Here is a 72,089-nt window from a genome sequence, read left to right as displayed (position 1 = left end):
CAGAAATATGTCATTTACATAAGTATTCACACCCCTGAGTCAATCTACGTTAGCGTCACGGTTGACAGTGATTACAGCTGTGAGTCTTTCTTGGTAAATCTCAAAGAGCTCTGCACACCTAGATTGTACAATATTTGCACATTATTCTTAAAAAAATATTCAAGCTCTGTCAAGTTGGTTGTTGATCATTGCTAGACAACAATTGTAATTTCTTGCCATCGATTTTCAAGTAGATTTAAGTCAAAACTGTAACTCGGCCGCTCAGGAACATTCAATGTCATCTTGGTAAGCAACTCCAGTGTCTGTTCAGCCTTGTGTTTTTCGGTTATTGTCCTGCTGTAAGGTGAAAATAACCTGGACCAACAAAGGTATCGCAAGTGTCTGGAACAGGTCATTTTTCATTATTTTTCAGGATTCTTGATTACTAGTATGCAAATTGTATTTTTGTATTGGCTGCTAACGAAACAAAAGACAATCATTTTAGAGTGACAGTCTTTTTCATGTGAAAACTAACATTGGTGCATTTGATTCAAAGTAGGATCTCTATGTCTACTGTATGCGGTACAAAATATGGTATCTGAAATGATGCTACGTTATTTGCTTCCACATTTATCAGAAGTTCTGTATGTTATCTGGAGAAGTGTAATCTAATTATCAATTGAAAATAAATTCCTCGGAATGATAGGCCTAGGTACGGTTAAATAAAATTAAAGTGAACAGTCTGAGATTTAGCACTAGTTAGTTGCTACTTTTGTGACTGTATTACAGGTGTCCTGGGAAAATAAAGAGCAAGCTAACTTCATTTTGAGGATAAAAAAACAATGATTAAGCAATAGGACCAATTGAGCTTGTTTGGGAAGATGTTTCTGCTCTCATGTCCATTATATTAGCGGTGGAACTAAAACTACCTCACATAAATTAGCATGTATCTTTAGATTTTTACTATCTAACAAAAGTTGCTCCCATTTTTCCAGAACTCTTTCCTAAAACTTTCTTTGTCACCATTTGATATTTTCTTCTTATAGAAGAACTTTGAATGTTTTGTACAAACAAAATGTTTTCAGCAATAAATGTTTGCTCCCTGTGTAACATTTCATAGGTGATGTTGTTTGGAAATCTCTACTTCACTAGGTTAAATTAATTATTTCAATGATATTACCTGTGGACTATTTCTCTTATGCTGTGTAAATGGAACCACCTATGACACCCTACCACCGGGTGGTGTATTTTAAGACGGTCAAATAATGGAGGGTTGTCTTGATACCGGTGTTGCGATACCACGGCACTGAGTTTTCCATGGCAAAAAGAAAACACAAAGCAGACTGAACTCTATGGTCCTTTAAAAAACCTGCTGTATGTAAAATATTGATGTGATGTAGCTTGGGAATAAACAAATGTGACTCTAGGTGACAACAGAAGGCTTTGGCCGTGTTTGAGAACATAAACACTGTCATGTATCATGACTGACTTGTGACTAACAGAATAGTTATTTATTATCCAAGGGGATTTGTAAATCAGTCAGTCTCAACTCCCCTTTAAAGTCAGCTGCAATGTTGAACTGCGTGTTTGCAAAAAAAATTTCAAGAAATTAGCTTTATGTTTTGTTTCCATTCCAAGATACTTCAGCGTATTGCGATACTGTTATTGTGACAACCACAGAATGTAGTAAGTATTTCCTATTACCTTTCCTATTACCGCGTGTGGTTGACCCACATGACATAATCCTCATACCGATCATGTCATCTTTGTGAAAGTATGATGCTTTACTGCCTTCAGGAAGTATTCACACCCCTTTACTGCCTTCAGGAAGTATTCACACCCCTTGACTGCCTTCAGGAAGTATTCACACCCCTTTACTGCCTTCAGGAAGTATTCACACCCCTTTACTGCCTTCAGGAAGTATTCACACCCCTTGACTGCCTTCAGGAAGTATTCACACCCCTTGACTGCATTCAGGAAGTATTCACACCCCTTGACTGCATTCAGGAAGTATTCACACCCCTTGACTGCATTCAGGAAGTATTCACACCCCTTGACTGCCTTCAGGAAGTATTCACACCCCTTTACTGCCTTCAGGAAGTATTCACACCCCTTTACTGCCTTCAGGAAGTATTCACACCCCTTGACTGCCTTCAGGAAGTATTCACACCCCTTTACTGCCTTCAGGAAGTATTCACACCCCTTTACTGCCTTCAGGAAGTATTCACACCCCTTGACTGCCTTCAGGAAGTATTCACACCCCTTTACTGCCTTCAGGAAGTATTCACACCCCTTTACTGCCTTCAGGAAGTATTCACACCCCTTGACTGCCTTCAGGAAGTATTCACACCCCTTGACTGCCTTCAGGAAGTATTCACACCCCTTGACTGCCTTCAGGAAGTATTCACACCCCTTGACTGCCTTCAGGAAGTATTCACACCCCTTGACTGCCTTCAGGAAGTATTCACACCCCTTGACTGCCTTCAGGAAGTATTCACACCCCTTGACTGCCTTCAGGAAGTATTCACACCCCTTGACTGCCTTCAGGAAGTATTCACACCCCTTTACTGCCTTCAGGAAGTATTCACACCCCTTGACTGCCTTCAGGAAGTATTCACACCCCTTGACTGCCTTCAGGAAGTATTCACACCCCTTTACTGCCTTCAGGAAGTATTCACACCCCTTGACTGCCTTCAGGAAGTATTCACACCCCTTGACTGCCTTCAGGAAGTATTCACACCCCTTGACTGCCTTCAGGAAGTATTCACACCCCTTGACTGCCTTCAGGAAGTATTCACACCCCTTGACTGCCTTCAGGAAGTATTCACACCCCTTTACTGCCTTCAGGAAGTATTCACACCCCTTGACTGCCTTCAGGAAGTATTCACACCCCTTGACTGCCTTCAGGAAGTATTCACACCCCTTGACTGCCTTCAGGAAGTATTCACACCCCTTGACTGCCTTCAGGAAGTATTCACACCCCTTTACTGCCTTCAGGAAGTATTCACACCCCTTGACTGCCTTCAGGAAGTATTCACACCCCTTGACTGCCTTCAGGAAGTATTCACACCCCTTGACTGCCTTCAGGAAGTATTCACACCCCTTGACTGCCTTCAGGAAGTATTCACACCCCTTTACTGCCTTCAGGAAGTATTCACACCCCTTGACTGCCTTCAGGAAGTATTCACACCCCTTTACTGCCTTCAGGAAGTATTCACACCCCTTGACTGCCTTCAGGAAGTATTCACACCCCTTTACTGCCTTCAGGAAGTATTCACACCCCTTGACTGCCTTCAGGAAGTATTCACACCCCTTGACTGCCTTCAGGAAGTATTCACACCCCTTGACTGCCTTCAGGAAGTATTCACACCCCTTTACTGCCTTCAGGAAGTATTCACACCCCTTTACTGCCTTCAGGAAGTATTCACACCCCTTGACTGCCTTCAGGAAGTATTCACACCCCTTGACTGCCTTCAGGAAGTATTCACACCCCTTTACTGCCTTCAGGAAGTATTCACACCCCTTGACTGCCTTCAGGAAGTATTCACACCCCTTGACTGCCTTCAGGAAGTATTCACACCCCTTGACTTATTCCACATTATGTTGTGTTACAGCCTGGAATTCAAAATGGATGAAATAGATTGTAACTCAAGGCACTGTAACTAATCACTCACTTCTCACTTCAATGCGTGCTGAGTCTCAGGTTCCATATTGACCACTGGACTAGGAAGCCACAGACCGTTACAGGTCGTTCCACTAATAGACTCTTTTGCATACCTTTTATATTTTATGTAAAAATTGTACACCCGTATGGCATTTTAAGAGTCTGTTATATTAAAGGAAGTGCCCCCTAATATAGACAATGTGGAAAATTCAATAAATCAGATATTTAATATGAATAAAGACTTCCTTAAGTGACATAATTCAGCATTGACATGTCCCTCCATGCAACCCCACAAATGAATACTACAGTTTACTATAGGATACTGTAGTACTTACTATAGAATTCTGAAGCAAACTGTAATATACTGTAGAATCCTATTCTCCACGCTAGTATCCCTCAATCTTGTAGTGTTTACTATAGACTTCTGTAGTATTCTGTAGAATTCTATACTACACACTAGTATTCCTCAATTGTGTAGTGCTCACTACAACATTTTGTAGTATACTGTATAATACTATACTACACACTAGTATCCCCCTGAATCATGTAGTGCTTACTATAGAATTGTGAAGTATGCTGTCGAATACTATCAATACACAAAAAACAATGTTTTAGGTGAAATATTAGCTTTTGTCTGAAGCTGAAAAAGACAGGACATTCTAAAGCTTATTTGACCTATACAAAAGGCTTTACAGCATAAGCAGTTTGACTGCTACTAGAGTACTCTGGTGTTATTATCTACTGTACTTCAACAACAGATGTACTCACATTGGATGGGTGTATTAGGATTCAAACCTTCTCTCAAACAGCCTAAAGTGAACTCCTAGAGTAGGTTTACCACATTCATGTACTTGGTAATATAAACGTGTTTTTTCATGTAAAACATAATCCCATTCCACTCATTTAAACATTATGTGGGGATGTTTTCCCAGACACAGATTAAGCCTAGTCCTGGATTCAAAAGCAAGATCAATGGAACACTTATGGTCCAGGACTAGGTGTAATCTGTGTCTGCAAAACCACTCCTTAACCTGACATTTGACCAAGCCTATTACATAAGCCTACTGAGACAAGTTAGTTGACAGCTTTTGAACATATTTTAAAGCTATACATGTTTATGTTCCTGTTATAAACAATGGAGTAATGCAACCTTATATTTTGGTTTATGTTAGGGTAAGACAGTTGCGCTATGCACTTGAGGCATTTATAAATTATAGTATTTAAAGGGTACATTTGTATTGCTTAATCAATTTTTTTTTACTTACAACTTATTTACACATACCCATTGATTCTTGAAGAATATAACTTCTATATTAAATGCCTCATGTACTTAGTCCAAATGTCATATCCCATCAGAACCCAAACTATATGCTTGTTATACTCAATTGTTTGTAAACAATGTAATCTGAAACCAACACGGTTTTGCCTCTGAATATGGTTAACATTGTCGCTTTGTATCCATAGCTATATGTGAGAGTGGGTTACATTATTGGGGGTGGCAGGGTAGCCTAGTGGTTAGAGTGTAGGGGCGGCAGGGTAGCCTAGTGGTTAGAGTGTAGGGGCGGCAGGGTAGCCTAGTGGTTAGAGTGTAGGGGCGGCAGGGTAGCCTAGTGGTTAGAGTGTAGGGGCGGCAGGGTAGCCTAGTGGTTAGAGTGTAGGGGCGGCAGGGTAGCCTAGTGGTTAGAGTGTAGGGGCGGCAGGGTAGCCTAGTGGTTAGAGTGTAGGGGTGGCAGGGTAGCCTAGTGGTTAGAGTGTAGGGGCGGCAGGGTAGCCTAGTGGTTAGAGTGGAGGGGCGGCAGGGTAGCCTAGTGGTTAGAGTGTAGGGGCGGCAGGGTAGCCTAGTGGTTAGAGTGTAGGGGCGGCAGGGTAGCCTAGTGGTTAGAGTGTAGGGGTGGCAGGGTAGCCTAGTGGTTAGAGTGTAGGGGCGGCAGGGTAGCCTAGTGGTTAGAGTGTAGGGGCGGCAGGGTAGCCTAGTGGTTAGAGTGTAGGGGCGGCAGGGTAGCCTAGTGGTTAGAGTGTAGGGGTGGCAGGGTAGCCTAGTGGTTAGAGTGTAGGGGCGGCAGGGTAGCCTAGTGGTTAGAGTGGAGGGGCGGCAGGGTAGCCTAGTGGTTAGAGTGTAGGGGCGGCAGGGTAGCCTAGTGGTTAGAGTGTAGGGGCGGCAGGGTAGCCTAGTGGTTAGAGTGTAGAGGAGGCAGGGTAGCCTAGTGGTTAGAGTGTAGGGGCGGCAGGGTAGCCTAGTGGTTAGAGTGTAGGGGCGGCAGGGTGGCCTAGTGGTTAGAGTGTAGAGGAGGCAGGGTAGCCTAGTGGTTAGAGTGGAGGGGTGGCAGGGTAGCCTAGTGGTTAGAGTGTAGGGGCGGCAGGGTAGCCTAGTGGTTAGAGTGTAGGGGCGGCAGGGTAGCCTAGTGGTTAGAGTGTAGAGGCGGCAGGGTAGCCTAGTGGTTAGAGTGTAGAGGCGGCAGGGTAGCCTAGTGGTTAGAGTGTAGAGGAGGCAGGCTAGCCTAGTGGTTAGAGTGTAGAGGCGGCAGGGTAGCCTAGTGGTTAGAGTGTAGAGGAGGCAGGGTAGCCTAGTGGTTAGAGTGTAGAGGAGGCAGGGTAGCCTAGTGGTTAGAGTGTAGAGGAGGCAGGGTAGCCTAGTGGTTAGAGTGTAGAGGAGGCAGGGTAGCCTAGTGGTTAGAGTGTAGAGGCGGCAGGGTAGCCTAGTGGTTAGAGTGCTGGACTATTAACCAGAAGGTTGCAGTTCAAACCCCCGAGCTGTCGTTCTGCCCCTGAACAGGCAGTTAACCCACTGTTCCTAGGCCGTCATTGAAAATAAGAGTTTGTTCTTAACTGACTTGCCTAGTTAAATAAAGGTAAAATAAAATAAAATTTCTCCACCACCAATTATTCAGCTTTTTGCCAAAACAGTGTTTGGGTGCCGGCTTTGTTGTTGTTTGAACTGCAGATTGCCACTTTAACAACCACATATCAAGATTAGGAACATTGAACAGATTTCCAGATGGCTGATTGCATGTGTGTCTTACCTGAAAAACATGTTTACATTTGGTATTGTATTAGGATCCCTATCAGCTGTTGCGAAAGCAGCAGTTACTCTTTCTGGGGTCCATTACAAAGTACATGAATTTGGTAAACCTACTCTAGGAGGATGTATTAGGCTTTTTGAGAGAAGGTTTGAGTCCTAATCAACCTATCCAATGTGAGTGCATCTGTTGTTGATGTGCAGTAAATCAGTAAAGCTACACTACTCTAGCAGTAGTCAAACTGCTTATGCTGAAAAGCCTTGTTGGTGCATAGGTCAAATTAGCTTTTGAATTTCTGTCGTTTTTGGCTTCAGCCAAAAGCGAATATAGTTTTTATAATTTCCAGGTATGTTTTTATAATTTCCAGGTCTGATAATAGCTCAAGTCCTGACACCGAACATTATTACTGTGCATTATAACTATTTGAAATGGCTTAAAACGACATGGCTGTCAATGGCCTAAAGTAGTTGGTTTTTAAAATGGTAGAGCTCTGTAACAGTTTAAGCTAGACACTAGACCAGCTGTAAACAGGTCTTGGAATTACATAACTAGTTTATAAGCTCTACTATAATGATGTAAATGTGAATTCATTTGCTTAAAAGGAATACATTTACCACAGTACATAACTCCCCCATGATATATTTTCTGGATGTTGTGTTGTGCCAAACAACGGCATTTACCTATTTATTAGGATCCCCATTAGCGTTTGCAGAAGCAGCAGGTACTCTTCCTGGGGTCCACAAAAAAAATACAAAACATGACAAGTAACAGAACACTGATACACTGATGGACAAGGACAGTCACACAAATGTCAAATACAATGATAAACAAACAATACAACAAAAAAAGAAACCAGGCCGCCAGTTGGGGAACTCTAATACAAAGTCAAATTAGTTCATAAAGTATGACCGGGAGAGGTAGATGGAGCCAAATGTAAGATTAGAGCCATTATGATAGATGTGTGACAGGAGAGGTGTTCATAAAGTATGACCGGGAGAGGTAGATGAAGCCAAATGTAAGATTAGAGCCATTATGATAGATGTGTGACAGGAGAGGTGTTCATAAAGTATGACCGGGAGAGGTAGATGGAGCCAAATGTAAGATTAGAGCCATTATGATAGATGTGTGGCAGGAAAGGTGTTCATAAAGTATGACCGGGAGAGGTAGATGGAGCCAAATGTAAGATTAGAGCCATTATGATAGATGTGTGGCAGGAGAGGTGTTCATAAAGTATGACCGGGAGAGGTAGATGAAGCCAAATGTAAGATTAGAGCCATTATGATAGATGTGTGACAGGAGAGGTGTTCATAAAGTATGACCGGGAGAGGTAGATGAAGCCAAATGTAAGATTAGAGCCATTATGATAGATGTGTGGCAGGAGAGGTGTTCATAAAGTATGACCGGGAGAGGTAGATGAAGCCAAATGTAAGATTAGAGCCATTATGATAGATGTGTGGCAGGAGAGGTGTTCATAAAGTATGACCGGGAGAGGTAGATGGAGCCAAATGTAAGATTAGAGCCATTATGATAGATGTGTGGCAGGAGAGGTGTTCATAAAGTATGACCGGGAGAGGTAGATGAAGCCAAATGTAAGATTAGAGCCATTATGATAGATGTGTGACAGGAGAGGTGTTCATAAAGTATGACCGGGAGAGGTAGATGAAGCCAAATGTAAGATTAGAGCCATTATGATAGATGTGTGACAGGAGAGGTGTTCATAAAGTTTGACCGGGAGAGGTAGATGGAGCCAAATGTAAGATTAGAGCCATTATGATAGATGTGTGGCAGGATCGGTGTTCATAAAGTATGACCGGGAGAGGTAGATGAAGCCAAATGTAAGATTAGAGCCATTATGATAGATGTGTGACAGGAGAGGTGTTCATAAAGTATGACCGGGAGAGGTAGATGAAGCCAAATGTAAGATTAGAGCCATTATGATAGATGTGTGGCAGGAGAGGTGTTCATAAAGTATGACCGGGAGAGGTAGATGAAGCCAAATGTAAGATTAGAGCCATTATGATATATATGTGGCAGGAGAGGTGTTCAATAAAGTCACTGTTTCATTGCTTCACACCAGCGCAAGGGGGAGAAAGAGCACTGATTACTCTTTTGGGTCCCAAGGCGCTAATGTGTCTCTACCGTACAATGAATGGCCTATATAAAAATACAACTTTTTTTTTTGTTTCTACTTGTCAACAGTATCTACTACAACTGTTGTTACACTAAGGTTTTTATTCTAAGAGAAACGAAAATTACCTGGATGCCATGTGCAGTATTATAGTGTCTATAATTACCTGGATGCCATGTACAGTATTATAGTGTCTATAATTACCTGGATGCCATGTACAGTATTATAGTCTCTATAATTACCTGGATGCCATGTGCAGTATTATAGTCTCTAAAATTACCTGGATGCCATGTGCAGTATTATAGTGTCTATAATTACCTGGATGCCATGTACAGTATTATAGTCTCTATAATTACCTGGATGCCATGTACAGTATTATAGTCTCTATAATTACCTGGATGCCATGTACAGTATTATAGTCTCTATAATTACCTGGATGCCATGTGCAGCACTGATTATAGACACTGATAGTGTCTATAATTACCTGGATGCCATGTGCAGTATTATAGTGTCTATAATTACCTGGATGCCATGTACAGTATTATAGTCTCTAAAAGTAAAGATTTTGCGAGGATCTTTTGCTCATCATTTCTTTCATAATGCATATTTATTTACGAAGAGATTATTATTTTTAGATATTCTCACAGCGCACATTTGAAAATCCCAAACTCTGAAAGCAATTGGAAAGGTGGATACAAATTATTTGTGACATTGTGGTTACCATAAAGAATGTAAACAAGATGCTGTGTTTTTATTTACAGTAGTGATGTACAGCTGGAGGCATTTTGAAAACTGTTGTACTGTAGTACTGTATTACTGTAGCAGGTATAGCTCATAATGCAAACAATGTTTCCTATTAGCCCGACTAAATCAAATCAAACTTTATTTGCCACATGCGCCGAATACAACAAGTGTAGACTTTACCGTGAAATACTTACTTACAAGCCCTTAACAAACAGTGCATTTCAAGAAGAAGAAAATATTTACCAAGTAGGCTAAAATAAAACGTAACAATAAAAAGTAACACAACAAGAATAACAATAATGAGGCTATATATCGTGGGCACCGCAACTGAGTCAGTGTGCATGGGTACAGTCCCCAAGTCCAGAACAGACTATGAAAGGCGCACAGTACTAAATAGAGCCATGACTACATGGAACTCTATTCCACATCAAGTAACTCATGCAAGCAGTAAAATTAGATTTGAAAAACAAAAAAAACACCTTCTGGAACCGCGGGGACTGTGAAGCAACACAAACATAGGCACAGACACATGCATAGACACACACACACACACAATAGCATATGTGGTGTAGCCATCAGCTGCATTAAGTACTGCAGTGCATCTTCTCATGGACTGCACCAGATTTGCCAGTTCTTGCTGTGAGATGGTACCCCACTCTTCAACCAAGGCACCTGCAAGTTCCCGGACATTTCTGGGGGGAATGGCCCTAGCCCTCACCCTCCGATCCAACAGGTCCCAGACGTGCTCAATGGTATTGAGATCCGGGCTCTTCGCTGGCTAAGGCAGAACACTGACATTCCTGTCTTGCAGGAAATCACGCAGAGAACGAGTGGTATGGCTGGTGGCATTGTCATGCTGGAGGGTCATGTCAGGATGAGCCTGCAGGAAGGGTACCACATGAGGGAGGAGGATGTCTTTTCTGTAACGCACAGCGCTGAGATTGCCTGCAATGACAACAAGCTCAGTCTGATGATGCTGTGACACACCGCCCCAGACCATGACGGATCCTCCACCTCCAAATCCATCCCATTCCAGAGTACAGGCCTCGGTGTAACGCTCCTTCCTTGGACGATAAACGGGAATCCGACCATCACCCCTGGTGAGACAAACCCGCGACTCGTCAGTGAAGAGCACTTTTTGCCAGTCCTGTCTGGTCCAGTGACGGTGGGTTTGTGCCCATAGGCAATGTTGTTACGGTGATGTCTGGTGAGGACCTGCCTTACAACAGGCCTACAAGCCCTCAGTCCAGCCTCTCTCAGCCTATTGCGGACAGTCTGAGCACTGATGGAGGGATTGTTCATTCCTGGTGTAACTTGGGCAGTTGTTGTTGCCATCCTGTACCTGCCCCGCGGGTGTGATGTTCGGCTATACCAATTCTGTAAAGGTGTTGTTACACGTGGTCTGCCACTGCGAGGATGATCAGCTGTCTGTCCTGTCTCCCTGTAGTGCTGTCTTAGGCGTCTCACAGTACGGCTATTGCAATGTATTGCCATTGCCACATCTGCAGTCCTCATGCTTCCTTGCAGCATGCCTAAGGCACGTTCATGCAGATGAGCAGGGACCCTGGGCATCTTTCTTTTGGTGTTTTTCAGAGTCAGTAGAAAGGCTTATTTAGTGTCCTACGTTTTCATAACTGTGACCTTATTTGCCTACCGTATGTAAGCTGTTAGTGTTTTAACGACCGTTCCACAGGTGCATGTTCATTAATTGTTTATGGTTCATTGAACAAGCATGGGAAACAGTGTTTAAACCCTTTACAATGAAGATCTGTGAAGTTATTTGGATTTTTACGAATTATCTTTGAAAGACAGGGTCCTGAAAAAGGGGCGTTTTTTTTGTTGTTGCTGAGTTTAAGTGGTAGTCGTGGAGTAGGGGGCTGACAGCACACAGTTTGTGAATGTATTGTAATGTTTTAAAATTGTGTAATCTTCCTTAATTTAGCTGGACCCCAGGAAGAGTAGCTGCTGCCTTTTCGACCACCAGAGGACTTGAAAATGAGCCGGTGCTGAGAGGATCACCAAATCTAAAGGTATTTTGGTTTCAGTGCATTTTTTTTTGCCTTTCAATGTGTAGGCATACTGTGTAATACAATTGATAATTGTGTACTTAAAACCGTGAATGTGTTTTTGCAGAGCATACAACTATGCCGACAACCATCTGTGGAGATCAGTGGACAAAGGGCTGGACAAAGGGCCGTGTTAGGTTCTAATTATCAGAGTAAGAACTCGATGGACACTATGAAAGCTTAGACCAAGTTTGTTCTTTCCAAATGATCGAAACAGCTGAATCGACAAAGACATGGTTACAATAGTGGTGGTATATGTACCCCACCTTGGGTGGAGTCTCCTCCTCGCTAAACAGGAGGAGACTCCAGGAAAGTCTCAGTGATACGAACAATAAACTTTTCCTTCTCCCTTAATGTGACCTGACCTCGACCCTCTTCATCACTAATCCATAGCACTCTCCGCTTATCAATGCCTGCCACATGTGATCGCTTCCCTGCACTCAGCACATTCCAAGCTTAATTGCACACACTATATACCTTCCTCCTATAACCCTTAACTTCTGGTGTAGACCCTCTAAACCATAGCACCCAATATTTCAATAAGATACCTGATAATTAACCCTATTCCAAGTTTAGGAGTTTGAACCCAGAATCCATCACAAGAAAGCCGTTCGTTTTCCTACATTCTTAAAATGTGTTTCTGTACCCAGCATTTGTGTGTTGGAGTCACTTTTAATTCTTAATTGATCTACCGCTTCTATCATAGGCCACTGTAATCGATGGGGGCTCAGGGCGGTACCATTCTGAAGGTGCACATAGATCAGATTTATCCGTTGAAAACCTGACATTTCCATTCCTCTTCTGACAACAGAACTTGACAAACTGCTCACCAGGCACTGCAAGGGCCGTCCGGACCGTTATGCTGTTCTGCTATTCCAAGGATGTGCAACCGAAAAGAGATACCACGAGTGGCTTACCAGTGAACCTCCAGGTGTTCATCATTAATACTGTGTCTCAGAAGTTTCTGTCCATGACTGATGCAACCCAGAAAAAGCATTAAAGACAGAGTTAATGAGTACTTGAGGTCACCGAGAAAGTCTAGACATGGCTTGTTCTCCCTTATGTAAGGAATTAGGCAGTTTACTATTAACTGTAGGCTATGTTTACTTGTCAGACTGCATAGTAGCCTAATAAACATATGCAGGCAGCTTATATCTTCAATGTGCTTTAAATGCTTTATTATCCCAATGTTTAAAGTGCGTGTAGACAACCTCATGCAACTGCAAAATGTCGGATAAAGAATATACTGTAGAGCATTTCTTCATCAACATCTTTATGCTTTCGTTAATAAAATAATGATACCAATACTCTTGGATCCATAACGAATTACTATGGGAATAAATATCACTGAATGACAGAAATATTGGAAAAAAGTAGGCTAATGAAGGCAACAAATTGTTGCTTACTGGAACACCCAAAGTCATCCAATTGCACTAATAACTTACCTGCATGTGGGCAACTATTTCAGCACTGTTTCACGCTGCTCTTTGACCAGCATGGGGACTGGTCTTGATAAATTAATGAGATTTATCATTTAGCTAAATAGTTGCCAGTTGAGGACTTGTGAGGTGTCTGTTTCACAAACTAGACACTCTAACGTACTTATCCTCTTACTCAGTTGTACACCGGGGCCTCCCACTCCTCTTTCTATTCTGGTTAGAGCCAGTGTGTGCTGTTCTGTGAAGGGAGTAGTACACAGCATTGTATGAGATCTTCAGTTTTTTTTTTTGGACATTTCTCGCATGGAATAGCCTTCATTTCTCAGAACAAGAATAGACTGATGATTTTCAGAAGAAAGTTCTTTGTTTCTAGCCATTTTGAGCCTGTAATCGAACCCACAAATGCTGATGCTCCAGATACTAAACTAGTCAAAAGAAGGCCAGTTTTATTGCTTCTTTAATCAGGACAACAGTTTTCAGCTGTGATAACATAATTGCAAAAGGGTTTTCTAATGATCAATTTTCCTTTTAAAATTATAAACCTGGATTAGCTAACACAACGTGCCATTGGAACACTGGAGTGATAGTTGCTGATAATGGACCTCTGTACGCCTATGTAGATATTCCATAAAAAAATCAGCCGTTTCCAGCTACAATAGTCATTTACAACATTAACAATGTATACACTGTATTTCGGATCAATTTGCTTTTCTTTCAAAAACAAGGACATTTCTATGTGACCCCAAACTTTTGAACGGTAGACTATGTTTAAACCCTTTTCCATGAACAGGGTCTACAATCATGTTTTAGGCAATATCCACCATGCCACTAGTTCAGCCCATGACGGGAGAAACCATTTGTGTGTTATAATTGTATTTCAAACGTGAAATACATTTTTGGGCTGATTTCCCTGAAAATGGTCCACAATCATGTTTTGGGCAATATCAACACTGCAACTACATTAGTATATGGCAGGAGAGACACAGTTTGTTTGTTACAAATGAGAAACATATTTTTAACCATTTTCCATGAACAGGATCTAAAATCAAGTTTTAGGTCCAGCACTGGAAGAACTAATGTAGGATACTATATTTAAGGATTTCAAGCTTGAAAAAACTTTTTAAGATGTTTTACATGAACATGGTCTAAAATCATGATTTAGGCAATATCCACCATGCCACTACTTCAGCATATGATGGGAGACACAGTTTGTGTGTTACAAATGTGAAAGAGTTAGGGTTAGGTTTAAGAGGGTTTCTGTTTATGCTGGTATCAAACCTTGGGTTGCACGGGCCTATGACAACGTTCTGTGCTGTTTCTATATTGTAAATCTGACCGGACTGGAGAGGGTGGGAGAACAACAGCCCGAGAGCTCCGGTAACAGTTCAAAAACAGAATGAAGACAATTATTAATAAAGTGCTGAGGGTAAAAAGGTTTAACTTTAAAACACATTTTATATAATAATGACCGCTTTGAGCATCCCCTCTTCCCCAATACACTAAAGAGGGTCTGTGTGGCTGAATGAAAGTCTTTCTGTTATGTACATAGTCTACAAAATCGAATGAGGAAATTGAATGAGTTGTGATTTGACAATGCCAGTGAATGTGTGTTTTTGTGTGATAACTGGACTTGTGGAGTAGGGCGTGTGTCTGTGTTCTTGAAATATACTTTAGTTTGTAAAGAGACGTGTCAGTATCTGGGGAACATAGGTTGTGTCCAAGAAGTTGATTGTATGTGGGTGAATGACATATTTAACTGTTATGGTCGGATGATGGTAATAGAGTATTTCAATGAATGTTGTGAAATGTACCAGATCATGTTCCCACACTCCGAAGATATCATCCAGGTATCGTCTATAAAACATGGGACGCAATGGGCATTTATCCAAGGCTGTCAACTCCCAGTCTGTCATATAAATATTATCATAGGCTGAGGCAAACTTTTTACCCATAGCCGTCCCAGTAGTGTTTATTATTGAATGGGAAATCATTGTTTCTTAATCCAAGTTCTAGAAGCTGTAGGAGGTGTGAGTCTGGTCTATCTGGATCTGGATATCTCCGGAGTGCAGATTTCACTGCTGCTAAACCTGACAAAATATCTATGTTGGTGTAGAAAGAATCTATATCTATAGTAAATAGGTGTGCATTTGCTGGGACTGGAATGTCGTGAAGCGTGTCTATGAAGTGGTATGTGTCCTTCAGTTAGCTGGGGTGCCTTTGTGAGGTGGGATAGAGGAAGTAGTCAAAGAATTTGGCTGCTGACGGGGACACACTCCCACAGTCTGACACAATAGGTCTTCCCTTCGAGACCTCAAACGGGACTGTCCAGGTATCTGGTGCTTGATGGATCTTACTTAGGGATAGCCCCCTTTTTTCAATTTCTGCCTAACATTACAAATTTACCAAATTTAACTGCCTCTAGCTCAGGCCCTGAAGCAAGGATATGCATATTATTGGTACCATTTGAAAGGAAACACTTTGAAGTTTGTGGAAATGTGAATTGAATGTAGGAGAATACAACACAATAGATCTGATAGAAGAAAATACAAAGAAAACACCTACCATGTTTTTTCTAACACCATCTTTGAAATGCAAGAGAAAGGTCCCAGTTCTGGCCATCACTCTGGTTTCCCACGGGGCGCCGATCCCTAAGAAATTTTTAGGGAGGAGATAGACGAGTCTGTCTGGGTACGTTTGGTCCATTTAGATATTCCCTTTGTGTAATGTATTTCTTTCCATAGAGGTCTGATAATATCTGTCTAATTTTTATTTGTGTCTGGATCTGTGTAGAGGCAGGGATAGGAGTATAGTGCTGTGTGTTAGAGAGTTGGTGATGGGCTTCAAGGAGGTACTGTTGGTTGTCCATAATAATTATCTTTGAGCCTTTGTCAGCTGGTTTTATGGTTATATGTTTGTGTCTCCTTAATTTAGCTATGGCTTGTCTTTCTTCTACTGTGATATTCTGTTGTGAAGTTATGGTGGCGGTATGGAATTCCCTGATGTGTGTTGGTTTTGATGAGTTTCCTAATGGGTGCTGATATTGTCTGTGCTTTTGGTTCCCATCTGGATGGAGCTGTGAATGGTAGGGTTCGGTAGTCAGATGTATAGTCAAAGTGGTCCAAAAGTTTCAGAGCTCTATGATACCTGTAGATGTCCCTCTGGAGGTCCCCATAGTCAGACTGCAGTGGGGTGGGGATAAAAGTGAGTCCCCTCTCCAGCAGTCGAGTCTCAGCGGGTGATAGGTGAAATGTGGATGAAAGGTTAAGGATGTGTGTGTCTTGGTGGAGGGGCTGTGATCTATGCATACCCTCCCCCACTATTTTAGCTGTCCCATTCAATGTTTAAGTATTTTTGCCGCCGTATCTGATGTCCAAAATGTGTGTTGTCTTCCTCTGTGTGGAAATCTGAATGGTGGATTTCTAATAGGGGGTTGTAGTGTGTGGCGATGTGTGAATTCATATATTTCAACATGGTTTGTTGTTTCTCTGACAGTATTTTTTCTTGGTCAATTTTTGGGGGAAGCCTGGCTTCCCTTGGCATCCATGAATGAGTACACGCCACTGTCTCAGACGGGGCTTTACCCAAACCCCTGCCCTGTGCAAGGTCCATGGCAGGGGTTTGGGGGCAGCCCATGAGCCCGACAGGGACTCGGTATCCTTCTCCACGCAATCCGTTACTTACATTCACAAGATAATAAGCATAGGCCTATGAGGTTACTTCATTGGAAGTGTACATAAAACAACATGCCATTACGCACACAATTGTAAGTTAACCTTTCGTTTTAACAAAAAGGCTGCTGGCCTTGCTGTTACTCTCAAAGGCAGGATTCACCAAACTCGGTCCTGCCACTTTATTTATCAGTCCTGCCACTTTATTCTCAAAATATAAATTTAGGGAGAGAGGTCGAAAAGCATTAAACATTTATGGCAATGTAGCCAGCTAGCTTGCTGTTGCTAGCTAATTTGTCCTGGGATATAAACATTGGGTTGTTATTTTACCTGTTTCTAGTATCTCTCCTACTTCAGGTTTCTTCTTCTTCTTTGGATTTTATATGGCAGTTGTCAACCAACTTTAAGGTGCATTACCACCACCAACTGGACTGGAGTGTGGACCTCAGTTGATCTTTTAATCACCCACGTGGGTATATGCTCCTAAAAAACAATGAGGAGATAGGAGGGGTGGAACTTGCAGCGCTCCAGCATCACGTGACGCGTGCGGTGTGGTTAGCATGTTAGCCTACATTGGACGTTCCCTCGTGGAAATCTAATTAACATAATAAAAAATACCATCATAGTCCGTCTGTTTAAACTAGAGATATCGTTTTTTGTTGATGCAAGGGCTGAGTCTTCAATCCACCACAGCATCCACCGATATCGTCCTTCCGCATCTGTGGTGCCAGAGCTAGAGGTGTTTGTCAGACCATGAGATATCCCGGAAATCGGTCTTCTCACAAAATCCTATGTAGCTTCCGAACAGTTTGGCCTTCAAACTATTATGGCCTTTTTTTCTTTTGCTCTAGGACGCCCACAAGCCTCAGAAGACTCCTCTGAAGGTCCTGGTACCAGGTAAAAATAAAAGTGGATAAATACATGTAAAAAAAAAATACATGATTCCTGTTCTTTCTTATATCTCTCAGATATAGGACAGACACTTCAGAACAAACTTCCTTTAGATGTTTCTATTGTTCCATGTATTGAATCTGTTATTCAATGTCTTTCTATTGGCTTATAGCAGTAATGTAAAATTCAATGTTTCATCCAATAATTGTTTTTAGATTATTTTTGATGCCTTAAGGGGTCTTAAAATTCAAAATCAAATAGCTAAATAATCATTGGTATGACCACTTTAAAACAATTCCATGTTAGTTTAGAAACACACACCCCCTCCCAGCTTAGACATAGTTTAGGGTTAAAGTACTGTCCTGCCCAGAAAAATATCCATGTACCACACCCATAGCCATTAATGTATTTTTTTAAATCTTCACTTGGCCCTAATACTCTTCCATATATTGCGTTATTTATTGTGTTGGGAAGAAAAAAGTGCAATCGTTGCTCTTGAAAATGAAAGACTAGGGACTCAATTCAATCCAACCCGCATTGCCGTATTTAAGCTTTTTTTCCAATAGTCAAATTAACTAAAATATTGGTCTTGGGTATTCACATTGCTATGTTACTGTATAAAAACCAACAACTAGCTACTACCAGGGCGACCTTCCCATAGGAAAATTCGGTGGTTGTATTCGCTAAAGTTTTCTGACCATCATCATACAAAAACTCCTCGCTTGATGAGCGAAAAAAACGAAAAGCGCCACCTGCTGGAGAAGACAGGTTTTGGGCGCAGTTATGTTCTTCATACCTCAGCCAGTCATCGGTCTCGCTTCGCCTCTTCCTCTCTGGCTTGAGAGGCGCGCCTCCCGTAAACTGGAATTCAGTACAGGAAAAATGTCTACTTTGACAGTGTGCCAGACGCAGCCTGGAGGTTTCCGTTTCGAAAATTGTAAGAGGTAAGGACTCATCGAGAATTAATTAAAAAAACGCGGCGCGTGTCCGGTGACTTTTAAATATTGAAATAATTTAGAAATGTATTCTCAGAGTTATTTGATGGTGCCGGTCCATCCTCCTCACGTCCTGCTCAAATGCCTCAGACATTTCTAAAAAATGATTTTCTAAATTAGAATGATAAATGAACGGAACAAACGGATTTCGTAGGCTGCGACAATTTACGTTTTGATAAACTGTGTTCAAACTCACGTAAATAACCCTGACTGAACGTAAGCCACCGTTTGTTGACAATTAGTATAGCTAGTATTAGCCGGCTGTCGGAAAACAATGTCTTATGTTAGCTAGTTTAGTTAGCCAGCGAACGTTAATTTAACGGACTACCAATTGTTTAGTCACTGCAGTGTTGAATTTCCTAATGAAAATGCATATCGAGTTGCCACATTTTTGGTTTCAGCTAATTTCCCGTTGACTTGGTTCGCCTTGTTGCACTCAACACGCAGCCGTAGCCTGAATACCCGACACTCAATTTCATTGAATTCTACATCGAGCAAAACATTTGCGTTTGGATCAGGACATTTTTCACTTACTAGAATCTTGAGTAACATTTTATTTGAACTTTACCGGTTTTGAGTGTGATTTGTCTCACATTCCTACCTGAAAAGGGACCATCTAATTTATCCACAGGGAATAATATTTGCATTAACTTTTCAAAGCGCTGGTAGTGCATTCACGTAAAACATGCACACAATATAAAAATACATGCGGAAGACTCATGCATACTTGCCGAGCTCGGCGTGGTGTTTACATGGTTCTACCACAGGTGATAGAAAGATAAATGCACCACCAGGCTTTGTAACGTTGATTTAATTATACTTTCATGTGGATATATTGTCTCGCATTACTACCTGCAAAACCACAGGTAGTAACATATAAAGTAAGTTAACATATAATTGTATTCAACGTTCTGGCTTGTAGAGTTTGTTAGAGGAAATGTTGTAACAAACGTTTAGCATTAATCTGACTGTTAACCAGAGGTATCACAGTCTGATTGTCAGGCAACCCACACCAATAATGCAGCAGATTATCAAACTAGCTACAGTCTGCCCAGGTAAATTGATAGCTATTTAAGATTGTGTGCAACGGGTGAGGAATATTTTGAATTACATTGGATATTGAATTGCCACACCATTTTGTCCACATTCGTGTTAAAATAGTGACAGACTACACAGCTATCGTGTGTCCATTACTTTCCAGCAGTCTGTTTCTGACCATGTTTCTTGTTTTAGGAATGCGGTCTTGGAAACTGAAGTTACCAAAGTAGGATGTAGGAGGCCTGCTGCCCGGAAAATGGGAACCACAATCGTTGGGGTTGTTTTTAATGTAAAGATTACTTTGTGTTTACATATCGTTCTCACCTTATGCATCTATACTGAACAAAAATATAACGCAACAATTTCAAAGATTTTACAGTTACAGTTCATATAAGGGGGGGGGGGGGACTTTACTTTGCTCATTTCGCTCTCGCGACTCCTTGTGGCGGACTTTGGCACCTGCAGGCTGATGTCAGTTGGATGTCTGTTACCTCTGACACATTGGTGTGACTGGCTTCTGGGTTAAGCGGGCAGGTGTTAAGAAGCGTGATTTGGCAGGTCAAGCTTCTGAGGATGCATGACTCGACTCGAGCCGTTGGGAGTTGCAGTGATGAGACAAGATAGCAATTGAATATCACAAAATTGGGGAGAAAGGGGGGCTAGAAAAAGTTGGGAGTAGTTCAGAAAACCGGTCAGTATCTGGTGTGACCACGATTTGTCTCATGCAGCTCTTCATCTCCTTTGCATAGAGTTGATCAGGCTGTTGATTGTGGCCTGTGAAATGTTGTAACACTCCTCTTTAATGGCTGTGTGAAATTGTTGGATATTGATGGGAACTGAAACATGCTTTCGTACATAACCTCACTGCCACCATGGATAACTCTGACAATGTTTACTTAAGCAAACCGAAGTTGTGAGGCTGGTCGGACGTACTGACAAATTCTCTAAAACAACGGAGGTGGCTTATGGTATAAAAATGAACATCAATTCTCTGGTAACAGCTCTGCTGGACATTCTTGCAGGCAGCATGCCATTTGCAGGCTCCCTCAAAACTTGAGATATCTGTGGCATTGTGTTGTGACAAAACTGCATATTTTAGGGGCCTTTTATTGTCCCCCAGCACAAGGTTCACCTGTGTAGTGATCATGCTGTTTCATCAGTTTCTGATTAACAGGGATGTAAACAAATTTGTGCCTAACATTTTATAGAAATAAGCTTTTTGTGAGTATGGAATATTTCTGGGATCTTTTATTTCAGTTCACGAAACATGGGACCAACACTTTAAATGTAGCGTATATATTTTTGCTCAGTATATTTCACCTCTACCAAAGTGATAAGGATCACACTCTAAAATTGTACTGATAAGGCCTACTGTGTTTTCCTGAAATAGCCCAAGTTCAGACAGAGCTCTATAATTCCACCATTCCGTTATCCTGTATCTGGTTAAATGGGATGTCATGTATGAACATTTTTTTTTAAATTTCAGAGCTATCAAACATTAAGCAAGAAATGCATGCAATGTGTCTACTCTTTTCCAAAAATGTTTTTCAAAAATAGCTATTTATACTATTTGATTGAACTTTGTTTTCATCCATGAAGGATGGGCTAGTTCTTGGTGCTGACACCAGGGCCACAGAAGGCATGATTGTGGCAGAACTACTCCAAGATCCACTACATCTAGTAAGTGGCCCCCTTTGTTTTTTTCTTCTGTTTTTAGATTATTTGTGTGAATGACTTGATAGTATTGTGGTTCACCACTGTGTAACAGGTATGATGATGGTTGATGTGTGAATGACATTGTATCGCTGTGCTTCACGGAATACGTGCTGGTGTCTTAGTCTTTAGACAATAACAGACGCGTCCCATGATATCAAATCAACATTTAGTTTCATAAATCTATGTGAACTCCGTAACCCTAGGCTCCACTGTGTCGTGTTTTGTGTCCGTCCAGTTGCTGTGGAGCGGGCACAGCGGTAGACACAGATGACCACACAGATCATCTCTTCCAACCTGGAACTGCACTCCCTGTCCTCGAGCCGTTTGCCTCGCGTGGCCACTGCCAACTGCATGCTCAAGCAGATGCTGTTCAGCTACACCACCCATCCAGTGTGAGAGTGCAATATTTGCTCATTATTATTTTCAGAATTCTTCAAGTTCTGTCAAGATGTTGGGATCTTGGCAGGACAGTAATTGTCAAGTTTTGCCATAGATTTTTGAAGCAGATTCAAGTTAAAACTGTAACTTTGCCACTCAGGAACATTCACTGACATCTTGGTAAGTATAGTGTAGATCATTTGGCCTTGTGTTGTAAGTTATTGTCCTGCTGAAAGGTGAATTCCTCTCCCAATCTCTTTAGTATTTAGGCCAAAAAGTGTGTTGCTTTGGTGTGAATATTTTTATTCTGTATATGAGTTTTCTTCTTTTCACTCTGTCATTTAGGTCCCTATTGTTGATTCACTACAATGTTGTTTATCCATTCTCCGTTTTCTACCATCACATACATTAAACCCTGTAGCTGTTTTAAAATCACCAATTGCCTCATGGTAACATCTCTGAGCAGTTTCATTCCTGTCCTACAGCTCAGTTCAGAAGGATGACAATGTCTTTGATGTGTCTGGGTGGTTTAATTTATAATCCACAGCATAGTTATTAACTTGACCGTGCTTAAGGTGATATATTCAATTTCTGATTTGTTATTGTTGCCCATCTACTAACCACTGCCCTTCTTTGAGGCTATATCACAACTGGCCATGATTGGGAGTCACATTTGGCCCAGCGTCGTCTGGGTTTGGCCGGTGTAGATTGTCATTGTAAATAAGAATTTGTTCTTGGCTGACTTGCCTAGTTAAATAAAGGTTCAATTTAAGTTGACTCTGTGCTTGAAATTCAATACTTGACTGATGGACCTTACATATGTATGTATTGGGTGTCGAAGTCTTTCAAAAATCATGTCAACCCCTATTATATATATGTCAATGTAACTTATTATGGGGTTTGTTACTCTTGAACTAATTTAGGCTTGCCTAAACAAAGGGGCTGAATACTTGTGCAACAATTATATTTTAGTTCATTTAAAAAAACACAAGTTGATCAAATCATCCTAAAATCATGGGCATTAATGTGGAATTGCCCCCCCTCCTGCTGCTTAACAGCCTCTACTCTTCTGGGAAGGCTTTCCAATAGAATATTTTCTGCGGGGACTTGCTGAAGCGTGATTCATCACCCCAGATAACACATTTCCACTGCTCCAGAGTCCAATGGCGGCAAGCTTTACACAAGTCCAACCAACGCTTGGCCTTGTACGTGGTGATCTTAGGCCTGTGTGCGGCTGCACAGCCATGGAAACCCATTTCATGAAGCTCCCGACTTAACAGTTCTTGTGCTGACGTTGCTTCCAGAGGCAGTTTGGAACTCAGTAGTGAGTGTTGCAACCGAGGACAGGCATTTTTTTTTCTTTACGTGCTACAGCACTCGGCGGTCCCATTTGTGCATTTGTGTGGCCTACCACTTTGTGACTAAGCCATTGTTGCTCCTAGACGTTTCCACTTCACAATAACAGCACAGTTGACCAGGGCAGAAATTTGACGAACTGACTTGTTGTAAAGATGGCATTCTATGACGGTGTCACGTTGAAAGTCACTGAGTTCTTCAGTAAGGCCATTTTACTGCAAATGTTACCCTATGGAGATTGCATGGCGATGTGCTCGATTTTATACACCTGTCAGAAACGGGTGTGAATGATATAGCCGAAGCCACTGATTTGAAGCGGTGTTCACATAGTTTTATGAATGTAGTGTATATTCTTCCACTTTGACATTAGAGTATTTTTGAAAAAATTAGTACTGAGCCCATTTAGTCGACTGATCGGTTGATAGGCTGTTGGTCGACCAAGATTTCTTTAGTCGAGCAGTCGCAATTATCATTTTCATTGTGTACAGGACACCTGTCTGACTCCTTTCTCAGTGGACTAATCCATTGCGGAAGCCACAGGGATAGCACAGTCCATCACTCTAAGACATGATACTGAAATCATGGTGCATCACTAATCAATCGAATATTTTATAACAAATCTACTTTCTCCCGCGTTGGATATGATCGCTGTCCTCGTTTCTGGAACATAATCTTCAGTGCGCCGTAGAATTGGTGTCTTTCCCTATGTTGCTATGTGCATAATTGCAAAAATAACCAGCATATTGGGATTGAGAACAATGTGGGTTGCCTTAAGCCCTATTTGGACGCGATTCATTTTACTGGGGGTGATCGATTATTGTAATTATCTGCCCAAACACCACATCTGTAATTTCATTCCTGTCTGAATCAGCCATGTCAGTAATTTGTACATGGCAGGAGAGTAACCGTTCCAGCCAGAGTGACCTACTGTTTGGTGAACTCCAAGGTCCTCTGATAATACTAGTCCCATGTGAATCGACATCCCTGTGTTTTCAGAGAAATGTCTGAGTTTGGCAAGTGTTGCTCACGGTTTGAGCAAGAGAACAATAACTGATTTGATAAATTTAACCAAGTGCTACCCATAGCCTATATATGAAGGGCATACGTGTATTAACTTACATAGTGAATGCTTTTGTTAATATGTTTTGTGGGTATGAATTGAATATTGCAAAATGTACCAGTAAAACCTATTATGGCTATTTAATGTAACCCTTGATGTTAATAGATTGCAAAGCAGCATACAAGCATTCACTTTTGCATCCATAGCCTTAAAACGCATCTAAAGTGCAAGTGCACTGTTTAGCTCACATCTGAAGGGCTGGGGGGCATTTGCGAATTATACTGCAGAGTGCTAAAATATCCTAATGATTATGATCACACTTCCTCAATTCAAATATTATGGCGACACTATATCAAAGATGGAATGGGTTAGAAACTTGGGAACCTTGAGCGGGTCGAAAGAACAGGATGACTCTCGGTCGACCTACGTTTTTATTTTTTTATAGGAGACAGCCCTAGAAGAAATCTGAGGGGGTCTGAATTATTTTGCAATGCACTTTATGTATCAAAGGAATGGGAACCTGAAATCAACTGTACCTGTAACAGTAATACCGGGTGTCTATCAAATGAAAAGTAGTAGGGCCCTATGGAATCATGGAATCCAGACATTAAAATAGAATTCAACAATATAAAAAAAAAAGTGTAGGGAATCAACTAAATGTTTTTAACTTATTAGTTTGCCTAGTTGATTTGCCCTAGTTAATCGTAAGAAATGAACAAAATGCATCAGTGATTCATATTTTCCTGCAACTTTCTGAAACGACACAGGAATGACCCTGTTTGTGTGTGCGGTGTGCGTGTATGTCAACAGCAGTGGTCACCAACTGGGCGATCAACTGGTTGATCTCCAAGGCATTCCTAGTCAATCGCCAAACATTTCTGTAAAAACCCAAGGATAAAGCCTTGCGTTCCTATACATTTTTTATTCATCTCGCGCTGTTGGTGGTTGGTGCACCTGATTCAGCTGCACTGCGTTCCAGGTAGGCAAAGTGTTACCATTTTTAACCATTTCATGTGTCTGTAGGTACAAACTTTGCCTTACCGACGGGCCCTGAGAGGAAATCAAGTGCACTATATGCCTAGCGCTGGCAAAATGGATGGCTCAGATGACCGTGTCTGCAGCAACGTAGCAGGCATAAAAGAAGGCGAAAGCAAAGCTGATACTATGAGATGTCAAAACGTTTAAAACCATGACTCGAGTGAGAGTCAATGAATAAAGCAAAGAGCTGCTGTTTTTGAGTGTGTTCATGTTTCATTTCTTACTCGGCACTGTCAACACTTTATTCAACACTTTTATAAGCCGTAAAATGCGTCTTCTTCCTACTTCCACTCGTGCTACAACCAGCATTGCAGCTGTGACTAATGAGTAGAAAAGTGTATCGATATGAGCGGTAGATCTCTGCTTGCATTTTAACTCTATGATCTTGCCTAAGAAAAGGTTGGTGACCACTGGTCTACACTGTTGTATGCATTGGCAATGGTGCTATTGATAACCAACTTCTGGTAGAGATGTACAAGATTTCCCCAAAACCTAAACTACAAAGTAGCCTATAGCTACCTGGCAGAATATGATTATTTCCAAAGTCTGCAATCACATGAGTGCTACAGAAACAATACTAACAAAACAACGGTCTCTGGCTGGTGGCACTTACATTTAAAGGGTAACTACATCCCAAAATATAAATTTCTTAGATTTTTCCCAGACCTCAAAAGTGCTTTTCTGATGTGGTTTAAGCCTAGTTGTGGACTTAGAACATCCAATTTGGGTGTTTTTCTTTTAAGTGTGATTTTTGGGAGCGGAAACCTGGAAAAACCAAACTGAATTTGGGAAGTAGTCAACAGTGCTCAAGCTGCAATACAATAAAAGGAGCAGTTCATTGACTTTGCATCCAGGGGCCTCATTTCAGCTCAATCAATGGTATGGCAAAAAAATGACACAATTGAAGCTCATTTATTGCATTTCTACACAATTTAATGCTATTTGGGAAAAAACTAAAACAAGCTAAATTGACTCCTGCCATTCACCCTGTTGCTGTAGCTTCATTCACCTCAGTCAATAGGGGACTTAACATTCTACAGGCAGGTTATACAAGAATTAGCTCCCTGCTATGCACTAGCTCAGCGGAATTCAAACTAGTTTAGTTTCATGCCAGGTCAAACAGCAGTTACACAGCTAAAGCCATTTACTACATCCATCTTCTGCAATATGTTGATTAAATGTCCTGCTGTTCCCTGGAGCTGCGTCGATGCACACTCCACAGAGAGGAAGAGGCAAATCAAGTGCTTTCACTCTCGCCCAAAATCTGTCCAAAATAAGCCCAATGCTTTTCTATGGGCTTCTTTTGGACCGAAGCTTGTCGTCTGCCTTTGGGACAACGACTCCTATTGTAAGGGCGGAGATATGAGCATCTTGTTGTTATTGTATGTATGTGTGTGTGTGTGTGTGTGTGTGTGTGTGTGTCTCTGCTCTCCATAAAACCAGCCAGCCATACAAATCGCCTTCCCTCCTGCTCCTAGGTATCTAAACTGCAGTTTCCTTTTATTCAGGATTGGAAATATTTTAGTAGCCTATTTTAAATTGTTGGTATTGAGCTAGGGTAAAGAGACTGCGATACCCAATTGACGCCCCTGTTTGTGTCCTCAAATACCAAGGCCACATCGGTGCTGCCCTGGTTCTGGGTGGAATGGACTGCAATGGTCCCCACCTCTACAGCATCTACCCCCACGGCTCCACCGACAAGCTGCCCTACGTCACCATGGATGAGACTATCTGCATTGAACTCTTTTGACAGTGTTTGCCACATACGCTGCTGCTACTGCATATTATCAATCTATCCTGTTGCCTTGTCACCTTACCCCTAATCTCGGTTACCCAGAAGTAAAATGATTGCGTAGTATGTCACTTCCCGTGTAACTTCTGGGGGGGATGTGTTGTGAAATTGTGATTTCTGTTGTGTGAAGGAAGAAGCGAAGTCTCCTCCCTTGCAAAAGGAAACACTGCCAATTCCCTTCTTTCTTCTATTTCACCCTTGTTTACCCTTGTTTTTGTGGACACGCATCAACTAGTAAATGTGATGGAGGATGTTTTCAACACAGCTATTTCAAATCTTAGCAGTGTCCATTCAAACCCTATTGTTTATGCCACGGCAACAGTTCTTAAATATTTTGACTGGCAAAGGGGACGTTTTAGCATGCTTGCCAACTGGCTATGGCAAAAGTTCAAGCGATGAATGGAAAAAATTGTTCAAACCTCCGTGTTCAGCAAGCGGTCGATAAGACTGCCAGTGGACGAAGTGCACACTGTTGTTCACCGGTAACATTAAATGAACTCCTTCCTGGCTGGACATTGGAATTGCAGCTGGCTGACTATAATTCACTCTACTTTACTATCAACTGGCCAGCTCTATCAGGCAGCTTTGAGATGCGAGGGAAAGCAAATATGTTTGCTAGCTATCCATCTAATTGATGGAGTTGAGAAAATACCATTAAGATTAACTTGTTCGCTAGATTGAATCTGCTGGGGGAAAGCTAGCTAATGTTAATTCCCATCAGTCTTGAGTTCACCTTAACTAGCTAAGTGGACTGTAGCTGGGTTTATAGAAAATAACTAGCTATATTTTCAAAGACTTACTATTAAACTTTCTCGAACTACTTCGTTCCCCTGTCTATTGTTGAATTGGCAATCTATCTAAATACCCTCCTGATTCTACTGCAGATAGGCTGTGTTTTAATATAATTTGGCTGGTTTAGGCTTGTGCACATTTACCTGAGTGTTTCATTACTTAGCTAAGTTACTGACTGGCTAGGCTAATTCTTATTCATCTGGTAATTCAGGTGGAGAGGGAGAAAGCAGAGTGCCGCAGACGGACCAGGGGCCGTATTCACAAAGCATCTCAGAGTAGTAGTACTGATTGTGGATCAGTTTTGCCTTTTACGATCACAATGAATATGATTACATTGCCAAGGGGGAGCTGGTCCAAGATTGCTATTCCTATACTTAAGACACTTTGAATATGGTCCTGGAATAAAGCTGTTGCCTAATACCTTGCACAGCCGTCGTTTCACAACAGGATCCTGGAGGTATTATTCAATGCCTATGAACTGAATATAAGTGAATTTTGATTTATTGATGACACTAACAAATAGGTAGCATGAACTGGTGATGAGAGGTACATGATGCATTTCATCTCCCTATCAGGCCACTGCATGCAGTGAGGTGGGCCTCTGGTGGATTCTTCAAGTTGCCTTACTAAATACTGCTGCCTTCGGTGCTACCAGAAGCCAGGGCCTTACCTGGGAGCACAGCAACAGTCTCTCTCACAGCCATTCTGTCAACATGTATTGTATGTAACCACTCAAATTCTTAGGAAGTACTATGGGAAAAAGCATGGACTTAGAGTACAGACCCCTTCCCTTTTTCCACATTTTGTTATGTTACAGCCTAATTCGAAAATGGATAAACAAATATATAATTCATCAATCTACACAAAATACCCCATAATGACTTAGCAAAAACAGGCTTTTAGTTTTTTGCAAATACATTAAAAAAAAAACGGAAATGTTACGTACATAAGTATTCAGACCCTTTGCTATGAGACTTGAAATTGAGCTCAGGTGCATCCTATTTTGTTGATCATCCTTGAGATGTTTCTACAACTTGATCTTGAGTCCACCTGTGTTTTATTGAAATTTGTTGGACATGATTTGGGAATACACACACCTGTCTATATAAGGTCCCACAGTTGACAGTGCATGTCAGAGCAAAAACCAAGCCATGAGGTCGATGGAATTGTCCGACCATCTGCAGCACTCCACCAATCAGTCCTTTATGGTTTAGTGGCTAGACGGAAGCCCCTCAATAAAAGGGACATGACAGCCCGACCAAGATTCTCTGGTCTGATGAAACCAAAGTTGAATTCTTTAGCCTGAATGCCAAGTGTCACATCTGGAGAAATACTTGCACCATCATCCTTGATGACAACCTGCTCCAAAGCGCTCAGGCTGGGGTGTCGGTTCACCTTCCAACAGGATAACCACCCTAAGCACACAGCCAAGACAATGCAGGAGTGGCTTCGGGAGAAGTCTCTGAATTTCCTTGAGTGGCCCAGCCAGAGCCCAGACTTGAACCAGATCGAACATCTCTTGAGAGACCTGAAAATAGCTGTGCAGCAACGCTCCCCATCCAACCTGACCGAGCTTGAGAGGATCTGCAGAGAAGAATGGGAGCAACTCTCCAAATACACGTGTGCCAAGCTTGTAGCGTCATACCCAAGACTTGAGGCTGTAATCTTTGCCGAAGGTGCTTCAACAAAGTACTGAGTAAAGTGTCTGAATGCTTATGTAAATTGTAATATTTCTGTTTTTTATTTTTTATAAATATGCTAACATTTCTGAAGCTGTTTTTGCTTTCTTATGAGGTATTGTGTAGTAGATTGAGGAGAAACAGCTTCTTAATACATTTTAGAATAAGGCTGTAACTTAACAAAATGTGAAAGTCGGGGGGTCTGATCTTTATGAATGCACTGAACAGAAATATAAACCCAACATGCAACTATTTCAAAGATTTGACTGAGTTAGAGTTCATAAGTAAATCAGTTAATTGAAAGGCCCTAATCTATGGATTTCACATGACTGGGAATGACAGATACCTGGTGACCGATACCTTTTGCCTCATTCAGTGCAACATCTCCTTCGCATAGAGTAGATCAGGCTGTTGATTGGCCGGGGAATGTTGTTCCTAAATGGCTCTGTGAAGTTGCTGGGAACTGGAACACTGTCGTACATGTCGATCTAGAGCAGGGGTGTCAAAGTCAAATGGACGGAGGGCCAAATAAAAAATTTAGCTACAAGCCGAGGGCCGGACTGTTCGAATGTTCATTGAAAAACTTTTAAATGACGCATATAGTCTAGTGAACCTAATTGAACCTACTGAAAACCTAACAAATATATTCCAATATGATCAGATAAATAAAGCAATATTTTCTTATGGCTCTGTCAGTAATCTTTAATTTTCAACAGACACAAAAGACAAATTTCCTTTATATAAAAATCCCCATAACATGAACATTAAATGAAAGAAACCGGTATTCAAGGCACCATCAGTAGCCTATATTTTCTATTTTAGCAAAAGTGGGCTAAATTTACTTCAAAGAAAAAAACAATAATAGCAATTTTCTATCATCCACTCAACTGAAATATTTTTAAAATAGAATTGGATTGAAATACAATAAAATAAAGTGCAAAAATCTATTAATCAAAAACAACACTTTGTTCCTCACGAAGCTCGAAACATCTTTGAAGCACCTTTCCCTGGCTTAGCCATCGCACCTCTGTGTGATAAGGCAAATCACCATGCTCCGTTTCTAACTCCGTCAGAAATGCCTTGAACTGGTGGTGATTCAAACCTTTGGCTCTGATAAAGTTAACTGTGCGCGTGATGATGCTCATTACATGCTCCATTTTCAAGGCTTTACCGCACAACGCTTCCTGGTGTATGATACAATGATAAGCTGTCAGCTCACCTGTCGCGTTTTCCTCTTGCATCTTTTCCCGTATCTTCGCCACCAGTCCGCTCCTGTGTCCACACATCGCAGGTGCTCCGTCGGTTGTCAAACCCACGAGTTTTTCCCAAGGCAGCTCCATCTCATTTACACATCTTGACACCTCTTCATACAAATCATGCCCCGTAGTTGTGCCATGCATAGGACGTAAAGCCAAAAACTCCTCTGTCACGCTTAGGCTGGAGTCCACTCCGCGGATGAAAATTGACAACTGGGCAATGTCAGAAATGTCGGTGCTCTCATCCACAGCCAAGGAATATGCAATGAAATCTTTTCCCTTTTTCACAAGCTGCTCTTTTAGATTGATGGACAACTGGTCTACTCTCTCGGCAATGGTGTTTCTGCTCAGACTCACATTTAAAAAGAGTTGCCTTTTTTCTGGGCAAACTTCGTCACAAACTTTAATCATGCAGTTTTTGATGAAATCCCCCTCCGTAAATGGCCGGGCTGATTTAGCGATCTCTTCTGCCAAAATAAAACTGGCCTTGACAGCAGCCTGGCCTTGTGATTTGGCTTTTTTGAACAGAGCCTGTCGAGATTTGAGGCCTCGTTTTAATTCCTCTGCCTTTTGTAGCCTTTGTTCCATGTCCATATTCTTGTTTTTGTCCGCGTGTTTCGTTTCATAATGTCGTCTCAGATTATACTCTTTCAGTACCGCCACACTTTCTCCACACAGAAGACACACAGGTTTTCCAGCTACCTCCGTGAACATATACTCCGACTCCCACCTTGTTTGAAACCCCCGGTTCTCAGTGTCCACCTTCCGTTTTGCCATTTTTGATGGGTATCTGAAAGTTAATTTTACTGTGATGCTGACGACTGCTGTGCCAATAAATATTGAAATGAAGCAGCCTACTGCTCGGTGCGTCACCGTTGCATTGTGGGAAAAGTAGTATTGGTGCGTGTAAAAGATCTGCGGGCTGCCGGCTTGCTGCGGTCTGCGGGCCGGTTCTAATAATAAATCAAGATCATCCCAGGGGCCGTAAAAAACCTTCTCGCGGGCCGGATGTGGCCCGCGGGCCTTGACTCTGACATATGTGATCTAGAGCATCCCAAACGTGCTCAACTGGTGACACGTCTGGTTAGTATGCAGGCCATTGAAGAGCTTGGACATTGTCAGCTTCCAGGAATTGTGTACAGATCCTTGTGACATGGGGCCGTGCATTATCATACTGAAACATGAGGGGATGGCGGCGGATGAATGACGCGACAATGGGACTCAGGATCTTGTCACTGTATCTCTGTGCATTCAATTTCCATTAATAAAATGCAATTGTGTTGGTTGTCAGTATCTTACGCTTGCCCATGGAGCACTCTATTCACAACGTTGACATCAGCAAACTGCTCCCCCACACAATTGCTACACAGAAACCACAGTTGTCTACTCCATTGTCAACACCTCAATCATATCAGTATCTTTAATAATACAATTTATGCATCATGACATTATTAGCTATTTGGACCAGAATGAGTCTCTCTACTACCTATTGTTCCTGCAGTAAGGATTCAAACTTTTTATCAATAGTTTTCATAATTTATTTTCAGATAATCGCTGAAAAAGCAGTATGAAAATTAGGGAGCCAAAGGAACGACTCTCGCCGTTTCGGTTCCGTTTATCTAAAAGATCCGCTATTCATTCGCAAATCATCACATGACTACAATGGAACAAGTCCCTTTAGCTGCCACTGGCAAGTCTCGACATGGGTTTCGAATCCTAGGAAACTACATACAAGATTTGGTAGGATTTATGAATAACGAAGGGATATAAGGAGATGGAATTCAGTCAATTCGACACCTTTTTATAAACTAGTCAACACAAGCTGTTTGGTCGTTAATCAAAGAACAGTAAATAGCCTATGCGTGCCAACTCCGTGGCTGACTGTAGGCCAATGAAAGTAAATGTGCCACAAAATAATACGTAGATTTCAACTCATCGTTATCACATGCAGTTGAAGTCGGAAGTTGACAGACTCACAATTCCTGATTTTAATCTGAGTAAAAATTCCTTATCTTAGGTCAGTCAGGATCACCACTTTATTTTAAGATTGTGAAGAATGTCAGAATAATAGTAGAGTGATTCATTTCAGCTTTTATTTATTTCATCACATTCCCAGTGGGTCAGAAGTTTACATACACTCAATTAGTATTTGGTAGCATTGCCTTTAAATTGTTTAATTTGGGTCAATGTTTCAGGTAGCCTTCCACAAGCTTCCCACAATAAGTTGGATGGATTTTCTCCCATTCCTCCTGACAGAGCTGGTGAATCTGAGTCAGGTTTGTAGGCTTCCTTGCTCGTACACGCTTTTTCAGTTCTGCCCACAAATTTTATATAGGATTGAGTTCAGGGCTTTGAGATGGCCACTCCAATACCTTGACATTGTTGTCCTTAAGCCATTTTGCCACAACCTTGGAAGTATGCTTGGGCTCATTGTCCATTTGAAGACCCATTTGCGAGCAAGCTTTAACTTCCTGACTGATGTCTTAAGATGTTGCTTCACTATATCCACATAATTTTCCATTCCTCATGAAGCCATCTATTTTGTGAAGTGCACCAGTGGATATAGATACTTTTGTACCTGTTTCCTCCAGCATCTTCACAGGGTCCTTTGATGCTGTTCTGGGATTGATTTGCACTCTTCGCACCAAAGTACATTTATCTCTAGGAGACATCTCCTGCCTGAGCGGTATGACGGTTGCGTGGTCCCATCATGTTTATACTTTTGTACTATTGTTTGTACAGATGAACATGGTACCTTCAGGCGTTTGGAAATTGCTCCCAAGGATGAAGCAGACTTGTTGAGGTCTACAAAAAAAAATTCTGAGGTCTTGGCTGATTTTCTTTTTTGTGATTTTTTTTTCCCATGATGTCAAGCAAAGAGGCACTAAGTTTGAAGGTAGGTCTTGAAAGACATCCACAGGTACACCTCCAATTGACACAAATTATGTTAATTAGCCTTTCAGAAGCTTCTAAATCTATGACATTTTCTGGAATTTTCCAAGCTATTTAAAGGCACAGTCAACTTAGTGTATGTAAACTTCTGACCCACTGCAATTGTGATAGTGAATTTTTTGTGAAATCTGTCTGTAAACAATTGTTGGAAAAATGACATCATGCCCAAATTAGTTGTCCTAATCAACTTGTCAAAACTATAGTTTAACTTCTTTCGGATCACTGGCACGCTAGCGTCTCGCCTCAACATTTCCAGTGCAATTGCAGAGCGCGAAATTCAAATTACATAAATAGTAATATTAAACATTCATGAAAATACATGTCGTACATCATTTAAAAGCTTTACTACTGGTTAATCCAGCAGCGTTGCCACATTTCAAAAAGGCTTTATGGCGAAAGCACACCATACGATTATCTGAGGACAGCGCCCCGCACACAATAGTACATTTTCCAACCAAGCAGAGGCGTCACGAAAGTCAGAAATAGTGATAAAATAAATCACTTACCTTTAAAGATCTTCATCTGGTTGCAATCACAAGGGTCCCAGCTACATAACAAATGGTTATTTTTGTTTGATAAAGTCCCTTCATATCCCCAAAAAAATTTCATTGGTGCGCTAGACTCAGTAATCCACCGGTTTTCCTCGTTCAAAATGCATACAAATGAATCCCGTAAGTTACCAATAAACTTCTTCCAAACATATCAAACAACTTTCCTAATCAATCCTCAGGTACCCTAATATATGTAAATAAACGATCAAATTTAAGACGGAGCATACCGGAGACCATTACCAGAGGTAAATAACGAGGTACGCGTACTCACCGGAACGTGCAACAAACACTACAGCCAAAATGGGAGCCACTTACTAAAACTACAAATTGTAGCTCATTTTTCAAAAAACAAGCCTGAAACTCTTTCTAAAGACTGTTGACATCTAGTGGAAGCCCTAGGAACTGCAATCTGGGGGGTCTTCCTTTTATATTCCCATCGACAGCTATAGTTATGAAGGGTGAGCTGAAGATAAAAAATTCTGGATGGATTGTCCTCGGGTTTTCGCCTGCCATATCAGTTCTGTTATACTCACAGACATTAGAGACTTTAGAAACTTTAGTGTTTTCTTTCCAATACTACCAATTATATGCATATCCTAGCTTCTGGGCCTGAGTAACGGGCAGTTTACTTTGGGCGCCTCATTCATCCAAACTTCTGAATACTGTCCCCTAGCCGAAGAAGTTAAGATGTAATTTGTGGTGGTTGAAACACTTAGGTTGGAGTCATTAAAACTAGTTTATGTAAACATATATGGGTCAGCAATGACCGAGCGGCATAGGAAAGATGCAATAGATGGAATTTAATACAGTGTATACATATGGGATATGTAAACATTATTAAAGTGACTAGTGAAATCATTGGCCACTCTAACAAATGGATCAAGTCTGTATGTGGGCAGCAGCCTCTGTTTAGTGATGGCTGTTTAACAGTCTGATGGCCTTGAAGCTATTTCAGTCTCTTGGTCCCAGCTTTGATGCACCTGCACTGACCTCGCCTTCTGGATGGTAGCGGGGTGAACAGGCAGTGGCTTGGGTGGTTGTTGTCATTGATGATCTTGTGACATCGGGTGCTGTAGGTGTCCTGGAGGGCAGGGAGTTTGCCCCCGATCACCCCCTTTTTGTTTTGTTGACGTTGGGTGAGGTTGTTTTTCTGACTCCACACACCAAGTGCCCTCACCTCCCTGAAGGCTGTTGTTGTTGGTAATCAAAGCTTCTACTGTTGTGTGGTCTGTAAACTTGATGATTGAGGCGTGCATGGCCACGCAGTCATGGGTGAACTGGGAGTACACGAGAGGGGGCTGAGCACGCACCCTTTTGGGGCCCCAGTGTTGAGGATCAGCGAAGTGGATATGTTGTTTCCTACCTTCACCACCTGGGGGTGGCCAGTCGGGAAGGCCCGGACCCAATCACACAAGGTGGGATTGAGACCCAGGGCCTCAAGCTTAATGATGAGCTTGGAGGATAGTATGGTTTTGAATGCTGAGCTGTAGTCTAAGAACAGCATTCTAACATAGGTATTCCACTTGTCCAGATGGGATTGGGCAGTGTCATGGCGATTGCATCGTCTGTGGATCTATTGGGGCAGGTATGCAAATTGCAGTGGGTTTAGGGTGACTGGTAAGGTGGGGGTGATATGATCCTTGAATAGTTTCTCAAAGCACTTAATGACAGAAGTGAATGCTTCAGGGTGATTAGTCATTTAGTTCAGTTACCTTTGCCTTCTTGGCTACAGGAACAATGATGGTCATCTTGAAGCACGTGGGGACAGCAGACCGGGATAGGGAGATGACGCGGCTCTGAGGACGCAGCTATGGATGCAGTCTTGGCCGGCAGCCTTGCGAGCTTTGACACATTTTAAATGCCTTACTCACGTCAGCCAATAAGAAGGAAAGCCCGCAGTCCTTGGTAGCGGGCCGCGTCGGTGGCACTGTATTATCTTCAAAGCAAAGAAGGTGTTTAGTTTGTCTGGAAGCAAGATGTCAGTTTCCGTAACGTGGCTGATTTTCTGTTTGTAGTCTGTGCTTGTCTGCCACATGCATCTCGTGTCTGAGCAGTTGAACTGCGACTCCGCTTTTGCGTCTTAAAAATGACTCAAGTGAAAGTCACCCAGTAAAATACTACTTGAGTAAAAGTCTAAAAGTATTTGGTTTTAAATATACTTAAGTATCGAAAGTAAATGTAATTGATAAAATATACTTAAGTATCAAAAGTAAAAGTAAAAATAATTTCAAATTCCTTGTTATTAAGCAAACCAGGTGGCACCATTTTATTACTTTATTACTATTTTTAACGGATAGAGGCGCACGCTCCAGCACTCAGACATAATTTGCAAACAAATAATTTGTGTTTAGTGAGTCCTCCAGATCAGAGGCAGTGGATGACCAAATCAAATTTATTTATATAGCCCTTCGTACATCAGCTGATATCTCAAAGTGCTGTACAGAAACCCAGCCTAAAACCCCAAACAGCAAGCAATGCAGGTGTAGAAGCACGGTGGTTAGGAAAAACTCCCTAGAAAGGCCAAAACCTAGGAAGAAACCTAGAGAGGAACCAGGCTATGTGGGGTGGCCAGTCCTCTTCCGGCTGTGCCGGGTGGAGATTATAACAGAACATGGCCAAGATGTTCAAATGTTCATAAATGACCAGCATGGTCGAATAATAATAAGGCAGAACAGTTGAAACTGGAGCAGCAGCACGGTCAGGTGGACTGGGGACAGCAAGGAGTCATCATGTCAGGTAGTCCTGGGGCAAGGTCCTAGGGCTCAGGTCCCCTGAGAGAGAGAAAGAAAGAGAGAATTAGAGAATGACCAGAGATGTTCTCTTGACGAGTGAGTGAATTGGACCATTTTCCAATCCTGCTAAGCATTCAAAATGTAATGAGTACTTTTAAGTACCAAGGAAAATGGTCCAATTCATGTAAAAAGTACAGTATTTTCTTTAGGAATGTAGTGAAGTAAAAGTTGTCAAATAAAAATAGTTAAGGACAGATACCAACAAAAAAAAACTTCAGTAGTACATGAACGTTTACTTTACACCACTGCTCCATTAAGAATTCCCACACTGCCATGTAGGGCTGCACGATATGGGCAAATCATCTTGGACTTATTTTTAACCAAATGTTGCATTGCAATTTGACTTGCGAATTAGAGCAAAACTGTTGGAATCAGAATCACTATTCTAATTCTATAGTTAGCTAGAATATAATAGTGGGAACTTTGAATACAGTGTTTGAGATGACGACAAATGAAAATGCCAGGGAGGAATAATTGTGACATGGTAGGAACTAAAGTGTTTCCTAGGGGACACTAAGTCTTGTCTTCATTGCATGTTTTCTCTGAGCTACTTCATGTAGCTAACATTCTTGCTTTGCAAATTCCTATTTGATTTAGAAGAGACTGTTGCACAAACAACATGCTGATTTTGGTCTACACTCTCACTGGTATTAATTATCAGGCAGTAATAGCTAGCTATGTTTGCTCTTACTTAGTATAATATTAAGTATCATTATTAAGAAGCAACGTGAAAATAGCATTGTTGTCATCAACATCGTTACATGTGCTGCATTGACCATGCAGACTGAACTCAAGTGTCTAGTGGTTGATGAACATCAAATTTATTTTATTTAACCTTTATTTAACCAGGTAGGCAAGTTGAGAACAATTTCTCATTTACAATTGCGACCTGGCCAAGATAAAGCAAAACAGTTCGACACATACAACAACACAGAGTTACACATGGAGTAAAACAAACATACAGTCAATAATACAGTAGAAAAATAAATCTATGAGCAAATGAGATAGATAAGGGAGGTAAAGGCAAAAAGAGGCCATGGAGGCAAAGTAAATACAATATAGCAAATCTACCATTGCAGTGGAAGAAAGTAGAGAGAAATAATGGGGTGCAAAGGAGCAAAATAAATAAATACAGTAGGGGGGAGAGGTAGTTGTTTGGGCTAAATTATAGGTGGGCTATGTACAGGTGCAGTAATCTGTGAGATGCTCTGACAGCTGGTGCTTAGAGCAAGTGAGGGAGATAAGCGTTTCCAGTTTCAGAGATTTTTGTAGTTCGTTCCAGTCATTGGCAGCAGAGAACTGGAAGGAGAGGCAGCCAAAGGAAGAATTGGTTTTAGGGGTGACCAGAGAGTTATACCTGCTGGAGTGTGTGCTACGGGTGGGTGCTGCTGTGGTGACCAGTGAGCTGAGATAAGGGGGGACTTTACCTAGCAGGGTCTTGTAGATGACCTGGAGCCAGTGGGTTTGGCGACGAGTATGAAGTGAGGGCCAGCCAATGAGAGCGTACAGGTCGCAGTGATGGGTAGTATATGGGGCTTTGGTGACAAAACGGATGGCACTGTGATAGACTGCATCCAATTTATTGAGTAGGGTATTGGAGGCTATTTTGTAAATGACATCGCCGAAGTCAAGGATCGGCTGGATGGTCAGTTTTACAAGGATATGTTTGGCAGCATGTGTGAAGGATGCTTTGTTGCGAAATAGGAAGCCAATTCTAGATTTAACTTTGGATTGGAGATGTTTGACGTGAGTCTGGAAGGAGCGTTTACAGTCTAACCAGACACCTAGGTATTTGTAGTTGTCCACATATTCTAAGTCAGAACTGTCGCGAGTGGTGATGCTGGACGGGCTGGCAGCTATCGATTGAAGGGCATGCATTTAGTTTTACTTGTATTTAATAGCAGTTGGAGGCCAGAGGGAGAGTTGTATGGCATTGAAGCTTGCCTGGAGGGTTGTTAACAGTGTCCAAAGAAGGGCCAGAAGTATACAGAATGGTGTCGTCTGCGTAGAGGTGGATCGGAGATTCACCAACAGCAAATGCGCTCCTTTGAGGGGGCGTGGCGTGGAGAGGGATGACTCAAGTAGCGAAGTAAACTACAAAAATTGACATTACACATGGCTTATCACATTTAACAAACCAAACATTAAAATATAGGTTTTGAAGGTAAAGTGAAAACACAAACCGATCCCTGCATCAATACCGGTAGATCATAAAATACGGTATACTGCCCAGCCCTATTTGTCATGTTGGGTTGCTCCCATGTTGTGTTTTCATGTGTGCGGCCATGCTATGTCGGTGTCTTGAATCTCTCTTTATGTAGTGTTGTCTCTCTTGATGTGTTTTTGTCCTATTTATTTTTTCATCCCAGCCCCCATAGGCCTTTTGACTTTTGGTACGCCATCATTGCAAATAAGAATTTGTTCTTAACTGACTTGCCTAGTTAAATAAAGGTAATAAAAAAATAATAAAAAAATATTGAATAAAGAACATGGAATATCAAACCATAGCACTTTAGCCCCTCTGCTAACTAAAACCAATCTCATCCATTCTAAATGAGACTCAAGCTGTGGGCAAAGTGTTGCCGGCAGCAGTTGAAGCTAGTGGATATTATACCGAACAAAAGTATAAATGCATGTAAGTGTTGGACCCATGTTTCATGAGCTGAAAGTAGAGATCCCTGAAATTGTTCAAACGCACAAATGTTGTGCACAAATGTTTACATCCCTGTGAGTGAGTGTTTTTCCTTTGCCAAGATAATCCACCCACCTTGACACATGTGGCATATCAAGAAGCTGATTAAACAACATGGTGAACAGCTGAACCTTGTGCTTGAGAGAAAAGGTCACTAAAATGGGCAGTTTTGTCACACAACACAATGCCACAGATGTCTCAAGTTTTGAGGGAGCTTGCAATTCTCATGCTGACTGCAGGAATGTCCACCAGAGATGTTGCCAGAGAACAGAATGTTCATTTCTAAACCATAAGCCGCCTCCAACTTCGTTTTAGAGAATTTGGCAGTACGTCCAACCGGCCTCACAACCGCAGACCACTTGTAACCACGACAGCCCAGGACCTCCACATTCAGCTTTATCACCTGTGGGCTCATCTGAGACCAGCCACCCGGACAGCTGATAACTGTGAGTTTGCTCAACTGAAGAATTTCTGCACAAACTCAGAAAACTTCTATGGGAAACTCATCTGCGTGCTCGTCATCCTCACCGACATCAGTGAGCAAATACTCACCTCCGATGGCCACTGGCACAATGGAGAAGTGTGCTCTTCACGGATAATTCCTGGTTCGAACTGTATCGGTTGTAAGATTTTACTGTGTTACAGTTAATATAAGGAAATTCACAAGACCCAATGGATTTCACATGACTGGGAATTTAGATATGAATCTGTTGGTCACAGACACCTTTATAAAAATAAAGTGTGAATCAGTCAATATCTGGTATGACCACCATTTGCCTCATGCAATGCAACACATCTCCTTCGCCTAGAGTTGATCAGGCTGTTGATTGTGGAATGTTGTCCCACTCCGCCAATGGCTGTGCGAAGTTGCTGGATATTGGCGGGAACTGGAACACGCTGTTGTACACGTCGATCCAGAGCATCCCAAACATGCTCTTTGGGTGACATGTCATGTGAGTAGGCAGGCCATGGAAGAACTGGGACATTTTTAGCTTCCAGGAATTGTGTACAGATCCTTGCGACATGGGGCTGTGCCTTATCATGCTGAAACATGAGGTGATGGCGGCAGATGAATGGCACGACAATGGACCTCATCATGGTATCGCTGCATTCAAATTGCCATTGATAAAATCAAATTGTTTGTCCGTAGCTTATGCCTGCCCATACAATAACCCCACCATGGGGCACTGTTCACAACGTTGACATTGGCAAACCGCTCGCCCACAAGACGCTATACAAGGCCGGTTGGACAATCTGTCAAATTCTCTAAAACGACGTTGGAGTTGACTTATAGAAGAGAAATGAAAATTAAATTCTCTGGCAACAGCTCTGGTGGACATTCCTGCAGTCAGCATGCCAGTCAGTTGTACGCGCCCTCAACTTGAGACATCTGTGCAAAACTGCACATTTTAGTGGCCTTTTATTGTCCCCAGCACAAGGTGCACCTGTGTAATGACCATGCTGTTTAATCAGCTGCTTGATAATCCATCCAGCTGACAGGTGTGAAAAATCCCAGAAATATTCCATACGGACAAAAAATGTATTTCTTTCAAATCTTATGCACAAATTTGTTTTTCATCCCTGTTATTGAGCATTTCTCAAATGAGAAATGTAAACAAATATGTGCATAAGATTTGAAATAAATATTTTTTTTGTCGATATGGAATATTTCTGGGATCTTTTATTTCAGCTCATGAAACATGGGACCAAAACTTTCCATGTGGCGTTTATATTTTTGTTCAGTGTATATTAAACATCCTTGGAAATGTACATTATGTAAGTGCAGGATAGTAGCTATGGTGACCTCCTTGTGGACAGTACAATACACTAGTGTTTGATCAGCGAAAGCCTCCAAGCAAAGCCCCGTGGCGCTCACGTCGGTAGCCATGAAGTGCTTTGAAAGGCTGGTCATGGCTCACATCAACAGCATCCTCCCGGACATCCTTGACCCACACCAATTCGCATACCGCCCCTACAGATCCACAGATGACGGAATCTCACTCCTCACTGCCCTTTCCCACCTGGACAAAAGGAACACCTATGTGATAATGCTGTTCATCAACTACAGCTCAGTGTTCAACACCATAGTGCCCACGAAGCTCAACACTAAGCTAAGGACTCTGGAACTTTACACCTCTCTCTGCAACGGGATCTTGGACTTCCTGACGGGCTGCCACCAGATGGTAAAGGTAGATAACACGTCAGCCTCCTTGATCCTTGATCCTCTGGCTACATGAATCCTATCTACTTTTGAAGCACATTAAAGAGCTCTGAGATGGCAATGGCATCCACCTTGGAGAGTCTGTGGAAGAGCTCACCTGGGAGCACAGCTCCTCAGCTAGCCATTGTGTTAAATGCATCATGGCATTTGTAGATTGGTGGGACTCACCACTCGCTACTTACTGCTCAACTTGAGTTGTTTTCTTCCCATAAGAAGCAGCAGCTCTAGCCCATTTTATCCACGCACAACGATGTGACAGACTTGTGCAAAAGGTTTATATTAAGGGCTCCTCTATCCTCTTAATCTGAAGCAGTAATTGAATACGCATTGGATTAATTCACTCGATACACAATGAGATTGGTGATTATGGTTACAGTAATGATGGTGTTGATGTTCTCTCCTTAGGAGGAAGATGCCAAGCGGCTGGTTCGGGATGCCATTGCGGCCAGCATCTTCAAAGACCTAGGCTCGGGCAGCAACATTGACCTGTGTGTCATCACCAAGGGCAGGGTGGACTACCTGAGGCCCCACGACATGGCCAACAAGAAAGAGGTCAGGTAAAGCCAACTACCCACCCAAATGTCCTCATAATGTCCCGTAACGTAACATGTTCCCATAATGTTCCACATCTGTGGTCCCCCACAGACTGTCCCATTGCTTGTCTCCATGATGTTCCCTTGGTAGTCCCCAACATGTGGCTGCGATGGTCCACACTTTTCAGGGTCAATAATCTGTAGAACACAATTATGTACTGAAGAATTACCTCTAATAAAAGCACAATTGCAAGTGGCACAAACTACTGCCAATTTTGAGTGCAGTCACTTCCAAACCACTGCACGTTTTGAGAGTGGGGTCACTTCCAAACCACTGCACGTTTTGAGAGTGGGGTCACTTCCAAACCACTGCACGTTTTGAGAGTGGGGTCACTTCCAAACCACTGCACGTTTTGAGAGTGGGGTCACTTCCAAACCACTGCACGTTTTGAGAGTGGGGTCACTTCCAAACCACTGCACGTTTTGAGAGTGGGGTCACTTCCAAACCACTGCACGTTTTGAGAGTGGGGTCACTTCCAAACCACTGCACGTTTTGAGAGTGGGGTCACTTCCAAACCTTTATTTACCCATGACGGAGAATATTGTTTCCCCATAGCAGTGCATCTTTTGAATAATCTAGTCTAGTTTCTGAATGAGTTGTAATAATTTTGTGGTCTTCGATCTGTTAAGAATGCATGACCTTTTGACATGTTGAATGACTCAACACTTTGGCCTGTTTTTGTTTGAAGACGTGTGTATGAGTTTGAAGCATTGCCCCACCAGTGAGTAATAAAGACACGGGTCTGTGTGGAGTGCAGTAGACTTTAACCATAGCGTTGTCTCACCCACCTCTGAGTACTCCGTTTGACTACAAACGCACTTAACCCAGCAAGTGTGTAGCCTTATCTTTCCCTCTAAAGCTGCTTGTGTTGAATTTCACATAGAACAACTTATTTGCATGGTTGTTTTTTTTTGTCGTAAACCCAATAAATCCCCGTGGCTGTGTCGCAGTAGAGAAAAATAAAGATGGATTCTCCAGAGTTATGCGACTTGTGGAAGCCATTTTTGTGTTTAACATTTCATTTTGCATCCAAGAACCAGCTCCCGGAAGCTCATCAGACCTGTCTCTGCTATGTTCAATCAATAATATTTTAGAAACAAATGTCTTTCTTTTTCTAATCAGAACCGGTAATTACAAGTACAAGTGAGGAACAACCGGAGTCCTGACGAAGGCTGTGACCAAATGGGATCTGGCGGTGGTGGAGGAGACCATACAGACTATGGATACCTCTTGAAGCATCACTGTAACATTCTGCTAATTACTATTGTCCCTCCCCAACTTCGCCCTTACTTCCTTCAGTGAAAATGGCATGTTTTTTCATGGTTTAGAATAAAACGTCTGAGTTCTTCAGTCTTAAATGTGTTCTAAGTGTTTGAACATGCCGTCTCAAATTGAATTGCTTAGCTGGCAGTTTGACAAATACTTGTATTATTATTATTTAAGCTGAAGTTAGATAATATGAATAACAAGTCAGTCTGTTTTAGGAAATCTATTTTTTAAACGGGAAATATGAGTTCCTAATATTTAGTAGTCTGCTAGCGAGTTACTTGATCCTGCTGCATAAAACACTTTGGCGCAGACGATGTTTGAGTGGGTCCGGTGGATATCTCTTGGGTCAAGGCAGAAACATAATACAATTCTACTAGGTGTCAAGTTAAGGTAATCTTCAAACATGCTTTGTACTTTGGTACTGCGATGTACCAGCTCAAATACGCTCCATCCATTTTCTAAATGGTGTGATAGAATAGTGCTTAACTGTTATCTTGCTTTTCCTATATCTTTAACAAAATCAAACCCCAAAATCAAAGTAGACAGTCAACTGCATTTTCATTGTCTATAAACGCAATTACAATATGGCATTAGGGCTGTGACGGTCATATACTTTTGGATGAATGTTATTGGTCAGCTAATGTAAGTTTACTGTTAATCCGTCTACATATTTCAGGACATGGCATATGAGGGTGCATTGAGATACGCGATGGGTTGGATGATATTTTTCTTGTCAATCATCTTGAAAAAATGTATTATGCTTAAACTGGAAATCAACTAATCCTCTGTCGTTAGTGCAATGGAAAGGCAAAATGCTTTAAGTGTTAAGAGTGCGTGGGTGACAAACAAAATGGTGCAGTTTGAGGGCATGTGGCAGAGAGTGATGTGGGTGCTGGATATGAGGGTGGGAGCAGGTGGGTTTGGGCAGGTGTAATGATGTTTGTGCTCATCTGTATGTATAAAAATATTACTGGTCGCTTTAATAACCATTTGACAAGCAAAAAATAAATAAAAGATGCGCATTTTCTCCTCTGCTCCAGACATCATGTGCTGCTGCTGAAGGGAGGGGGGTGTTGCCTAGGCAACCATTTGCTACCACACTTTGCTTGTTTCAGCAAGGAGCAACAACGTTTAATCATATTATAGAGTCCATGTTAGAGCAGAAACGGACTCGGCTGTTTGTGTCACCGGTTTTGATGGTTATTTCATTTTCATGACGTGTCTTTATCCAGAACCGTCAGTTATATGGTAATTGTGCCAGCTCTATATGACATTGCATCAAGCAACAACATACAAACAAACAATATAAAACATCCGTCACCCAATCAGTTACCTGCAAATAACCATCATTGAAAAATGTAATCAAAAGTTTTACAAAGCTCAGGCTATGAGCCTTAACTTTCTATGTTGTGTGTATATATACACAACATGAGCAAAAGTATGTGGACACCTATTTGTCGAACATCTCATTCCAAAATCACGGGCAATAATATGGAGTTGGTCCCCCCCTTTGCAATAACAGCCTCAGCTTTTCTGGGAAGGCTTTCCACTAGATGTTGGAACATTGCTGCAGGGACTTGCTTCCATTCAGAAGCAAGAAGTTGGCAACTGATGTTGGACGATTAGGCCTGGCTCGCAGTCGGCGTTCGATGGGGTTAAGGTTAGGGCTCTGTTCAGGCCAGTCAAGTTCTTCCCAACTGATCTTGATAAACCATTTCTGTATGGACCTCACTTTGTGCACGGGGGCATTGTCATGCTGCAACAGGAAAGGGCCTTCCCCAAACTGTTGCCACAAAGTTGGAAGCACAGAATCGTCTTAGGATTTATCTTCACTAAGGGGCCTAGCCTGAACCATGAAAAACAGCCCCAGACCATTATTCCTCATCCACCAAACTTTACAGTTGGCACTATGCTTTTAGGCAGGTAGCGTTCTCCTGGCATCAGAGTCCAATGGTGGCAAACTTTTCACCACTCCAGCCGACGCTTGGCATTGTGCTCTAGCAGGGGAGAAATTTGATGAACTGACTTGTTGGAAAGGTGGCATCCTATGACAGTGCTACATTGAAAGTCACAGCTCTTCAGTAAGGCCATTCTAGATTTATTTTTCTGTTATTTTACCAGGTAAGTTGACTGAGAACACATTCTCGTTTGCAGCAATGACCTGGGGAACAGTTACAGGGAGAGGAGGGGGATGAATGAGCCAATTGTAAACTGGGGATTATTAGGTGACTGTGATGGCCAGTTTGGGAATTTGGACAGGACACCGGGGTTAACACCCCTACTCTTACGATAAGTGCCATGGGATCTTTAATGACCGCAGAGAGACAGGACACCCGTTTAACATCCCATCCGAAAGACAGCACCCTACACAGGGCAGTGTCCCCAATCACTGGCCTGGGGCATTGGGATATGTTTTAGTCCAGAGGAAAGAGTGCCTCCTACTGGCCCTCCAACACCACTTCCAGCAGCATCTGGTCTCCCATCCAGGGACTGACCAGGACCAACCCTGCTTAACTTCAGAAGCAAGCCAGCAGTGGTATGCTGCTGGCGAATAACAACTTATTTTGTCAGACGTAAGAAGTGCCTAGAGCGTGAGTGCCTACGAGAACGTTTCAGTCGGTCTGTACTGTGTGTTGTCAGTTTCTGCAGAAAGAGGACCTCTCTAATGCCAATCAGAGGTGATGAAGAAAAAAACTGTAATTTAAACCCCATTTCCTGAGCTCTGATTTGAGTGACGACACAAGCTGTTGGATTGCTGGCCTCTAAAAACCAAGATAAGGATAGAGAGCAGGACGTGAGAAAGAGAATGGAGAGACAGGTGCTGCACTAGAAGCGAGAGGTTAAAAGAAAACAGAACAAGAGAGGGAGAGACTGACAGTCAGACAGACAAGGGCTGCATTCTGAGAAAACCAGATGTGGATAGCGGGAACAGGACAAAAAAGAGAGCGATGGAGAGAGACAGAAATGGTATACCAGAGAGAATGAGAGAAAAAAAGAGCAAGATGGAGAGATGGTGGTGAAGGGCAAAAAGTGCTGTGTAGAAGGATAGTCGGTAGAGTGATGATGTACAAGTCTTCATCTGGCCTCATTTAAAGTGCTGTCAGCCTTTCTCCTCTTCTATTGTACAGTGCCAGTGGTGTAATACTGTAGCTAGTCAGTCTCTGACACTGTGCTCTCTTAAACTGCCAATGTTTGAAAAAGATGGGCTCAGACTGAGGCCTTTTCTCTGTCTCCATCTGAAGTGCAATCTGGTCACACTTAAAACTAAACTTAACTTTAAAGACCTAATGATGAGCTTGTGCTATCGGAGTTATCAGAGACTCAGGACAAAAATAAAAAAAACTGCTTTAGATCACCCCGATGAGTCATCATAACTTGGAGCTAACAATGTCCAAAAATGGACTTTTAAGAGGTAAATAGAAGTGGGAGATCTCAGGTAGCATGTTGTACCAGTCAGGCAGAAAGAAGAAGAGTGGACTCTCTCTCTCTCTCTCTCTCTCTCTCTCTCTCTCTCTCTCTCTCTCTCTCTCTCTCTCTCTCTCTCTCTCTCTCTCTCTCTCTCTCTCTCTCTCTCTCTCTCTCTCTCTCTCTCTCTCTCTCTCTCTCTCTCTCTCGACATGTAGTACGGCGTCCCCACTGATGCAAAAAGGGTCTGGTTTTAGACAACTGGTATTTTTGCAAAAATAAATCTTAATTTGAAAATGACAAGTGCATGGGTTGAGCAATCATTAATACGTAGCTTTACTGATGACTACAGCTACACTGCAATTCACATTGATTTACCAATGGAGATCGGGATAGAGAAGTAACAATACAAAGTAGAGCACAAAAGGAACAATCATTACATACCTCAAATGATTTTGCCAGTTTTTGATTGAATAGGGCGGCAGGGTAGCCTAGTGGTTAGAGCGTTGGACTAGTACCCGGAAGGTTGTGAGTTCAAACCCCCGAGCTGTCGTTCTGCCCCTGAACAGGCAGTTAACCCACTGTTCCCAGGCCGTCATTGAAAATAAGAATGTGTTCTTAACTGACTTGCCTGGTTAAATAAAGGTAAAATAAAAAATAAAAAAAAATTAAAAATAGGGCTCCTAAACCAGCAGCTAATGTAAAGGGAATCCACCTCCAATATGTGAAACACCTCACTAGCGACAATACACTGATGCTCAATTTTGATTGGGTCAAATTAAATCCACAAAACCATAAGGCATCATACACTAATTGGCTCAACACTCATCCCAACTCCAGCTCCATCTCTACCTTAAGGGGAAAAGCAAACGCAGACACTGAATAGATTTGCAAATGCATAGGTCAGCGACCTTAATTAATGCCACTTGTGAGCGGTTGCCAAGGAGACGAGAAAGGGCTTGTTTAAAAACGTGCTGCTCTCTGAGGCTATGCCCAAAGTTGTTGATGGAGGTTGTCTTGTGTGTGTTGCTTTGTGTGTACATGCAGGTCTGCATGTGTTTGTGTTTCTCAGAATGTGTGTTTGTGTTTTTCTATGTGAGGCAGCATGTGTGCGAGAAAACATTTTAGAATGAGTGCATGACCGTTTGAGCATGATTTTGTGTTTTTCTCTCTTTGTGTTTGTACGTGTGGTACCTAGGGTGTGTGTGCACGTGAATCTTCCTGTGGGTCTGTGTGTATGTTCCTGTGTTTATATATTCCTGTGTGTCTTCGTTCCTGCCTGTGTGAGCTCCTGAATATGCGTGTTTGTGTTCCTGTGTGTGTACGTGTGTTACCTAAGGAGTGTGTGGCGGTGGTCTTGGAGCTGAAGAAGCGTCTCAGTCCCAGGTCTCCCAGCTTTACCTCTCCTGTAGCAGGGATGTGACACGTTGGCTGGCTTGATGTCTGTCAGAGAGAGAGAACAGACAGTCAGTTATTATTGGATTGTTTCTGTATCCATATGAGTCCCATTGAGAGAGAATTCACTTTTAAGTGAGCCCTGGCTGTTAACAATACTGGGATTATTATATAGAATATACATCTAATCTCTTTGCATTGATATGGTAGTTTCATGTTCATTTTAAGATGATAAAATACATTTTCATCTTCTAGGTGAGTGTTTCTCAACCTAAGGACCCTGCGTTGGCACTTGTCCCCGGTATAGTCGGCTATGGCAAAACAATTCCCTCGATTGTGTGAGTGGATGTGTGGGCCACTATGGTTTCAACCATCTGACCGGCCGGTGATTGTGTTGTTGACCGCCTCTGACCCAGCATCACCTCTTCCTGTGACAGATAAACCTGTGGCAAGGCTGGAGCTGATGTCATGGTAAAAAATGCTACCCCTACTCTAATCTGTTTCCTGTATCTACTCTGACCTGAATCACTCCCACCAGAGAACTCACTTCCTCATTTCCTCAACAAGCTCTCTGTCTGATGTCAGAATTATATGTTCATCCATGTTTCTCAAACACCACATTTCAAAGTTGTTCAAATTGACACATTTCAAAGTGTTTTAAGGTTTAAGTTTAGCATTAAAAAAGAGAACTCATGTAAAGTATATTGTGTCCGTAAAATGTACAGTATATAGTATGTATAAGATGGAAGTGTTGTTTTCCATTAGTTTACTCCAATTAGGGGAGGGGTGTGTTTAAGGGTTTATTTTTTTAAAATAAAAAAATACAAATGTAAAGTGCTCTCGTATGCCTACAGGCCTGATGGGAGTCGTCTGAAGTCGGTACACCCTATTTGCTAACTTCTGTCTGTAGCGTCTGAACCGTTTGGGCTTCACGTTAATATGACCCCTCTGTGGAAAGATGAGACTCTCACGTACATGTCGGTTGTTTTGCTCTAGAACGCCCACAGGCCTGATGGGAGTCGTCTGAAGGTCCCCCGGTACCAGTTGAAAAAATTAATGGAAGTATACAGTATTTTTATTTTTATTTCACCTTTATTTTACCAGGTAGGCAAGTTGAGAACAAGTTCTCATTTACAATTGCGACCTGGCCAAGATAAAGCAAAGCAGTTCAATACATACAACGACACAGAGTTACACATGGAGTAAAACAAACATACAGTCAAGAATACAGTATAAACAAGTCTATATACGATGTGAGCAAATGAGGTGAGATAAGGGAGGTAAAGGCAAAAAAAGGCCATGGTGGCAAAGTGAATACAATTTTGCAAGTAAAACACTGGAATGGTAGATTTGCAGTGGAAGAATGCAAAGTAGAAATAAAAATAATTGGGAGCAAAATAAATAAATACAGTAAGGAAAGAGGTAGTTGTTTGGGTTAAATTATAGGTGGGCTATGTACAGGTGCAGTAATATGTGAGCTGCTCTGACAGTTGGTGCTTAAAGCTAGTGAGGGAGATAAGTGTTTCCAGTTTCAGAGATTTTTGTAGTTTGTTCCAGTCATTGGCAGCAGAGAACTGGAAGGAGAGGCGGCCAAAGAAAGAATTGGTTTTGGGGGTGACCAGAGAGAGATACCTGCTGGAGCGTGTGCTACAGGTGGGTGATGCTGTGGTGACCGGCGAGCTGAGATAAGGGGGGACTTTACCTAGCAGGGTCTTGTAGATGACATGGTGCCAGTGGGTTTGGCGACGAGTATGAAGCGAGGGCCAGCCAACGAGAGCGTACAGGTCGCAATGGTGGATAGTATATGGGGCTTTGGTGACAAAACGGATGGCACTGTGATAGACTGCATCCAATTTGCTGAGTAGGGTTTTGGAGGCCACTTTGTAAATGACATCGCTGAAGTCGAGGATCGGTAGGATGGTCAGTTTTACAAGGGTATGTTTGGCAGCATGAGTAAAGGTGAAGGATGCTTTGTTGCGAAATAGGAAGCCAATTCTAGATTTAACTTTGGATTGGAGATGTTTGATGTGAGTCTGGAAGGAGAGTTTACAGTCTAACCAACACCTATGTATTTGTAGTTGTCCACATATTCTAAGTCAGAACCGTCCAGAGTAGTGATGTTGGACAGGCGGGCAGGTGCAGGCAGTGATCGGTTGAAGAGCATGTATGTAGTTTTACTTGTATTTAAGAGCAATTGGAGGCCACGGAAGGAGAGTTGTATGGCATTGAAGCTCGTCTGGAGGGTTGTTAACACAGTGTCCAAAGAAGGGCCAGAAGTATACAGAATGGTGTCGTCTGCGTAGAGGTGGATCAGAGACTCACCAGCAGCAAGAGCGACATTGTTTAAGGAAACAGAGAAGAGAGTCAGTCCAAGAATTGAACCATGTGGCACCCCGTAGAGACTGCCAGAGGCCCGGACAACAGGCCCTCCGATTTGACACACTGAACTGTATCAGAGAAGTAGTTGGTGAACCAGGCGAGGCAATCATTTGAGAAAACAAGGCTATCGAGTCTGCCGATGAGGATGTGGTGATTGACAGAGTCGAAAGCCTTGGCCAGGTGAATGAATACGGCTGCACAGTATCCCTTATCTCTTTTATCGATGGCGGTTAAGATATCGTTTAGGACCTTGAGCGTGGCTGAGGTGCACCAATGACCAGCTCTGACACCAGATTGCATAGCGGAGAAGGTATGACTTGGCTTTCGAAGACCTTAGAAAGGCAGGGTAGGATAGGTCTGAAGCAGTTTGGGTCAAGAGTGTCCTCCCCTTTGAAGAGGGGGATGACCGCAGCTGCTTTCCAATCTTTGGGAATCTTAGAGAGGTTGAACAGGCTAGTAATAGGGGTTGCAACAATTTCGGCAGATCATTTTAGAAAGAAAGGGTCCAGATGTTGTCTAGCCAGTCTAATTTATAGGGGTCCAGATTTTGCAGCTCTTTCAGAACATCAGCTGATTGGATTTGGGAAAAGGAGAAATGGGGAAGGCTTGGACGAGTTGCTGTGGGAGGTGCAGTGCTGTTGACCGGGGTAGGGGTAGCCAGGTGGAAAGCATGGCCAGCCGTAGAAAAATGCTTCTTGAAATTCTCAATTATAGTGGATTTATCGGTGGTGACAGTGTTTCCTATCCTCAGTGCAGTGGGCAGCTGGGAGGAGGTGCTCTTTTTCTCTTTTCTCCATGGACTTTACAGTGTCCCAGAACTTTTTTGAGTTTGTGTTGCAGGAAGCAAATTTCTGCTTGAAAAAGCTAGCCTTTGCTTTTCTAACTGCTTGTGTATATTGGTTTCTAGCTTCCCTGAAAAGTTGCATATCACGGGGCTGTTCAATGCTAATGCAGAACGCCATAGGATGTTTTTGTGCTGGTCAAGGGCAGACAAGTCTGGAGAAATAACCAGGCATCCTCTACTGACAGGATGAGATCAATATCCTTCCAGGATACCCCGGCCAGGTCGATTAGAAAGGCCTGCTCGCTGAAGTGTTTCAGGGAGCGTTTGACCGCTGACCCATTACGGATGCAGGCAATGAGGCAGTGATCGCTGAGATCTTGGTTGAAAACAGCAGAGGTGTATTTAGAGGGCAGGTTGGTTAGGGTGATATCTATGATAGTGCCCGTGTTTACGGCTTTGGGGTGGTACCTGGTAGGTTCATTGATCATTTGTGTGAGATTGAGGGCATCAAGCTTAGATTGTAGGATGGCAGGGGTGTTAAGCATGTTCCAGTTTAGGTCGCCTAGCAGCACGAGCTCTGAAGATGGATGGTGGGCAATCAGTTAACATATGGTGTCCAGAGCACAGCTGGCGACAGAGGGTGGTCTATAGCAGGCGGCAACGGTGAGAGACCTATTTTTAGAGGTTGATTTTTAAGAGTGGAAGTTCAAATTGTTTGGGTACAGACCTGGATAGGAGGACAGAACTTTGCAGGCTATCTTTGCAGTAGATTGCAACACCGCCCCCTTTGGCCGTTCTATCTTGTCTGAGAATGTTGTAGTAAGTGATGGAGATTTCAGAATTTTTGGTGGTCTTCCTTAGCTGGGATTCAGACACAGGCAGAATTGAACTGCAATCGTGACTAGGTCGTTATGCGGAAATAAAATTAGAGACTCTGTCGCCGGCAATGCATTTAATATACTGAAGTTGGCAAAGATAGGCGGGGTTTGCTAAAATTGGTGGAAAAACATTGGTTTAAAAGTCGTAAGAGAGAAAAGGTAGAGGTAGTGCAAGAGATAAAAAAGAGGAAGAATTAGTGAATGTGTGGTAGTGCTTGTTTACCACGGTGCATGACTCTGCGGGAGTGCATGTGCTCCAGGGTGCTGCACAGTTGGAAAAAATATTTCCATATTGTCCTCTCCGGGATGAGCCGCTTCTTTTTCTTAAAGTACTGCAGGAGAGGGAGAGAGAGGAAGGGGAAGTTAGAAAACAATAGATAGAAACAGCTGCGAGGAACACTTGTATTCCCCTTACACACTCTCTCTCAAAACCCCCTGATTCAATATCAGACAGCCCCCAAAATAGTGTGGAATATCTGAAGAATTATTAATCTGTGCATTACCATTTAGCCCCTTCCCTACCTCTGAGTGCGTAATGAGAAGCCATTTGGCAGAGGAAGCCTAACGAAAGTTGACACCACCCACGCACAGAGCTAAGCACCTAATTAACACTAATCTGGCTAATTAAACCGCCAAAACCTTGTTTAATGACCCAAAACAACAAATGTTTATTTTCTTCCCGCTTTTTACTGCCACCAAACTTCTTTTATTTTATTTTATTGAGCGCATATTTTAATAATAGCTATGAAATTTGCAGCCAGCAAGAGATGTTTTTGACTGATCTGCATATTGTTTGAGCTGAGGGCTTGGAATTAGGAATCTCTTTCTACATCATAATGATTCCTTGATAAAAGAAAAGACAAGGAGAAAGTCAAACTGAAGATGGGGAACTGTTTGGATGTGAACTTTTTGGGAACTTTGCAGGGAGAGAAAGGTGCCCCGAAAGACATTTGCACGTTATGAGTACAGTTCTGTACAGCGTGTGAACTGGAGAGACTGAGTGCCTTCAAGGGTAAAGTTTTGAGTGAATTAAGAGAGAAAATTAGGAGAGAAAAAAATGTCAGGAACAGGGAGAAAGAAAAGAGACTTTACAGTGGTGGAAGAAAAGAACAAGATAGAAAAGGAGGAAAAGTTGAGATTTGGAGAGGTAGAGAAGGGTTGGCCAATAATCTATGAGAAAAGCTGAGGATTGGGGTGATGGATGAGGAGAAAATAACAAAGATTTGTGATTTGTGGCAATGAGAGGAGCAGGACAGACAAGGACATGAGTTGAGAGGAGAGGAGAAGAGAGGACAAAGAGCAGACAATGAGGAACAAATGAGAAGAAAATGCAGAGAGAGGCAAGAGGAGAGGAAAGCGAGATAAGAAGAGGTAGAGAAAAACAGATGCGGAGGGACAAAGAAGGAGAAGAGAATAGAGGAAAGTCAAGATGAAAGGAAGGTGGACCGATGAGGAGAGAGATTGTGTGGAGGGTGTGTGTGTGATTGGGTGTGACAGTGTCAGGCCTCAGGGAGGCCAAGGAGAGGTCTTGTCTGTCAGACGTGTCAGAGCCTTGGGCTCTCCTTTCCTCATCCCTCTCTCTCTCACAGACACACATCCCACCAAAACAAATTGCATCTCCCCAAACAAACACACACACACAATCTCTCTTTCACTCGCTCTCTCTCTAACCTCGGCGCTCACCTTGATCATCTGGGAGAGGTCACCAGAGTCTGCCAGCTCCAGTACGATGTTGAGCTTGTTGTACTCAATGTTCAGATATTTAATCACATTGGGGAAGTTCAACTGATGTGAGATCCCAGGAGAAAGAAAAAGCGTCAGTCCAGGTTCCATGTTCTAGGGCTGGATTCAATCCGTATAGTGGATTGCATTAAAATGTGAAGGTAATTTCCGATTGAGCTGAGAACATTGCCTTTCAATTTAAATGGAGCTACAACGTGATCTTCCACGATACTTTTGTGATATTTAAATCCAGCCCCTAGTCTGGTCTCTGTTGGTTGACATTTAAACAGAAAAACTCTCTGTCATAGAATTTGAATAACAGTTTGTTTTTGGAAATATATCTTGGTTCAAGAAGGTCTGTGGTGGGAGTTTTCTATCTGGTGTGTTGTAATTTTGAAGATTGAACAGATTGAAACAGGGAGAGACTGAGAAAGAAAAACACTTTTTCCCCGTTGCAAAGTGTTTTAAAATGTTTTTTCTATTGGATGGCCCAATGTACATGATCAGGTCTTGTTGACTATACTTCCCTGGAAAAACCAAAGGACAAATATAGTTACAGTATACCACAACAAGTGCAGTACTCTAGCCATCCATAATACACTCAATTGAAGAGGAGAGTATTATGGCTGCATAATAGCATGCCTGTTCAAATAAAATAAAATTGTATTTGTCACATGCGCTGAATACAACAGGTGTAGACCTTATTGTGAAATGCTTACTGACAAGGCCTTAACCAACAAGAGTTAAGAAAATATTTAATAAATAAACTACAGTAAAAAATAATAAAAAGTAACAATAAAATAACAAGGCTATATACAGGGGGCACCGGTATCGAGTCAAAGTGTGGGGGTACAGGTTAGTCGAGGTAATTTGACTGCACAGATAATAGACAGCCCATAGCAGCAGTGAAAAAAACAATGGGGGGGGGGGGGGGGTGTCAATGTAAATGGTCTGGGTGGCCATTTGATTAATTGTTCAGCAGTTTTATGGCTTGGAGGTAGATTAAGGAGCCTTTTGGTCCTAGACTTGGCACTCTGGTACCGCTTGCTGTGCGGAAGCAGAGAGAGCAGTCTATGACTGGGTGACTGCAATCTTTGACAGATTTTGGGCATTCCTCTGACACCTTCTAATATCCTGGATGTCAGGAAGCTTGGCCCCAGTGATGTACTGGGCCGTAAGCATTACCCTGTAGCACCTTACGGTCAGATGCCGAGCAGGTGATGCAACTAGTCAGGATGCTCTCGATGGTGCAGCTGTACAACATTTTGAGGATCTGGGGACACATGCCAAATCTTTTCAGTCTCCTGAGAGGGAAAAGGTGTTGCCGTGCCCTATTCACGAGTGTCTTGGTGTGTTTGGACCATGATAGTTTGTTTGTGACGCTCCACTACATGGGGGCCTGTTCGGCCCATCTTTTCCTGTAGTCCACGATCAGCTCACATTGAGGGAGAGGTCGTTGTACTGGCACCACACGCCAAGTCTCTGACCTCCTCCCTATAGGCTGTCTCATCGTTGTCGGTGATCAAGCCTACCACTGTTGTGTCGTCAGCAAACTTAATGATTGTGTTGGAGTCGTGTTTGGCCACGCAGTCGTGGGTGAACAGGGAGTACAGGAGGGGACTAAGCACGCATCCCTGAGGGGTCCCGGTGTTGAGGATCAGTGTGGCAGATGTGTTTTTGCCTACCCGCACCACCTGGGGGAGGCCCGTCAGGAAGTCCAGGATTCAGTTGCAGAGGGAGGTGTTTAGTCACAGAGTCCTTAGCTTAGTGATGAGCTTCGTGGGCACTATGGTGTTGAACACTGAGCTGTAGTCAATGAACAGAATTCTCACATAGGTGATCCTTTTGTCCAGGTGTGAAAGGGCAGTGTGGAGCATGATTGAGTCGTCTGTGGATCTGTTAGGGCGTTATGCGAATTGGAGTGGGTCTAGGGTGTCCGGGAGGATGCTGTTGATGTGAGCCATGACCAGCCTTTCAAAGCACTTCATGGCTACAGATGTGAGTGCCACGGGGCTGTAATCATTTAGGCAGGTTACCTTCGCTTCCTTTGGCACAAGGACTATGGTGGTCTGCTTGAAACATAATAATATAATAATAATAATAATACTTCCGGCGCCGACAAGATGGCCGCCTCGCTTCGCGTTCCTAGGAAACTCTGCAGTTTTTTTTTAATGTGTTATTTCTTACATTAGTACCCCAGGTCATCTTAGGTTTCATTACATACAGTCGAGAAGAACTACTGAATATAAGAGCAGCGTCAACTCACCATCAGTACGACCAAGAATATGACTTTCCCAAAGCGGATCCTGCGTTCTGCCTTTCACCCAGGACAACGGAATGGATCCCAGCCGGCGACCCAAAACTACGACTTCGTAAAAGAGGGAAACGAAGCGGTCTTCTGGTCAGAATCCGGAGACGGGCACATCGTGCACCACTCCCTAGCATACTTCTCGCCAATGTCCAGTCTCTTGACAACAAGGTTGATGAAATCCGAACAAGGGTAGCATTCCAGAGGGACATCAGAGACTGTAACGTTCTTTGCTTCACGGAAACATGGCTCACTCGAGAGACGCTATCGGAGTCGGTGCAGCCAGCTGGTTTCTCCACGCATCGCGCCGACAGAAACAAACATCTTTCTGGTAAGAAGAGGGGCGGGGGCGTATGCTTTATGGTTAACGAGATGTGGTGTGGTCACAACAACATACAGGAACTGAAGTCCTTCTGTTCACCTGATTTTAGAATTCCTCACAATCAAATGTCGACCGCATTATCTACCAAGGGAATTCTCTTCGGTTATAATCACAGCCATATATATTCCCCCCCAAGCAGACACATCGATTGCTCTGAACGAACTTTATTTGACTCTTTGCAAACTGGAATCCACATATCCTGAGGCTGCATTCATTGTAGCTGGGGATTTTAACAAGGCTAATCTGAAAACAAGACTCCCTAAATTGTATCAGCATATCGATTGCGCAACCAGGGCTGGTAAAACTTTGGATCATTGCTATTCTATCTTTCGCGACGCGTATAAGGCACTCCACCACCCTCCTTTCGGAAAAGCTGACAACGACTCCATTTTGTTGCTCCCTGCCTACAGACAGAAGCTAAAACAAGTTCAACGCTGGCCCGACCAATCTGATTCCACTCACCAAGACTGCTTCCATCACGTGGACTGGGATATGTTTCGTATTGCGTCAAACAACAACATTGACGAATACGCTGATTCGGTGAGCGAGTTCATTAGAACGTGCGTTGAAGATGTCGTTCCCATAGCAACGATTAAAACATTCCCAAACCAGAAACCGAGGATTGATGGCAGCATTCACGTGAAACTGAAAGCGCGATCCACTGCTTTTAATCAGGGCATGGTGACCGGAAACATGAACGAATACAAACAGTGTAGCTATTCCCTCCGCAAGGCAATCAAACAAGCTAAGCGTCAGTATAGAGACAAAGTAGAATCGCAATTCAATGGCTCAGACACGAGGTATGTGGCAGGATCTACAGTCAATCACGGATTACAAAAATAATACCAGCCCAGTCACGGACCAGGCTGTCTTGCTCCCAGGCAGACTAAATAACTTTTTTGCCCGCTTTGAGGACAATACAGTGCCACTGACATGGCCCGCAACCAAAACACTGCAGCCGAGGTGAGTAACACATTTAAACGTGTTAACCCTCGCAGGGCTGCAGCCCCAGACGGCATCCCCAGCCGCGCCCTCAGAGCATGTGCAGACCAGCTGGCTGGTGTGTTTACGGACATATTCAATCAATCCTTATCCCAGTCTGCTGTTCCCACATGCTTCAAGAGGGCCACCATTGTTCCTGTCCCCAATAAAGCTAAGGTAACTGAGCTAAAAGACTACCGCCCCGTAGCACTTACTTCCGTCATCATGAGGTGCTTTGAGAGACTAGTCAAGGACCATATCACCTCCACCCTACCTGACACCCTAGACCCACTCCAATTTGCTTACCGCCCAAATAGGTCCACAGACGACGCAATCTCAACCACACTGCACACTGCCCTAACCCATCTGGACAAGAGGAATACCTATGTGAGAATGCTGTTCATCGACTACAGCTCAGCATTTAACACCATAGTACCCTCCAAACTCGTCATCAAGCTTGAGACCCTGGGTCTTGACCCCGCCCTATGCAACTGGGTACTGGACTTCCTGACGGGCCGCCTCCAGGTGGTGTGGGTAGGTAACAACATCTCCACCCCGCTGATCCTCAACACTGGGGCCCCACAAGGGTGCGTTCTGAGCCCTCTCCTGTACTCCCTGTTCACCCACGACTGCGTGGCCACGCACGCCTCCAACTCAATCATCAAGTTTGCGGACGACACAACAGTGGTAGGCTTGATTACCAACAACGACGAGACGGCCTACAGGGAGGAGGTGAGGGCCCTCGGAGTGTGGTGTCAGGAAAATAACCTCACACTCAATGTCAACAAAACTAAGGAGATGATTGTGGACTTCAGGAAACAGCAGAGGGAACACCCCCCTATCCACATCGATGGGACAGTAGTAGAGAGGGTAGTAAGTTTTAAGTTCCTCGGCGTACACATCACAGACAAACTGAATTGGTCCACCCACACAGACAGCATCGGGAGGCTGAAGAAATTCGGCTTGTCACCAAAAGCACTCACAAACTTCTACAGATGCACAATCGAGAGCATCCTGTCGGGCTGTATCACCGCCTGGTATGGCAACTGCTCCACCCACAACCGCAAGGCTCTCCAGAGGGTAGTGAGGTCTGCACAACGCATCACCGGGGGCAAACTAACTACCTGCCCTCCAGGACACCTACACCACCCAATGTTACAGGAAGGCGATAAAGATCATCAAGGACAACAACCACCCGAGCCACTGCCTGTTCACCCCACTATCATCCAGAAGGCGAGGTCAGTACAGGTGCATCAAAGCTGGGACCGAGAGACTGAAAAACAGCTTCTATCTCAAGGCCATCAGACTGTTAAACAGCCACCACTAACATTGAGTGGCTGCTGCCAACACACTGACTCAACTCCAGCCACTCATCTACTGCATCTTATGTAATACATGTATCACTAGCCACTTTAAACTATGCCACTTTGTTTACATACCCTACATTACTCATCTCATATGTATATACTGTACTCGATACCATCTACTGCATCTTGCCTATGCCGCTCTGTACCATCACTCATTCATATATCTTTATGTACATATTCTTTATCTCTTACACTTGTGTGTATAAGGTAGTAGTTTTGGAATTGTTAGTTAGATTACTCGTTGGTTATTACTGCATTGTCGGAACTAGAAGCACAAGCATTTCGCTACACTCGCATGTGACAAATACATTTGATTTGAACATGTAGGTATTACAGACTCGGTCAGGAAGAGGTTGAAAATATCAATGAAGACACTTGCCAGTTGGTCCGCACATGCTTTGAGTACACGTCCTGGTAATCCGTCTGGCCCCACGGTTTTGTGAATGTTAACCTGTTTAAAGGTTTTGCTCACATCGGCTACGGAGAGAGTGATCACACAGTCGTCCGGAACAGCTGGTGCTCTCATATGCCTGCTTCAGTATTGCTTGCCTGGAAGCGAGCATAAAAGGCATTTAGCTCGTCTGGTAGGCTCATGTCACTGGGCAGCTCTCTGCTTCCCTTCGTAGTCCATAATAGTTTAAGCCTTGACACAGCAGATGAGCGTCAGAGCCGGTGTAGTCGGATTAAATCTTAATCCTGCCTGTTTGATGGTTCGTCTGAGGGCGTAGTGGGATTTCTTATAAGCGTCCGGATTAGTGTCCTGCTCCTTGTAAGCGGCAGCTCTGGCCTTTAGCTCGATGCGGATGTTGCCTGTAATCCATAGCTTCTGGTTGGGATATGTACGATGACTGAGGTGGTATGCTCCTTAATGCCATTGGCTGAATCCCTGTACATATTCCAGTCTGTGCAAGCAAAACAGTCCTGTAGCTTAGCATCCGCGTCATCTGACCACTTCTGTATTCAGAGAGTCGCTGGTACTTCCTACTTTCGCTTTTGCTTGTAAGCAGGAATCAGGAGGATAGAATGATGTTTAGATTTGCCAAATGGAGGGCAAAGGAGAGCTTTGTATTTGTCTCTTTCTTTAAAGCTTTGTTTAACGTCTCAAAGTGAAGGTTGAATTCCCATAAATAAACACGGACGCTCAACGAGAGAGCCTAACCACTGCGCACAAATGTTAATTCAACATCAATTCCACATTGGTTCAACGTAATTAAATGACTGTGTGTCCAGATCCAATTTTGTTTTCAGACAAGACAGTGGCTAATAGGAATAGGCTAGGTGTCATTGGAAATAAGCCGTCATTGTAAATAAGAATTTGTTCTAAGCTGACTTGCCTAGTTAAATGAAGGTTAAATGCCATTTGGCATTTTCACACAATTCTACTAAAACGGCAGTGTATTCATGTATCCAAGATGGCGTAGCAGTCAAGACGTCTTTGTCTTGTCTCGTCCCATGTATATATCTTTTTAATATTTTTCTTTGAATTCTTTTTAATATTTTTCCTAAACATCAACTTCAAAATACTATCCTGCAACCCACCTCACCCAATGTGGTGTGGATCTGTTTTTTCCCCAAAGTATTTCTATTTACCTCCAAACTGGAATACCTCAATTGAAGCTCGCTAGCAAACTAGCTATCAGTCAGCTAACCACTGCTAGCGGTCATTGGCTAACCTTTAGCTCGGAAAGCTCTCACCAGCTCTTACAACGCGTTTCAAACCAGAGCATACCGGACCTATATCCCCAAATTCCTACCACAAACTCTGAACCTTTTCATCTGGTTCATCGCAGCTAGCTAACCGCAACCCGGGTTGACTACTCCTGGCTAACGTTTTCGTCCCGGAGCTAGCACCAACTAGCCTGGAGCTTGCCCAACTAGGAACTTGCCTGACTAGGGCTTCTGGGCTACTCCAGAAGCCCACTCCTAGGCTACAATATCCATACCCCTTCTACTGCCAGTACGGGGCACGGAACCCCGCCGATCCTTCACGACTGGAATACCGACATAATCTGCCCGGGGATCCCAACAGGCCGCTCAGGCGCGATGTCCCCTGAAGGCCCATTCGGCAAAACGCGGCCTGCTAGCTATCTCGAGCATATTGGACTGTGAGCTGATCCATCGGCCAGTTTCTTGGACCACTATACCCATTTTGCCAATTGGACTTGGACCCCTCTGCTACTTGGAACCCTACTACTGCCACGACTGGTCTATCAACGTCACCGCACGAGAAGGCAAAAACAGACTTTCCCCAGCGCAACGTCCCCCTAAGGCCCTTATGCTAGCCCCAGCATGCTAACTGCTAGCTTGCTAGCCCCGGCCTGCTAACTGTCTGAATCGTCGTATCCTGCTCAATATGCCTTAACCAACCATGTTGTTCCACCTCCCACATATGCGATGACATCACCTGGTTTGAATGTCTCGAGAGACTATATCTCTCTCACCATTACTCAATGCCTAGGTTTACCTCCAATGTACTCTCTTCCTACCATACCTTTGTCTGTACATTGTGCTCTTGAATCTATGCTATCGTGCCCAGAAATCTGCTCCCTTTACTCTCTGTTCTGAACGTGCTAGACGACCAGTTCTTATAGCCTTTAGCCGTACCCTTATCCAACTTCTCCTCTGTTCCTCTGGTAATGTAGAGGTTAATCCAGGACCTGCAGTGCCTAGCTCCACTCCTATTCCCCAGGTGCTCTCATTTGATGACTTCTGTATGTCATCAAATGCATTTTAACATGAGAAGCCTCCTCCCTAAGTTTGTTTTATTCACTGCTTTAGCACATTCTCCCAACCCGGATGTCTTAGCCGTGTCTGAATCCTGGCTTAGGAAAACCACCAAAAACCCTGATATGTCCATCCCTAACTATAACATTTTCCGCCAAGATAGAACTGCCAAAGGGGGCATTGTGGAAATCTACTGCAGAGATAGCCTACAGAGTTCTGTCTTACTATCCAGGTCTGTATCAAAACAATTCGATCTTCTACTTCTAAAAATTAATCTATCTTCTGAGCTCGTGCTGCTAGGTAACCTAAACTGGGACATGCTTAGCACCCCGGCCATCCTACAATCTAAGCTTGATGCCCTCAATCTCACACAAATTATCTATGAACCTACAAGGTAAAACCCCAAATCCGTATACATAGGCACCCTCATAGATATCCTCCTAACTAACTTGTCCTCCAAATACACCTCTGCTGTTTTCAACCACGATCTCAGCGATCACTGCCTCATTGCCTGCATCCGTAATGGGTCAGCGGTCAAACGACCAACCCTCATCACTGTCAAACACTCCCTAAAATCATCAGCGAACAGGCCTTTCTAATAGACCTGGCCGGGGTATCCTGGAATGACATTGACCTCATCCCGTCAGTAGAGGATGCCTGGTTGTTTTTTAAAAGTGCTTTCCTCACCAACTTAAATAAGCATGCTCCATACAAAAAATGTAGAACAAGGAATAGATATAGCCCTTGGTTCACTCCTGACCGGTCTGCCCTTGACCAGCACAAAAACATCCTCTGGCATTCTGCATTAGCATCGAATAGCCCCCGTGATATGCAACTTTTCAGGGAAGTTAGGAACCAATATACACAGGCAGTTAGGAAAATTAAGGCTAGCTTTTTCAAACAGAAATTTGCATCCTGTAGTACAAACTCAAAAAAGTTCTGGGACACTGTAATGTCCATGGAGAATAAGAGCACCTCCTCCCAGCTGTCCACTGCACTGAGGCTAGGAAACACTGTCACCACCGATAAATTCACAATAATTGAGAATTTCAAAAAGCATTTTTCTACAGCTGGCCATGCTTTCCACCTGGCTACCCCTACCCCGGTTAACAGCCCTGTGCTCCCCACTGTCACTGGCGTTTGAAGAACAGGACCAAGGTGCAGCGTGGTGAGCGTACATTTCTATTTATTTAAGATAAATGTCACCAACAAAACTTGAAAATGACCACATCGCTAAAGTCAGGGCGTGACAGTACCTCCCCCCAATGGTGTGGACTCCGGCCGCAAAACCTGAACCTATAGGGGAGGGTCCGGGTGGGCATCTATCCGCGGTGGCGGCTCTGGCGTGGGACGTAGACCCTGCTCCACCTCTGGCTCCACCCCGCTTTGGTGGTGCCTCGGGTGTGGGGACCCTCGCCGCCGATCCCGGACTGGGGACCCTCTCTGTTGGCCCCGGACTGAGCACCCTCGTTGCGGGCCCTGGACTGGGCACACTCGCTGTGGGCCCCGGACTGGGCACCCTCTCTGTTGGCCCTGGACTGGGGACCCTCTCTGTTGGCCCTGGACTGGGGACCCTCTCTGTTGGCCCCGGACTGAGCACCCTCGTTGCGGGCCCCGGACTGGGCACCCTCGCTGTGGGCCCCGGACTGGGCACCCTCGTTGTGGGCCGCCGGACTGGGCACCCTCGTTGCGGGCCCCGGACTGGGCACCCTCGTTGCGGGCCCCGGACTGGGCACCCTCGTTGCGGGCCCTGGACTGGGGACCCTCGTTGGGGCCCCGGACTGGGCACCCTCTCTGTTGGCCCCGGACTGGGCACCCTCGTTGCGGGCCCCGGAATGGGCACCCTCGTTGCGGGCCCCGGACTGGGCACCCTCGTTGCGGGCCCCGGACTGGGCACCCTCGCTGCGGGCCCCGGCCTGGGGACCCTCGTTGGGGCCCCGGACTGGGCACCCTCGCTGTGGGCCCCGGACTGGGCACCCTCGTTGCGGGCCCCGGAATGGGCACCCTCGTTGCGGGCCCGGAATGGGCACCCTCGTTGCGGGCCCCGGACTGGGCACCCTCGCTGCGGGCCCCGGCCTGGGGACCCTCGTTGGGGCCCCGGACTGGGGACCCTCTCTGTTGGCCCCGGACTGGGCACCCTCGTTGCGGGCTCCGGACTGGGCACCCTCGCTGCGGGCCCCGGACTGGGGACCCTCGTTGGGGCCCCGGACTGGGGACCCTCTCTGTTGGCCCCGGACTGGGCACCCTCATTGCGGGCCCCGGACTGGGCACCCTCGTTGCGGGCCCCGTGCTGGGCACCCTCGTTGCGGGCCCCGGACTGGGGACCCTCGTTGCGGGCCCCGGACTGGGCACCCTCGTTGCGGGCCCCGGACTGGGCACCCTCGTTGCGGGCCCCGGACTGCGCACCCTCGTTGCGGGCCCCGGACTGGGCACCCTCGTTGCGGGCCCCGGACTGGGCACCCTCGTTGCGGGCCCCGGGCTAGCCACCCTCGTTGCGGGCCCCGGGCTGGCCAACCTTGTGGCCCGGACCAGAGGCCGTCGCTGGGGGCCCCCGGACGGGAGGACGTCGCTGGAGGCTCCGGACCGGAGACCGTCGCTGAAGGCTCAGGACTGGAGGCAGGGGGTGAATACTTTCGCAGAGCACTGTACACTCTCATCGCTTATTCTGTGGCAGTCCCTCCCCCCACAACTTGTGATGACACACACACACAGCACAACTGACGCTAAACAGTCCCTCCACCCACAACTTGCGATGACACACACACACACACACACACACACACACACACACACACACACACACACACACACACACACACACACACACACACACACACACACACTTCTCAGCCATTGTGAGACACGGCAAATACACTTGGAGTGTCAAAACAGAGGCTCTCTTTGCTCCCATATAATGACAAAGAGTAACACACACGTGATTAGTCAGATGGAAAAACTATATTCCACTTACTTATACGTGTGTGTGTGTGTGTGTGTGTGTGTGTGTGTGTGTGTGTGTGTGTGTGTGTGTATACAGTATATGCCACAGTGTAAGTGTGTGTGTGTCAATGAGAATGTGTTTATACGATAACTAGACACTAATAAAGCCCCCCTCAGTCACAACCACACAAAAGTTGCACAAACACACACCTTCTCAGCTCCTGAGACAAAGGGCCATACAAAAACTCTTATTGGCATTCGACTCCCTCACACTCACCCCTAGGGCTGTTACAGTGACCGTATTACCGGCACACTGGCATTCATGAGTCATGATGACAGTCAAATTCCATGTGACTGTTTTTTTCACCTATATTTAACCAGGTTGGCCAGTTTACAACTGAGCTGGCCAAGATAGAGCAAAGCAGTGTGACAAAAAACAACAACACAGAGTTACACATGGGATAAACAAACGTACAGTCAATAACACAACAGAAAAATCTGTGTACAGTGTGTGCAAATGAAGTAAGGAGGTAAGGCAATAAATAGGCCATAGTGGCGAAGTAATTACAATTTAGCAATTAACACTGGAGTGATATGTGCAGATGATGTTCAAGTAGAGATACTGGGGTGCAAAAGAGCAAGAGGGTAAGTAATAATATGGGGATGAGGTAGTCGGATGTGCTATTTACAGATTGGCTGTGTACAGGTACAGTGATTGGTAAGCTGCTCTGACAGCTGATGCTTAAAGTTAGTGAGAGAGATATATGTCTCCAACTTCAGTGATTTTTGCAATTTGAGAACTGGAAGGAAAGGCGGCCAAAGGAGGAGTTGGCTTTGGGGATGACCAGTGAAATATACCTGCTGGAGCGCGTGCTATGGGTGGGTGTTGCTATGGTGACCAGTGAGCTGAGATAAGGCGGAGCTTTACCTAGCAGTGACTAAAAGATGATTTGGAGTAGCGAGGGCCAGCCAACGAGAGCATACAGGTTGCAGTGGAGGGTAGTATATGGGGCTTTGGTGTCAAAACGGATGGTACTGTGATAGACTGCATCCAATTTGTTGAGTAGAGTGTTGGAGGCTATTTTGTAAATGACATCGCCGAAGTCGAGGATCGGCAGGATAGTCAGTTTTACGAGGGTATGTTCGGCAGCATGAGTGAAGGAGGCTTTGTTGTCTAGAAGGAGAGTTTACAGTCTAGCCAGATACCTAGGTATTTATAGTTGTCCACATATTGTAAGTCAGAACTGTCCAAAGTAGTGATGCTAGTCAGGCGGGCGTGTGCGGGCAGCGATCAGTTGAAGAGCATGCATTTTATTTTACTAACATTTAAGAGCAGTTGGAGGCCAGGGAAGGAGTGTTGTATGGCATTGAAGCTCATTTGGAGGTTTTCCAAAGAAGGGCCAGGTGTATACAGAATGGTTTCGTCTGTGTGGAGGTGGATCAAAGAATCACCAGCAGCAAGAGCGGCATCATTGATATATACAGAGAAAAGAGTCGGCCCGAGAATTGAACCCTGTGGAACCCCCATAGACTGCCAGAGGTCCGGACAACAGGACCTCCGATTTGACACACTGAACTCTGAGAAGTAGTTAGCGAGGTAGTCATTAGAGAAACCAAGTCTGTTAAGTCTGCCAATAAGAATACGGTGATTGACAGAGTCGAAAGCCTTGGCCAGGTCGATGAAGACAGCTGCACAGTACTGTCTCTTATTGATGGCGGTTAGGATATCTTTTAGGACCTTTAGCGTGGCTGAGGTGCACCCGTGACCAGCTCGGAAACCGGATTGCATAGCGGAGAAGGTACGGTGGGATTCGAAATGGTCGGTGATCTGTTTGTTTACTTGGCTTTCGAAGACTTTAGAAAGGCAGGGCAAGATGGATATAGGTCTGTAACAGTTTGGGTCCAGGGTGTCTCCCCCTTTGAGGAGGGGGATGATCGCGGCCGCATTCCAATCTTTAGGAGTCTCAGACGATACAAAAGAGGTTGAACAGACTAGTAATAGGTGTTGCAACAATGGCGGCGGATAATTCTAGGAATAGAGGGACCAGATTTGTCTCAGCCCAACTGATATGTAGGGATCCAGATTTTGCAGCTCTATCAGAACATCAGCTGTCTGAATGTATTTTTTCACCTTTATTTAACCAGGTAGGCAAGTTGAGAACAAGTTCTCATTTACAATTGCGACCTGGCCAAGATAAAGCAAAGCAGTTTGACACATACAACGACACAGAGTTACACATGGAGTAAAACAAACATACAGTCAATAATACAGTAGATACAAGTCTCTATATGATGTGAGCAAATGAGGTGAGATAAGGGAGGTAAAGGCAAAAAAAGGCCATGGTGGCAAAGTGAATACAATTTTGCAAGTAAAACACTGGAATGGTAGATTTGCAGTGGAAGAATGTGCAAAGTAGAAATTTAGTTAATTTATTTATTTTGCTCCTTTGCACCCCATTATTTAATTTATTTAATGGGGTGCGAGGGAGCAAAATAAATAAATAAAATAAATCCATAGGGAAAGAGGTAGTTGTTTGGGCTAAATTATAGGTGGGCTATGTACAGGTGCAGTAATCTGTGAGCTGCTCTGACAGCTGGTGCTTAAAGCTAGTGATGGGTTTGGCGACGAGTATGAAGCGAGGGCCAGTCAACGAGAGTGTACAGGGTAGTATATGGTGCTTTGGTGACAAAACGGATGGCACTGTGATAGACTGCATCCAATTTGTTGAGTAGGGTATTGGAGGCTATTTTGTAAATGACATCGCCGAAGTCGAGGATTGGTAGGATGGTCAGTTTTACAAGGGTATGTTTGGCAGCATGAGTGAAGGATGCTTTGTTGTGAAATAGGAAGCCAATTCTAGATTTAACTTTGGATTGGAGATGTTTGATGTGGGTCTGGAAGGAGAGTTTACAGTCTAACCAGACACCTAAGTATTTGTAGTTGTCCACGTATTCTAAGTCAGAGACGTCCAGAGTAGTGATGTTGGACAGGTGGGCAGGTGCAGGCAGCGATCGGTTGAATAGCATGCATTTAGTTTTACTCGTATTTAAGAGCAATTGCAGGCCACGGAAGGAAAGTTGTATGGCATTGAAGATTGTATGGAGGGTTGTTAACACAGTGTCCAAAGAAGGGCCAGAAGTATACAGAATGGCGTCGTCTGCGTAGAGGTGGATCAGAGAATCACCAGCAGCAAGAGCGACATCATTGATGTATACTGAGAAAAGAATCGGCCCGAGAATTGAACCCTGTGGCACCCCCATAGAGACTGCCAGAGATCCGGACAGCAGACCCTCCGATTTGACACACTGAACTCTATCTGAGAAGTAGTTGGTGAACCAGGCGAGGCAGTTAGTTGAGAAACCAAGGCTATTGAGTCTGCCGATAAGAATGTGGTGATTGACAGAGTCGAAAGCCTTGGCCAGGTTGATGAAGAAGGCTGCACGGTACTGTCTTTTATCGATGGCGGTTTTGGTTATCGTTTGAGGACTCTGTCAGTGAGCAAAGATTTGATTCGAGCACGGAATCCATTTTTTCGGAACGAAAAGATCCACTTTTAGATAGGTGAGTAAAACACATTTTTGCTTCTCATGCTAATGCGGTTGTTTAAAATGGTTGCATATTAATTTGATATATTTTTCTTTGATTTCCATATCATCAGCACTGCCATACAGCATACAGTCCCAGTCAAAATTTTGGACAAACCTTCTCATTCTAGAGTTTTTCTGTATTTTTACTATTTTCTACATTGTGGAATAGTAGTGAAGACATCAAAACTATGAAATAACACATACACAATTATGTAGTAATAAAAAAAGTGTTAAACAAATCAAAATGTACTTTAAATGTGAAATTCTTCAAAGTTGCCACCCTTTCTCTCAACCAGCTGTTCTTGACATAATATGGACTTGGTCTTTTACCAAATAGGGCTATATTCTGTATACCACCCCTACCTTGTCATAACACAACTGATTGGACAAAACGCATTAAGAAGGAAAGAAATTCCACAAATGAACTTTAAACAAGGCACACCTGTTAATTGAAAAGCATTCCAGGGGAGTACTTCATGAAGCTGGTTGAGATAATGCCAAGAGTGTGCAAAGCAGTCATCAATGGCTACTTTGAGATATATTTTGATTGGTTTAACACTTTAACACCGATTCCAAATAAACTCAGCATAAAAATAAATGTCCCTTTTTCAGGACCCTGTCTTTCAAAGATAATTCGTAAAAATCGAAATAACTTCACAGATCTTCATTCTGAAGGGTTTAAACCCTGTTTGTTCAATGAACCATAAACAATTAATGAACATGCAGATGTGGAACGGTCGATAAGACACTAACAGTGTACAGACGGAAGGCAATTAAGGTCACAGTTATGAAAACTTAGGACACTAAAGAGGCCTTTCTACTGACTCTGAAAAAAGCCAAAAGAAAGATGCCCAGGGTCACTTCTCATCTGCGTGAACTTAGCCTTAGGCTGAGAGAGGCTGGACTGAGGGTTTGTTGTCCTGTTGTAAGGCAGGTCCTCACCAGACATCACCGGCAACAGCGTTGCCTACGGGCACAAACCCACCATCGCTGGACCAGACAGGACTTGCAAAAAGTGCTCTTCACTGACGAGTCACTGTTTTGTCTCACCAGGGGTGATGGTCGGATTCCCGTTTATCGTCCAAGGAAGGAGCGTTACACCGAGGCCTGTACTCTGGAATGGGATGGATTTGGAGGTGGAGGATCCGTCATGGTCTGGGGCGGTGTGTCACAGCATCATCGGACTGAGCTTGTTGTCATTGCAGGCAATCTCAGCGCTGTGCGTTACAGAAAAGACATCCTCCTCCCTCATGTGGTACCCTTCCTGCAGGCTCATCCTGACATGACCCTCCAGCATGACAATGCCACCAGCCATACCACTCGTTCTCTGCGTCGGATTCGCGTTTGTCATCGAAGGAAGGAGCATTACACCGAGGCCTGTACTCTGAAGCTGGACCGATTTGGAGGTGGAGGGTCCGTCATGGACTGGGGAGTGGGGTAACATCTCACAGCAAGAGCTGGCAAATCTGGTGCAGTCCATGAGGAGGAGGAGATGCATTGCAGTACTTAATGCATCTGGTGGCCACACCTGATACTGACTGTTACTTTTGATTTTGACCCCCCTTTGTTCAGGGACACATTTTTCCACTTCTGTTAGTCACATGTCTGTGGAACTTGTTCAGTTTGTCTCAGTTGTTGAATCTTGTTATGTTCATACAAATATTTACACCTGTTAAGTTTGCTGAAAATAAACGCAGTTGACAGTGAGAGGACGTTTATTTTTTTGCTGAGTTTACAAATGTAACAGTATAGCTTCCGTCCCTCTCCTCGCCCCTACCTGGGCTCGAACCAGGGACCCTCTGCACACATCAACATCTGACACCCACAAAGCATTGTTACCCATCGCTCCACAAAAGCCACTGCCCTTGCAGAGCAAGGGGAACAACTACTTCAGTTCTCAGAGCGAGTGATATCACCGATTGAAACACTATTAGCGCGCACCACCGCTAACTAGCTAGCCATTTCACATCAGTTACACTCATCCCCCCTTTTGACCTCCTCCTTTTCCGCAGCAACCAGTGATCCGGGTCAACAGCATCAATGTAACAGTTTAATTTTCGTCCGTCCCCTCGCTCGAACCAGGGACCCTCTGCACACATCAACAACTGTCACCCTCGAAGCATCGTTACTCATCGCGCCAAAAAAAGCCACGGCCCTTACAGAGCAAGGAAACCAACCTCTTCAGGTCTCAGAGCAAGTGACGTCACCGATTGAAATGCTATTAGCTATTAGCGTGCACCACTGCTAACTAGCTAGCCATTTCACATCGGTTACACAAGGATATACCATGTCATTTCAAATATTAATAAAACAGTTTTATGGTAGTTTTTATGGGTGTGCCCCACAAAAAATGCAGTAAAGGCCTACAATACAGTCAGAGGCTCCATGTGTAGCAAGTGAAGTGGGAGATTTCTAATCAATGCAAAATGGAATTATAATTAACTTGGCTAAATGAGAAGGAGTAGGCTACAATGATCAACCAACCGGTAGGCTGTTGTTGAATATGAATAGAGTGGTTGTTGTAGACAGGGATGGGGAGCGCAGCAACATACCCTCAATTAGCTAGCTAACTTAGCTGGCTAGTGTAGCTTGGAACTCCCCATCCCGGATCCGGGATCGTGACTAAAGCCTCAGGCTCATTAGCATAACGCAACGTTAACGATTTCTGAAAATCGCAAATAAAATGAAAATAATGCGTCTGCTCTCAAGCTTAGCCTTTTCTTAACAACACTGTCATCTCAGATTTTCAAAATATGCTTTTGAACCATAGAAATTGACTAATTTGTGTAAGAGTATGCAAAGCTAGCATAGCATTTTGAGTAGCATTTAGCACACAACATTTTCACAAAAACCAGATAACCAAATAAATAAAATCATTTACCTTTGAAGAGCTTCGGATGTTTTCAATGAGGAGACTCTCAGTTACATACCAAATGCGCAGTTTTTCCTGAAAGCGTCTGTGTGTAGGAGAAATCGTTCCGTTTTCTACATTGCATCTGGCTACCGAAACGAACCGAAAATTCAGTCACCTACAACGTCAAACTTTTTCCGAATTAACTACATAATATCGACCGAAACATGGCAAACGTTGTTTGGAATCAATCCTCAAGGTGTTTTTTCACATATCTCTTCATTGATATATCGTTCGTGGAAGCTTGCTTTCCTCTTTGAATCCCATGGAAAAATACTGACAGCTGACTTTTGCGCACCAATTTCGGCGCAGGACACCGGCCGGACACCTGGTAAATGTGGTCTCTTATGGTCAATCTTCCAATGATCTGCCTACAAATATGTCACAATGCTGCAGACACCTTGGGGAAACGACAGAAAGGGTTGACTCACTCCTCTCGCATTCACAGCCATATAAGGAGACAATGGAAAACAGAGCCTCAAAAATCCTGCTCTTTTCCTGGATGCCGTCTCATCTTGGTTTTGCCTGAAGCTCACGTTCTAGGGCACGCACAGAAAA

The 72,089-nt window shown here is 43.6% G+C and overlaps 1 pseudogene; it reads left to right on the top strand.

The window, feature by feature from the left end:
• Positions 1-18,378: 18,378 nt before the first annotated feature.
• Positions 18,379-43,732, top strand: LOC135543833 (proteasome subunit beta type-7-like; annotated as a pseudogene).
• The last annotated feature ends 28,357 nt before the right edge of the window (positions 43,733-72,089 follow it).

This window comes from Oncorhynchus masou, chromosome 8 (assembly GCF_036934945.1).
Source record: "Oncorhynchus masou masou isolate Uvic2021 chromosome 8, UVic_Omas_1.1, whole genome shotgun sequence".
Lineage (NCBI taxonomy): Eukaryota > Metazoa > Chordata > Actinopteri > Salmoniformes > Salmonidae > Oncorhynchus > Oncorhynchus masou.
The sequence above is the reverse complement of the archived record's forward strand: the minus strand, read 5'-3'. Positions and strand labels throughout refer to the sequence as shown.